Source organism: Lygodium microphyllum, chromosome 16, assembly GCF_053477565.2.
Source record: "Lygodium microphyllum isolate KBCC chromosome 16, Lygodium_microphyllum_v1.1.10, whole genome shotgun sequence".
Taxonomy (NCBI): domain Eukaryota; kingdom Viridiplantae; phylum Streptophyta; class Polypodiopsida; order Schizaeales; family Lygodiaceae; genus Lygodium; species Lygodium microphyllum.
In genome coordinates, this window is record NC_141150.1 from 122,312,846 (window position 1) to 122,384,934 (window position 72,089).

The window sequence follows — 72,089 nt, forward strand, 5'->3', positions numbered from 1 at the left end:
GGGTGGTTATTGCCTAGAAAGGAGACCTCATAGAAATCTCTCTCTTTGAGTCCTATGGCTTTTTGGCCATAGGACTATGATTGAGTGGATACCATAAAGCAGGAATAGAAAAGAAACCTCTCCATATTTAAGAAATATTTCTTAATGAGCCATATGGCTATGTTTGTAAGGGCCCTTAGACATTAAGAAACCTTGCTTGTTGAGTTTATGGACCGTTGACCATAGGACTAAAATAGAGATGTATTTTCAAGGTAGCTAAAAACTCATATGGCCAAAGGGTCGTATGGCTATTAGGTTATGATTAAGTCCCACGGCTCTTTGACCATAGGGATATGGGGTTTCTTTCAATAAAACAAGTTGATATTCTTGAAAATAAAATCCCTATAGGGCTATTCATCAAAGGAGAGAAGATGCCTCTTACTTGTTTGAGTGACCACTAATAACTCTTATGGATTTGGCCATAGGGGTGTGGGGCTATTATATATTGTCTTTAAGATCGTTGGAAACACTTTGTAAAAAAAATTACTTTGTGGACACCTTTGTAGGTGAGATGTCACAACAACAAAAGAACCAAACCACCTTTGGTGGATGGCACTATAGAGCCTAAAAAAAAAAGGGATTTGGATTTCTGCTCACCATCTAGAGGCATTCTAGAGTAGGTTCATTTGTTCTTTAAGGATTGCCATGACTCTCCCTTCAAGAATTGTGGAGCTGTTCAATATACAAAAGCAGACACATGCGGCATTGATAGGTCTTCATGCCTTTGTGTGAAGACAATAGAGGGTATATCTTATCTAGTGAATCCTTTGGCCTTGAGTGTTGTATCACACATGGCCGAGGGTGAGATGATGATGATGAAGGTAGAATGGTTAGAAAACATCTCTGTGAGGAGCTAGTGAGTGCCACCACTTTCATCACTGCATTAATGACAGTAAATCAATATCTCTTGAAAAAAGGAAAAATTATAAGAGGAAGCGTCAACATGAAGAGAAAGATGCAGAGCCAATCAAAACTCTGAAGGAGGTGGGGACAACAACATCAGAGGTCAAAGATATTATTCTGCATGCAGAGCCAATCAAAACTCTGAAGGAGGTGGGGACAACAACATCAGAGGTCAAAGATATTATTATGCATGAGTTTATAGAGATCATGGACCTAGATATGCCTTCTAGTACTAGTGTAGCCATCATGGTTAACCCTAATTCTAGTGCTTTTTTTGATTCCATTGATCAACCACTAGAGAAGGAGCTTGATAGACAAGTTGCCAAGACATCAAATAGCCATCTTGATGGATACCCAAGGCATTTAGCCGTACTTCAAGTTTGGTGTGCAATTGATTGTGTTGATGTGTGTTGATTACTACAACCTTGTGTCAGACTCCTACAATTGAATGCATCCTGGTCGTGGAACAATATACTTGTGTTCCGCCAAGTTTTGGGGCAACCAAATTATTTTTGGGGATCAGCAGTGCCAACCATCTTTTGTATAAAACCATCTTTGTAACTATACTGGGACAACCAATTTTGTTTCCAATTTGTAGATTATTGAACCTGGTGAGCCTAGGAAGTGGGTTTTTATACTTGTAAATTTTTGGTCATGGGCTGGGCATAGAGGCCGCCCAGTTCGCTTTGTTGAGGAGAATTTTTTAAATGCAACAACTAAAGGAGCTCTCATCAAAGAGAGTCGTGTGATTTTCGATCAATTTTTGCATGCAAATGAGTAAGAATTAGGTTTATTGCTTTTACATGTGTGTACTCCTATGTGTTAACTATGCGTTGATGTGCTCTATGCATGTTTTGAGTGACCATGTGCATCATATGTGTTGTGTGTGTGTGCAAGAACTATGAGAGGTCATAGCCACTCATAAAAAACTCAATTTCCCTTCATACTTCAGCCATAGGTTCCTCTCAGCATATAGATTAGGGGGGTATATCAAGTCATCACCAGTTTGAGATAAAAACATCATATACATGATTGTTTGAGATTTGGTTTTGGCTGTGCATGCAACATACCACACACTCATATGGTATTTCAAAGAGTATACACACCTTAGGTATGAAACCAATTCTTTCCACTATGTTATATTATGCGTGTACATGCGCCACACTCCCAGAAGAGACCTAGACACTCAATACTAACCCAAAACAGGTCCAAAAGTGTAAACAGCTAGTGCTTCCGAAATCTTGTCAAATTTTCTCCAAACAACCTTATAACCATTATGGCAAACCCTCGACTGGATGCATAGTTCAACAAGTTCCACATTAGTGTGCTTGGAGTGCTCCTACAACAACATGTCACTAATGAAAAGTACAGTTGCTATGAAGCGAACACTACATTCTCACACGAATTTCTAAGGCTAGAGCAAATAACGCATAGGTTGCAAGCTGATCAATTTCGCATTGAAAACTTACAAGATGAGTTCAATCGCATCACGAGCACAATAGATGCTAGAGTGACTAGAGCTCGAGATGGCCAATACAAGGCCATAGCTATCAAGATCCATCAAGAAATATGCGCACTTTGCAAAAAACGATCCCCCTACTTTCTGACATCCTCACCACTGCCTGTGTTCCCATTCACATCAAATGTGAAATCGCCACTAACTTGCCACGCCTCATCTATTTGGGAGAACTTGAATGGGACACATAAGGGACTTCTTTTGTAGTATCACACAAAGCTAGAGAGTATTACTTCGTTTGCTTGAGTGCACCTTGTGCTAGCTTACTGCTGCATAGAGTACAAACTCGTCTTGTGAAAAGAACAAAAAGAAAAAGAAAAGAAGCAGTATGGTGGAGAATCGAGGGGGGAACCCCAAAACATAAAGGAGGGAAACTATAAGGATTTTTGGCTAATAGTAGGATGAGAATTTTCTTTTTCTAAATCTTAATTTTATAGTAGGATTAGATTTCTCTATTTTTCATAAAATCTTCATTTTATGATGTTATAATCACTTATTGTTATGACATCTAAGCATTTATGCTCAAGCCGTTCAAATGTATGTTTTACAGTTTTTTGACATTTTGGGTGACTAATCTAAAATCCTGCCAAACCTTGTGAATATATCCACATGGTAATATCTTCGGGCTCGTATGAGTTTCACTTTGTAACTTCCCAATCATTTGAACTCCCGCCCATGAATTTAGCTAGAACTAGCCTTGATAGCACTCAAATTAGAAGAAACTTGAGTTTTGGCTAGTTTTGGACAAGACCTAATTTTTGGCCAAAACTCCTATATAAGTGAGTGCTCGTGTAAAACCCATCCTTTTTTGCTCCTTTCTCAACTCCCTCTTGTGGAGAGTGAAGAAGCATACTTGTGAGAGCTCTCTACTCTCATGAGCTTGTCTTGGTTAAGGAGGACTAATCTATTGCTTATGTTTATGCTAAAGCATGTCTATTGCTCTCTCTCTCTCTCTCTCTCTCTCTCTCTCTCTCTCTATTGCTTATGTTTATGCTAAGGCATGTCTATTGCTCTCTCTCTCTCTCTCTCTCTATCTTCTTGCTTGTGTGAATGCATGAGTGTTTGCTTGAGCTTGAATGCATGTGTGTGTGCTTGAGCCTACTGTAGGGTTTACATTAGGGCTAGCTATGCATTGCATTGAGAGCCCGCAAGTGTTCTTGCCCATGTGCTTGAACCATACTTGTGCAGTGAGAAGGAAGTGATAGGATTAGAAGGAGCTTCCTTCAAGCTCTTCTTCTCCAAACCAGGCATCAAGGGGGGCCACTCCAAGAGCTTGAATCACAAGACCTATACTCCATTGTGAGTGAAGCCTCCATGCACCAACTAGGTTGGCAAAGGTCATTTCCTTAGGAACAAATACGATTAGGATAGTGTCTACACAATAGACTACATGGCAATAGAGGCCCTTGAGATTTTAGACTCTCACCACCACCTCATAATGGCATCACTCTTATGAAGACTCATCTTCGTAGCATTTGTGGTTATGATCTGGTTCAAGTAATGGATCTTTTGAGTGAAAAATCAAAATTTAGATTCCTTCCCAAATACTTTGATCTTCTTGAGGAAATTGAATATAGCACATATTAAGTACTCTAGGTGTTCTATTTTTTGTTTATTATAAATCATTATATCATTAAGGAGAACTACTATATTTTTTCCCAAATATGAACCTAAAACTTTATCCATCAACATCATAAGTGTTGCTAGAATATTTTTTTTAAAAAAAACCCATCCATGCTTGGCATTTGGTACTTATTTCTCGCCATTATCTGGTTAAGTGCATAGTAATCTATTAAGAAGCACATGCAACCATATTTTTATTTGGGAGAAGAATGGGAGAAACCCACGATGAAGAATTTAAGCATATAAATTCAACTAGAAACGATGTATAGTAAATGCATGAGTCTAGTAGAAATGGTGGATATATTCAAGCACAGACGTGCGAATACTAGAAATTCCGTAACTACATAAGTCTAGACGTGCGAATACTAGAAATACTGTAACTACATAAGTCTAGACACGTAAATCTGGTCAGTTTAGATTCGTACAAACAAACGTGGGATGATAGAGAGAGAGAGAGAGAGAGAGAGAGAGAGAGAGAGAGAGAAAGATTGCAGACGATGAGAGGTGGCCATTGTTTTATTTAGCTATATAACACCTGGGCCCAATCCAGTTACAACACAGGCAGAAACACCACCCCTCTTCTATAAGTAGTGTAGCTTGTATGTAAGCTACTTCTTGTCGACGCAGTTAGACCAGACGGACACGTCAGCGCCGTCATAGATGACGGCGTTGCCGTCGTTCTGCAGCACTAGCTTGTAGCTGTCGTCCTTGAGAGGCTTGTCGGAGCTAGCCCACTCTACCGTGCCGCAATCACCGAGCACCAGTAAGCGGCCGTCCCTTTGCAGGCAGGCCCGCTTGCCACGCTTAGCTGTGTTGCTGTGCCAGACGGCAGTTCCAGCTGGCGACTTGTACTCCACAGAATTCCCATCACCCTGCATGATCAGAGAATACTGGCCATTTTCCGAGGTCAAGCTCTCATCCATCGCCAGCTCTTGGTCGGCGTACAAAATGGAGCCATGTTTCTTCGCCTGCTCTGCTGCCATTTTTCTGATCCTGATCTTCAGAAGGTGCTATTACTTCTTCTTCTGCACTTGATCATCTCACCGCCGTCTTGCCTCTTTATAGGCGCTAACGAGCAGGTGATAATTGCCTATTATGTCCGCATTATCTATATTCGCGACATTATCTTTATTATTCCCTTTTTCCTTTATGCTCATAATTATAGCATTCGTGGTCCATGGAGAGAGTGGACATAAGATGCGGTGTATGCGCCGTATCGAACAAAGCTTGGCATGGAACACACAGCAACCTTATAGTATTGGCAGAGACATGTGCCACACGATCTCTACCAAAGCATTATCTATGTGCTATTTATGGTTATGTTCTTATGTTCTTAAAAATCTCACCATGTTGCTACTTAATTAAAAACATTGGAGGAGAGAGAGAGCTAGAACACTTGCAAGCACACACACCCACATGTGTGCACACACACACATAGTACAACACACCATCCTTACAAAAGCATTATCTATGTGCTATTTATGGTTATGTTCTTAAAAATCTCACCATGTTGCTACTTAATTGAAAACATTGGAGGAGAGAGAGAGCTAGAACACTTGCAAGCACACACACCCACATGTGTGCACACACACACACAGTACACCAATCATCGATGTACCAAATCGGGTTTGTTCTCATGATATAGTTTCTCTAGCACTATGGGGGGGTCACTGGTTTTTAAAATCCTTTTTTGCATATTATTTACTTACAAAAGGCTTCCATTTTAAAGGGGGCATTTACATATTGAATAGAAATAGAGTGTGTTTTAATAATTAAAAACTCATAGATGAGGGGTTTTAAAAATATGCCTTTAACACATGTGATATAGAGGGTTTACGGATAGCGAACCGGCCCTTGAGACATTGTGAGAAGGCCTGAGAGAAAGAGAACCACCTCTATAAATAGTCCTTTCGAGAGCCTTGGAATGAACAACAACCAAACATGGTCATCGCCAACTATAGCTCGAACAAAGAAAAAACAAAACAAGGACCAGAGCTAGATTGTCCTTGAACATTCACCATGTCACCAACACCCAAAACAATAAAGAGACACGAAAAATACACAACTTGAGAATTGCTCTAGGCACCAAGATTCAATCACAGGGGCTTAGTAGGATGAGAGGAAAAACTCACACTCTCATGCCACTCTCAAACACTACCCGAGCACCTAGCAACAATATGGAATCTCACCTCTTAGTCTCCTCATCACCGAAAAGGATCGAGATTCTCTCCGAGAAAGGCCATAGAGGATCTTTCTTTGCTTGCGTGTGTGTTTTTTACCCGCTTCTTCTTTGGCTCAATCCTTGGTATCTTGTTCATGTTCTTTGTGTGGGCCAAAGAGAAGCTTTCCTTGCTTGATACAATCCTTGATATAATCATCATAGAAAAAAGAAAGCTAAGTGCTAAGTTAGGATGCATGGAGAACACATCTCCCTCATAAGAGTGACACTGAGACTGAACACGCATATACAAGAGAATTCAAACTCCAATCAATTCCAATCCCCTTCATAGTGAAACCATTTACACACATTTTGTTTCATGTCACTTGGGCCAAACCAAGAAACGACTTGGTTGGCCCTCTTCTTGACCTCGATGGAGTGAAGTTTCTTTGCCCAATAGAATTTGCCAGAAATGTTTTATTTAGATTGACAGATCACAGCAGACAAAGAGACCCAAAGCGCAAATATCCAATGAAGCTATCAAAGCTTCAACACATAGGATTATCATGCACACTATAACAAAGATTTGTGGAGAACCACCAAGCTGAACCTAATAATGGACAAGTGGCAATATACTTTGTTCAACAAGTATATTGCCATGACATATTAGGAAGGCAAGTTATGTGGCAGCAAAGAGCCAAGAACGCTGGCGTTGGCATGGGTCATCCTGTCGATCGAAAGCGGGCAAGAGAGATGGGCATAGAATTGAAGTGGACAAAGCCTGTGGTACTCACCACCAACGACCACGACATCTTAACGAATTTTGCAGCCGAAGGCATGACTTTAGTGAAACAAGGACTCACCGTAGACACTATGGTAACTCGCGTCCATGAGCTAGAGTTGAGAATAGTTGAAATGAAGTTAGAGAATCAACGACTAAAAGGAGTATGCAAGAGATATGAGGATGCACATGCTCCTCCACCTCCTATAATTGGCGACACTTTTGCAGTTGATAAGCTCACACAAACTCGTGATTTTGTAAATTTGGATTAAGACTTGTTGATATATAGACAACTTTTGTATATATCTTGGTATTCAATTTCAAGACTTGATACATGGAATATAATTTTGAGATTCTGTCTAATGTATCATTTATGCTATTCTTTTCCCTTGCTATGTTTTTTTTAGTCTTTAATGCATGTTATGTTGTCTTCACTCTGTCAATAGTAGGGACTATATCATCCACATCGGAATTAGTTGAATCAACCTCGCATTCATTCTCAGACTCTAAACCTTGGTCTTTAGAAACAACCTCGTGCGTTCGTTTTGGATGTGGCTTCCCTTCTGCATGTGTAATACGAGTTGCAATTGATGACGACCTATGAAGCAATCGCATATTACAAAAGCAGTATACTAGGTCTCTTACCCTTGAAGCTTTTAAACGATTACGCCTCTTAGTATGAATGAAATCATATGCAGACCAATTTCGCTCACAACTGCCTGAAGATGTTGCCATTGATAATACCCTTCTTGCCACATGTTGAAGCTCTACTTCATTAGAACCATACTCATTCCACCAAACAAGTGGACTTAAGCATGTAATGGCATCTAAACACCACTTGTCACTAAACTTTCCCTCTCTACCCAAAAACCGTATGCGACCATAAAATGCACGTTTTCCATCTTCCCCAGGCAACAGCTGGGCACAACAAAGTGGAAATTTCGAGTCACCTCATCATTCTTTGTTTGATCATGCAATTGAAATGAAGGATCTAGCATGAATGCAGCGCCATGTAGGAGAGTGTGCATCATTGCCCATCGTCTTTCTGCACAATTGGCTATCTCTTTACGCTCTACAGGCTTCAATTTTTCAAATGCTTTTACCTTGCGTATTGCTTCAGACATGAGCCAGTATACTTTACCAAGTACAAATTTGTCACTGTCCACAACTCTTAGCAATTCTACAAATGGCTTAGTGACACTCACAATTTTGTCCACGTTGACCCAAAATGCATCTGAGCTAATTGTTGCTGCGCATTTCGTTGCTGTAAGTGCATGCATCTAATGCTTAGTGACCTATCCAACCTATCATCCATCTGCAATTGTTTCCCTCAATGCATCTCCCACTTTCAATAAACGTTCAAGGACATAATAAGTAGTAGCAAAGCATGTAGCACAAAATATGCATAATACTTTTTCCGACCTTGTGCGAAAGAGTACATACATAAATTGATGCTCCCTGATGCACTTAACCACATGATGTGCCTCTACTAAAGTAAGTTTAATAAAACTCATTTTCCCTATATCCTTGGAGGAGTAAACTGACTGAGTGTGTAGCGCAAGGAACCCATGTAATCTCTTTGTAGTTCTCTTGTATAATCATCCCTGCTCCTTTATAGTTAGAGGCATTATCAGTCTTTATAGATGTGACGTTAACAGGTCCTCCAACATGTGCAATAGCCCTCTCATATATCTTTGAAATATACATGGAGGTTTTCTCTTTAAGAGATGTATCTATTGCATCCAAAAACACTGACCCCCTTGTAGATATACACATGATATTTATTAGAGGCCTCTTCTTGCAATCTATCCATCCATCAATAGCTATGGTGCATCCGTAGGCAGGTACATAATCAAGGACGGAACGCTTCAAGCTTTGCTCAAGTCCACCTTTGACTTTGTCTAAGTACCCTGTGCACATCTTATTGTAGTCCAGCAAAACGAACCCAGGCTTTGCACCTAGGCTTTGCAAGAGACATCAAAACATCTTGAAATAAGGGATTTCTCATTACATTCAAAGATATCCTACAAGCAATGAAAGCTTGTGTACATTTCAAGTGCAACTCTAGCATTGATGACTTATCAAATGCACTATACAGAGTTCCTTTCTTTGATTTGTTAATGCTGTTAGAGCATCCGTGTTCCTGAGAGCCTGCACTCACATTGTATCTATGTTCTTCGTCCATCAACTGTGAATGTTGTGATGAGGAGTCACCCACATGTTGTAGTACATTCACGAAATTGCTTGGGCATCATTATGTCTTGTAGTAGACGTAATTTCAATAGTGTAACCTCCCCCCCCCCCACTTTCCAAAGTCCTTTAATTTCTGAATATATTTGGAAAGCTTTACATGTACATTAGAAGGTGGATTACGACAATGATTCACATTAACACCCATCCCTAGTAGAAGCTCTTTAGTTCTAGTTGTGCTAGCATGGAACTCATGCTGACATGACTTGCATCATACATGAGAAGTGTTCTTTCCAGCTTTTAATTCTTCAACATATTCCCACTCATTACCACAAGTCATTTCAAATTACAAGAATTTGTAGAATTAACCAAAATAATAATAGGGGAGATGCAAAGATATATGCAAATTAATTAACAATATACATCTGTGTATGCACTACAATCAAATATCACCATGGACAATTAATATCTAAATTAGTGTATCCACCTCCAACACCCAAAGTAGTATTGGCGTGTCCACCCTATTTTAGCACCACAATCCACTAATACCCAAAATAGCGTGTCCACGCATTCAACACCCAAATTAGTGTTGGTGTGTGCACCCTATTTTATCACCTTAGCCCACTAGTATCCAAAATAGCATGTCCACCTCCAACACCCAAACTAGCATTGGCATGTGCATACTATTTAATGTCTCGATGTAAAGGATAGGTATCCACAACTAGCACCCAATTTAATTCTAGTGTGTGTACCACATCCTGTGTGTAACCTAGAAGAGTACAAACAGAATCGGGAAAAATTAACCCGAAAGTTTCCTGTATATATAGAGAATATATTTCGATCGAATAATATATTTATTCGATCGAATACAACCTGTAAAAAAGCGAGTCAATTTCTAAAGGTGATGTGGCATCGTATAATGCAACCATTTATTTCTAAGGGTTCACCAAATACGTGATTATACGATTATTCACGTATAGTCGTATAATGTATAATGCAACTTAGGTGGAAATGTAACTCTCTCGTGATCATTACACACACTATCTAAAGGATTGTAAAGATCCTTTTGCTGGTTGATATCACTATTATCTTCAATTTGCTGGTTGACATCACTTCTATCTTTGATTTGCTGGTTGATATCACTACTATCATCGATTTGCTTCACCTCATTGCTTTGCTGAACAACTGTAGAGTAAGGAGGTAAGACTAATCAAACTCAATAGTAGTCACCTAATATTTTGAATTAAATAGGCAAAATTAATAAGAGAGGTTGAAGGAGATCTCTACCAAGGTATTGTTTCTTCATGAGACCTATGACCCTTAGGCCATAGGGCTTTCTAGGTCCATGATAGGTCCTAAAAGGGGACCACTTGGACATATGTATAAGATATATACTGCTTGTTAGCAAAGAATCCCTATATCTTAACCCTATGGCCCAAGGGCCATATGGGTTGCTAGTGGCAAACATTGGGTTTTCTCATTGATGTGGTCTCCTCTACATTCCTATGTTTGGGTGGTCATATGGGTTCCATTTGAAGGCCACTCAAATACAGACCCAAATGATTCAAGATATATACAACTTGTTAGTGAAGAATCCCTATATCTTGACCCTAAGGACCATAGGGGTTGCTAGTAGTCACTCAAACATTGGGTTTTCTCATTGATGGGGTCACCTATACATTCCTATATCTGGGTGGTCATATGGATTCCATCTTCTCCTACAAGGGCCTATGAAAAGGCGGCCGTAGGGATATCATCTTGATGGGCTCTCATCTAAAGGCCACTCAAATATAGACCCAAATGATTCAAGATATATACAACTTGTTAGTGAAGAATCCCTATATCATAACCGGGCCATAGGGGTTGCTAGTGGCATGGTCACTCAAACATTGGGTTTTCTCATTGATGGGGTTTATTAAACATTCCTATGTCTGGATTAAAGATCACTCAAATATAGATCCAAATGATCGAAGATATATACAACTTGTTAGTGAAGAATCCCTATATCTAAACCCTATGGACTAAGGGCCACAGGGGTTGCTAGTGGTCACACAAACATTGGGTTTTCTCATTGATTGGTGCGCAGATCGGTCGCAGATAGCTCACGTGGTGAATCCCGGAAGGTCCCGAAGAACAAAGTACTCTACCTTTTTGCACAAAAACCCATGTAAAAGCATGCACGACAAGAGGCAAGAGACAAATTGGGTTCAATCTCCCCCATGCCTTGTGTGAGCGCTTCACAAAGCATGTATTTTATGTATATTTCCAATCTTCATGCTCAATAATAGCCCAATTACAAAAATATGACAAGCTTTTTAGCTTTTGAGTTTGCTTTCTACAAAAATAGGAAAATAAAGCTAATGGACGGTGCCCATAGAGTCTGGCACGCCCAATCTCAATGTCCAAATAGAAATAACATATCCGGGCGCATAAGCGCATACAAAATAATAATCAATAATCAATGTCTCAATAGACATAACAAAAGATAGGCGTGGCGCCTATCAAAATATAGTCCAAATGTCGAATACCCGCTAAACTCCAATGCTTTCCTCTGCCACTGCTGCTATCTCTACACATCAACTGAAGCATTCACAATCGTTAGTAAAATAATACAATTAAACCGACAAAAGTGAATACCTAGCAGTCTTCAGCTACATAAATAAATCAACTGGTTAGAAATAAATCCTAACCTTAATTTATTACGAGTGCGCACTCTAAACTCATAAACGTTTATTAATTTAATATGCATTTTGCGGAATCACCCGCTATGGAATCACCCATGTACACACTAAATAAATGAAACGCCCGAAAAGGACAGGCGTCCCCATCAACTTCTCGCACAAAGAATCCTCTTTGTGTATGAGCCCCGGTCATCTAAGTTTACGGAATCCACCGTAAAACCTCACGGAATCCACCGTGGAATATGCCTCCTGGCATCATTGATGGGGTCTCCTATACATTCCTATGTCTAGGTGGTCATATGGGTTTCCTCTTCTCCTACAAAGGGCTATTATTGGGTGGCCATATGAGTATCCTCTTGATGGGGTTCCATTTGAATGCCACTCAAATATAATCCTAAATGATTCAAGATATATATAACTTGCTAATGAAGAATCCCTATATCTTAACCCGATGGCCTAAGGGCCATAGGGGTTGCTAGTGGTCACACAATCATTGGGTTTTCTCATTGATGGGGACTCCTATACATTCCTATGTTTGGGTTAAAGGCCACTCAAATATAGCCCCAAATAATCCAAGATATATACAACTTGTTAATGAATAATCCCTATATCTTAACCCTATGGCGGCCATAGGGGTTGCTAGTGGTCACACAATCAATGGGTTTTCTCATTGATGGGGACTCCTATACATTCCTATGTCTGGGTTAAAGGCCACTCAAATATAGCCCCAAATAATCCAAGATATATACAACTTGTTAATGAAAAATCCCTATAGCTTAACCCTATAGCCTAAGGGTTTTCTCTTCTCCTATGAATGATTCAAGATATATGCAACTTGTTAGTGATGAATATCTTGACCCTATAGCCTAAGGGCCATAGGGGTTGCTACTGGTCACTCAAACATTGGGTTTTCCCTTCACGTTTTAACATGAAGAATACCTATATCTTGACCCTACAGCCTAAGGGCCATAGGGGTTGCTAGTGGGTCTCCTATACATTCCTATGTCTCTCTGGTCATCTAGGTTTCCTCCTCCTACAAATGATTCAAGAATTCCTATCATCTTGACCCGGGTTGCTAGTGGGTCTCCTATACATTCCTATGTCTTTGTGGTCATATGGATTTCTCTTCTCCTATAAATGATTTAAGATATATGCAACTTGTTAGGGAAGACTCCCTATATCCTGACCCTATGGCCTAAGAGGGGTTGCTAGTGGTCACTCAAACATTGGGTTTTCTCTTCTTCTACTGGGTGGACATAGGGGTATCCTCTTGATGGGGTTGCATTTGAATGTCACTCAAATATAGCCCTAAATACTTCAAGATATATACCACTTGTTAGTGAAGAATCCCTATATCTTAACCCTATGGCCCTTGGGCCATAGGGGTTATTAGCGGTCACTCAATCATTGGGTTTTCTCATTGATGGGGTCTCCTATACATTCCTATTTCTGGATTAAAGGCCACCCAAATATAGCCCCAAATGATCCAAGATATATACAACTTGTTAGTGAAGAATCCCTATATATTAACCCTATGGCCTAAGGGCCATAGGGGTTGCTAGTGGTGGTCACTCAAACATTGGGTTTTCTCATTGATGAGATCTCTTATACATTCCTATGTCTGTGTGGTCATATGGATTCCATCTTCTCCTACAAGGGCCTATGAAGGCCACTCAAATATAGCCCCAAATGATTTAAGATATACACAACTTGTTAGTGAAGAATCCCTATATCTTAACCCTATGGCCTAAGAGGCGCAGGGGTTGCTAGAGGTCTGGTCACTCAAACATTGGGTTTTCTCATTGACGGGGTCTCCTATACATTCATGTGTCTAGGTGGTCATATGAATTTCCTCTTCTCCTACAAAGGCCTATGACTGAGTGGCCATAGGGGTAACCTCTTGATGGGGTCCCATTAAAAGGCCACTCAAATATAGTCCCCCCCAAATGATTCAAGATATATACAAGTTGTTGGTGAAGAATATCTACATCTTAACCCTATGGCCTAAGGACCACACGGGTTACTAGTGGTCACTCAAACATTGGATTTTCGCATTGATGGGGTCTCCAAAGGGCCATCAAACTCAAGCATATCCTATTATCCCTTTTGATGGGGTCTCCAAAGGGCCATTACACTCAATCATAATCCTATAGCCAAAGGGTCGTAGGGCTCACCCTGAAAGATTTCTTATTTTAATAAAAGTCTATTTTCTAGGCCCATAATACACAATTATAGGTATAGGAATGTTATCCAAACAATCAAGAGTATCCACAACTTGTTTGAGTTAAAAAGAGTCCCATATGATATCATTCATAGTCTTTTAGTCTTATGGTGACCAAAGGGCATTAGATCTATTTAAGTGTATATTCATTCATGGCCCTATGGCCAAAGAGCCATAGGACTCAACAAAAAATACTTATTATAGCTATAGATATCTCTTTTCTAGCTATATGGCCAAAGGGATATACAATCACATCCTTATGGCCTAAAGACCACATGGCTATAGAAGAGAGTTCTTTAGAATGTTGTTTCCTTTAGAGTGGCCATAATCATAAATGTAACACATATCTAACAAAATTCTGATCTATAATTATCTTTCAAACTTTATAAATGCTCATGTATAACTTCAAAAAGATTCTCACACTACTTTAAAGAATAAAAATAATGTCATCCAATCACAAATCTCGCACATATCACTTGCAAGAATGACAATACCATAGTCTTTTACTTGGTATGATCGCAAACAAGACACTCATTCTACAATGCATTACATCAAGAGGAACTCTCACATTTCTTTGGTGTGTCACATGAAAAAAACATACAAGACCTAACTTTTCCTTAGCTAAAACCAATTTCAAATTACCATTTCAATGGTTATTATCATCCAAGAATATCTTTTGGACATTCCATATGATATTTGAATTGGGAAACAAATCATATGTAGTCTCTGGCCAAGGTAGATTTATCTCCGAGCGACCTCTAAGATCCTTTGCCAATGCCAACACTACACTTTTGTGAAGCTCACGAGAGTAGTGCAACAGAAACCAAGCACACTCTGCCTATAAGGCCTCACTCAAGACGGGGACCCCGGGGACGACGGACGATGAGGCAGGCATAGTCCCGACCCACAAGAAACTCACCCTAGGCACACTAGCGAGCATAGCACGCACTCGAGCATTGCTACCTCCCGGTGCGGGGTTGTGTCGTGCGGACGCTATGCCCTGCGGTATGACTAGTGGTTGAGTCGCGTGGAAACGGGAGTGCCTCCCCTCCATGTGGTGAGGGTAGAGCGGGCCGTCCCAAGTGAGGCCGCTCAAAGGGACATGGGGAGTCCCTTGGATGTGTAAAGAGCTATGTGATTCAAGATCTTCTGCTGCAAGTCGAGCCGTGGGCCGCGAGCCGGGCCGACCCGAGTGAGCCATCCCGAAGGAGGCCACTCTACTTGGATGGAATGCAAAGAGGCGAGGTGAGTTTGATCCCAACTCGGCCTCACCACATGGTGTTAGAGGGTCCCGAGTACATGTGGGCAGAAACCTCAAATCTACGCCCGTGACACTTGGTATCACAGTCGTGTTGAGCTCTTGGAAAGGAAACGGCAACCTGAGACGGGGAGCCATGGTGGAACCGCGAAGACGGAGCAGCGCCGATGTGCAAAACAGTTTTCAGTCGGGACAGCAGTGCGGTTCGCCGAGGTCTCGCCTAGGTCCAGCCCCGGCGGTCCAGCCGGTGGAGTTTGAGCCACGTTCCAGCTGATGGAATTTCTATCCGATGGCTGGTGGTGCTTGGGTAGGTTTCGAGCTCGCGCCAAATTTTCACAACTATAAGGGAGTAGGTGCTCCCTCAAGCCGCACGAGATGGTGTGAGCCGAGCGGGCCGGTGAGCCGAGCCGAGGTCGGGGAGCTGAGTCGAGCCGGCATGTGATGCGTTTGAGGTGAAAAAGGGAGTGTCCCTCATGGTGAAAAGTCCCTCCTAGAGGAGGGGAAAATGAAGAAAAGCGGTATGTGGCCCGAAACGGGGCCGTGGTCCGAGCCGGTTTGCCTCACTAAGATGGGGGGTATGGGGGGTGGGCTGAAATTTTACATGGCTGGATATTTTCAGCCCTCAGGCATGATGCGGGGGGGCTCGAAACGCGGTGAAGAGCATGGCGGGGGTGTGCCCACCATGGCCGGGCATGCAACCGGTGGAGTTTCTATAAAGTTGACCCGCCGAGCTAGGGGGCAACTCAACATCTTATGGGCTGAAAACGGGACAGTTTTGAGGGCGAAACCTTGCCGGTGAGCCAGTGGAGCAGATTTTGGCAAAGTAGCCGGTGAGCCCAACGATGGCTTGAGGCAAGCCAGTCCTTGCCCGAATGTGACCCGAACCGAGCCGGGGGGCTCTCACATGAAAAGTGTGGCTCTTTGGGGGCTGTTTTGGGAGTCGAGCGACATCGGCAATGTGAAGTGAATAGGGCGACCCAACATGGAAAACGGGCATCCCGGAGGGTATGAAGACCCACCGACCTCTCAAGTCCAAGCGAGGGGCGGCATGAAGGAAAGCCATCAACCGAGGCTCTCAAGTGAAAACAAGGGACCTCATCTTCTACATGAGATAGCACCGAACAAGTGGCTAGTCTCCCGGATGAGCTGGGCCCTTGCACATGCGACGTGCGGAGTGATGCATTGTAGGCCGTCGAGCCACCTAAGAAGGAGCCAACCTGCAGAAGGAAACTCAAGCAAGTGACCCACCTAAGGAGGAGCCACTTAGTGATGAGATGCGCCTGCGCCACCTAAGGAGGAGCTGGGTTGCCAAGGATTTTGTGGGGCTCCTCTCAATGATCAATGAGCAAGACATCGCCTCATGAGCAAAAACTAGCTTGGTTTGAAAGGCATGGCAGATACATCCCGAGGAAAAAATTTCCAGGGGAACGCAAAGTGCTTCAAGCTTGTGTGGCACAAGCTAAGGGGATGAGGGGCAGCTCACCTCTTCTATTCTTGCAAGCATTATGAGCTCAAGGGTTCGTGGAATCCAATGAAGGTACAAGGGAGTTTGCTGAGACCCTGCGAAGGCGAAGCAAAGGTGGAACGATCAAGGAGCTTGGAATCAACCAGCCATCGGTGGTGGTCAAATTGTCGGCATGAGGCTTAGGAAAAGCACTCCCCGAGCAAGGCCAGGAGCTGACTGGTGACCAACGTACAAGAGCTGAAAGCGGAACTGTAGCGCCTTGGAGGGAGGGCGTGTGGTCAATACTCCCCTCGTGCCTCGCGGGAAGTCATGGTGCGCAGATCAGTCGCAGATAGCTCATGTAGTGAATCCCTGAAGGTCCCCAAGAACAATGAACTCTACCTTTTTGCACAAAAAAACAATGTAAAAGCTTGAACGACAAGAAGCAAGAGACAAATTGGGTTCAATCTCCCCCATGCCTTGTGTGAGCGCTCCACAAAGCATGTATTTAATGTATATTTCAATCTTCATGCTCAATAATAGCCCAATTTACAAAAATATGACAAGCTTTTAGCTTTTGAGTTTGCTTTCTACAAAAATAGGAAAATAAAGCTAATGGATGGTGCCCATAGAGTCTGGCACGCCCAATCTCAATGTCCAAATAGAAATAGCATATCCGTGTGCATAGGCGCATACAAAATAATAATCAATAATCGATGTCTCAATAGTCATAACAAAATATAGGCATGGCGCCTATCAAAATATAATCCAAAAATCGAATACTCGCTAAACTCCAATACTTTCCTCCGCCACTGCTGCTATCTCTACACATCAACTGAAGCATTCACAATCGTTAGTGAAATAATACAATTAAACCGACAAAATTGAATACCTAGTAGTCTTTAGCTACATAAATAAATCAACTAGTTAGAAATAAATCCTAACCTTAATTTATTACGAGTGCGCACTCTAAACTCATAAACGTTTATTAATTTAATATGCATTTTGCGGAATCACCCGCTATGGAATCACCCATGTACACACTAAATTAATGAAACGCCTGAAAAGGACAGGCGTCCCCATCAACTTCTCGCACAAAGAATCCTCTTTGTGTATGAGCCCCGGTCATCTAAGTTTACGGAATCCACCGTAAAACCTCACGAAATCCACCGTGGCACGGAATCCACCGTGGAATATGCCTCCTGGCATCATACCTCTGGGGTGGGATAGCAATTGACCTCAATTGCTATTAGCTCAATGTGGAGCTAACAGAGTGGGGAAAGAATTTAAGTCTCTGGCGTGCATCCATTGTGCTTCCTCTATAGGATGGTTCTTGAATTTTACTAAATATCTAGAATACCTTCGGCCAGTTCTAGTGGTCATATAGTCAGTGTCTATGATGGCTTCTAGTTCAAGTATTTCAATCTCTTTCTCTAATAAAGGTGGGTTTTCATAAACAGGGTGGATAGGTAATTGGCCTCTAAATGGTCTCAATAAACTGATATGAAATGTATTATGAATTTTCCAATGAGATGGCAATTCTAACTTGAATGCATTATCATTAATCTTATGAATGATTCTAAATGGTCCATAAAATCTAGGAGCTAATTTGACAACTGGGTGTCTATCCACACTTTGCAGTCTACGCTTTTCTATTCTAAGCCGAACATAATCATCAACTTTGAAATTCATAGCTTGTATTTTCTTGTTGGCTTGTTTGGTATATGATTGTTGGGCTTTAGCAATCATATCCTTAACTTCATCAAAAATAGTATTATGCATAGTGGCAATATCATCAGCAGTTTGAATTTTATTAGACAAAGATGCAACAGGTGTAGATAATCTATATCCATAAATGACTTCAAAAGGTGCTTTCTTTGTAGATGTGTGCGGTGTATTGTTGTATGCAAACTGTAATAAATGTAAATGAGTATCCCATGTCTGAGGTTTAGAGATAGTATATGCACGTAAAAGATCTAGAATAGTGCTATTTGTGGCTTCTATTTGTCCATTTGTTTCTGGATGAAATACAAATGAGAAATCAATCTTTGTGCCTAGATTTGCAAACAGTGTAATCCAAAAATTGTTACAAAATCTAGAATCACGATCTAAAATAATCACTTTTGGCAATCCATGGTTAGTAAAAATAGTTTTCAAAAATAACTGTGCTGCTTGTGATGCTGTTAAAGTTTTCTTACATGCAATGAAATATGCTTGCTTACTAAATCTATCTACAATTGTCCAAATCATGTCATGGTTAGATTTAGTATTGGGTAAACCAGTAATGAAATCCATAGATATATGTTCCCAAGGTTTAGATGGAATAGACAAAGGCATTAGTAATCCATACTGTTTACCATGATGTCTCTTTATTCTTTGACAAATCAAACATTCAGAAACGAAATTAGATACATCTGCATCCATATGCGGCCAATAAAAATCTTCAGTTAACATGCGTAATGTAGATATGATACCTCTATGACCTTAATATGGGGGACAATGAATTTCATTCAAAACAAAAGATCGGAATGGAATAGTAACACACAATCTCTTTTCAAAGAACATAAATCCATCATTATATGACAGTGAATCAACAGGAATGAAATTATTTTGAACTAATTTTTGCCAATCAGAATGAAAAGTAATATCCTGGTGATATGTATCTTTCATAGCAATCAAAGAATCAAAAGATATGATAGAGATATTATGAATTGCAGGTCTTCTACTCAATGCATCAGCAACTACATTTTCTTTTCCAGGTTGGTATTGAATGATAGGATGAAAGCTTTGGATGAAGGAAGCCCATTTGATATGACGGTCGGAAATTTGGGGTTGGCTAAGTAGATGTCTAATGCTTTGCTGGTCGATCTTTATCATGAATTCTGAACCCATTAAATAGTGCTTCCACTGTTTTAATGCTTGTACAACTGCTAATAGTTCTTTGTCATAAGTGGAATATTTGAGCTCAGAGGGTTTCAGCTTAGAACTAGAATATGCTATTGGATGATTGTCTTGCATTAATATAGCTCCTGTTCTTGATCCGCTAGCGTCGGTCACAACTAGAAAGAATGGTCTGTTAAAGTCAGGTAACTATAGAACAGGGGCATTAGTTAATGCACGTTTCAGTAAGTCAAATGATTTCTGCCGAGTTTCAGTCCATTGATAAACAATTCCTTTCTTAAGAAGTTTGGTTAATGGTAAAGCAAGTAATGAGAAATTACATACAAACTTCCTATAGAAACTAGCACGACCAAGGAATGAGCGTAATTCATGTACATTTTTAGGAATAGGCCAATGCAATATTGCATTAATTTTCTTAGGATCAACTTTAATTCCTTCTTTTGATACAATATGACCCAAATACTCAATTTCTGTCTTAAAGAATTCACTCTTTTCAGGATTTGCAAACAATTGATTTTCTTTCAGTAATTGAAAAACTAATGATAAATGCTCATAATGCTCTTTTTCATTTTGACTAAACACCAAAATATCATCAAAGAAAACAATCACACAATATTGATATTTCAGAAAAATACGGTTCATCATTCTACTGAAAGTAGCAGGTGCATTGGTCAATCCGAATGGCATGACTAAGAATTCGTAATGGCCAAACTGTGTTCTGAATGCAGTCTTAAATATGTAGGATTTATCTAACCTCACCTGATGATATCCAGACTTAAGGTCAATTTTACTAAATATAGAAGATGCTTGCAGTTTGTCCATAAGGTCATCAACTCTAGATATAGGATACCTATTCTTTATAGTGATTTTATTTAATGCTCGGTAGTCAATACACATATGATAAGTATTATTCTTTTTCTTGACTAAGAGTACAGGTGCACCGAATGGAGAACTGCTAGGTCGAATTAAGCCTCTATTTAGTAAATCTTCAACTTGACTTTGGATTTCTTTTTGCTCTATTTGATTGTGCCTATATGGTGCTTTGCAAGGTGGTTGTGTGCCAGGAATTAAATCAATCTTATGGTCTTCTGGACATGAAGGAGGTAAACCTGGTGGTAGGTCTTCTGCAAAACAGTCTTTAAAATATGCAAGAAATTCCTTATGCCTAGGGTGCATATGATTTTCCTTTGCGTGCAATTCATTCACCCAAATGAGATATGACTTAGTATTCTTGCGTAGTGCACGTTTTGCTTGAGTAAACGAAAGCAGTGGAAAAATATTAGACGCATGCATACCATATAATGTAATAGATTTTCCTTGAAAATTTATATTCATTGTGTGCGTGGAATAATCTATATTTGGATTATGCTAGTGTCTCCATGGCATTCCTAAAATAATGTCACTTGACTGTAATGGGACAACTAAGAAATTTCTTCTTTCAATGTATGCACCAATTTGAATTTCTAAATCTTGTACTTCTTGTGTGCCATTGTACCTAGTGCCTAAAAATGCAGCTTTTATGCGATAATGCGTAGGTACAGTATGTAAATTCAATTCTTTTACCAATTTTGCTGAAATAAAGTCATGAGTACTACCGTCATCATACAAGATAGTTCTTTCCTTTTCATGCACCAAACATCTCATCGTCAACAATGAATGTGGGGTAGGCATACCTGGTAAAGTGTCGGAAGTAGTAGTAGGATCATCTTCATCTTCAGTGAAATCCGGCATATCCTTATGCTCGTCTTCGTCCATGGCTTCAAGATAATTGATATGTGTTGGTGGCTTCTTTGAATGACAATTTGCTGCGAGATGCCCTGGCGGGTGACATTTATAGCATACTATTGGCTTGGCTTTAGTTACATTATTTGCAATGGCTGGAAGTGTGGGTACATTTGGATTTGCTTGTGGAATAGGCTTTGGATTTGGATTGACATTAGACGGTAATGCAGGTGGTTTAGGCCAATTCTTGCGGAAAGATGGTGATGAGAAACGACCTGGATTAAACCTTCTAAAATTAGAATTGAATTGTTTAGATCCATAATTACCGTTGGCTTGGAATTGATGTGGTCGTCTATCTCTTCCGCGTAACTTATCTTCAATGTCGTGAGCTAATGAGATGGCGTCTTCAAGGGTAGCAGGCTTGAACATGTTCACTTCAGCGTAGTAATGTCCAAGAAGTCCAGACATATACTTCCGCTTATGTGTCGTCTCTGGTACGTCTTCAAGCATGCGTAGCTATAGGAGTGCATTCCAAAAATGCTCTGTATACTGTGGAATAGGCTCACGATCTCGCTGTTGAAGTAAATCCCATTGCTTGATAGCCTTCTCATGAAATTGCGATGGAAGGAAATTCTGCATGAACTTCTTCTTGAAATCTTCCCAAGTAGCAGGACATTCTATGCTCTTGCGGACTACAGTCCACCAAAGTGATGCTCTCTCTATCAGATGGTTAGTAACACACTTGATTTTATCTTTTTCTGGATAAGTTTCCTCATGGAAATAGTCATCAAACTGGCTAATGAATGATAAAACAGTCTTTCCTTCTCGTATGCCATTGAAAATGCGAAACTTGAAACTTCGTTTACTTATCTTTGATTCCTTGAGAATGGTTTGTGCTTCAAGAGTAGCGTCGATGGTACGGCGAATCAAATCTTCAGCTTGCGGTTCTTCTTTATCGGTGGATGCTCTTTGTAATTTTGTCAATTGCGCTTGTAGTGCTTGCCTAGCCCTTCGCTCTTCTTCCAATTGCAGCATAATTAGATCCAGCTTTTGTTCCATGGTAGGCTCAGGTAGGTCGTCTTCAGTCATAGGATCATCCATATGTGGGGTCGTCATCCTGTAAAACTCAACAAACCTTTCTCACTCAAAATTAGGTTAGCGGGATGAGCGTGGCTCAAATTCGGGGTTACAAGGCTATGCATTTTTATTTTTTTTTTGGGTATTTCTTTCTCAATTTTCAGAAAATCTATAATATTTCTGTATCCGTTTGCTGAAAGTACTTCAACGAACTTGTAGATAGGTAGAACAGCTTGCCACGAACAACTTTCCAGTTCAGAGTTTTTGCATACGAACAAGTCTTCTATGAGTTTTAAGCACTAGTCAGTTCTGATTTAGTCTGACTTGCAGAGTTGCAGACTTAGCAGACTTGCAGAGTTGTTGACTTGCTAAACTTAGGCTGACTTGCAGAACTTACAAGACTTGATTCCACTTGACTTGCTGAACTTGACTTTGGCAGCGCAGGACCTAGAGCATATCGACTTATCTGCCCTATGTGACTTGGAGAGAACTTAATGACTTAAGCTTAAGTAATTAAGCTTAAGCTTAATAAGCTTAATGAGGATGAAATAGGGCGGCGTGAATTTTCGTGGGAGGGGGGGCCGTTTTTGCCCGCGCGAAAAATTCGGAGGCCTCTTCTTCACCAAGATTATGAATTATGAAGCTTATTAAGCTTCTTTAAGGCTTATAAGCTTAAGATTAAGCTTTTGATAAAGAGGATGAAGAGTTTGCTCACTGTTTCTTCACGACTTGTATGTGAGGATGTAGGAGTGGTCCTCCGCCTGCAGAGCCTGGTCCTTCGCGATCTGACAATAAAAATAGGGGTTCTTGATCGCCAGAAGTCTGCCTGTATCGACGGTTCGCGACGAGATTGACTGTAGAGCCCGTTCGTTCCTGGAGCTCCGCCTTCGCCCGAGATTGGTAGCGATTGGAAGCTCTTGATCTCTGCTCTGCTCTGATACCACTGGTGTGAAGATCGATCGCAGATAGCTCACGTAGTGAATCCCTGAAGGTCCCCAAGAACAATGAACTCTACCTTTTTGCACAAAATACAATGTAAAAGCTTGAACGACAAGAAGCAAGAGACAAATTGGGTTCAATCTCCCCCATGCCTTGTGTGAGCACTCCACAAAGCATGTATTTAATGTATATTTCAATCTTCATGCTCAATAATAGCCCAATTTACAAAAATATGACAAGCTTTTAGCTTTTGAGTTTTCTTTCTACAAAAATAGGAAAATAAAGCTAATGGACGGTGCCCATAGAGTCTGGCACGCCCAATCTCAATGTCCAAATAGAAATAACATATCCGTGTGCATAGGCGCATACAAAATAATAATCAATAATCGATGTCTCAATAGTCATAACAAAATATAGGCGTGGCGCCTATCAAAATATAATCCAAAAATCGAATACTCGCTAAACTCCAATACTTTCCTCCGCCACTGCTGCTATCTCTACACATCAACTGAAGCATTCACAATCGTTAGTAAAATAATACAATTAAACCGACAAAAGTGAATACCTAGCAGTCTTCAACTACATAAATAAATCAACTGGTTAGAAATAAATCCTAACCTTAATTTATTACGAGTGCACACTCTAAACTCATAAACGTTTATTAATTTAATATGCATTTTGCGGAATCACCCGCTATGGAATCACCCATGTACACACTAAATTAATGAAATGCCCGAAAAGGACAGGCGTCCCCATCAACTTCTCGCACAAAGAATCCTCTTTGTGTATGAGCCCCGGTCATCTAAGTTTACGGAATCCACCGTAAAACCTCACGGAATCCACCGTGGCACGGAATCCACCGTGGAATATGCCTCCTGGCATCAAGTCAGGTGTGAGGAATGCTCTTATCAAAGGCAAAGATCAGAAAAGTGTACAAGAATGCATGTATCTATGACAAAGCAAAACGGAGCCACCTGTGGAGGAAGCGCCTGTTATGGGATGGATTGCTTATCATAAGGAAGCTCGCAACTTGGAATGGGACTTGTTGTGGGGGTGGTGTCATGAAAGAGACAGGAAGCCAGCCGCTAGCCAGAGAAGGGATGGACTAGCACGGTTCAAACAAAGCATGAGAGCCGGAGACTACCCCCTTCATTCCTCAGAAAGGAGGACCTCAAGAAGAAAGAATCATGGACGTGGACCCAAGCAGTGGGATTCGCCTTAAACAGGGCAAGGTCGTGGGATTGGATATACGTTAAACTCCTCTACCCACCACTATGCCAAAAGTGAGTGGGACAATAACATGGGATTGGAAACACGTAAAACTCCTCTACCCACCATCAAAGATGAAGATGAGTGGGCATCATGCAACACCGAAGGAAGGAATGGGTGAGGCCAAGAGAGCCAATAGTCCCTTCACGTCTGGGTGAGCCCAAAAGTGGCAACAGTCCCTACAGGTTTCAGGGTGAGCTCAAGATGAGCAACATTCCCTCAAGGTTCTAGGTGAGGCCAAGAGAGCCAACAATCCCCACAGGTTCGAGTGAGCTCAAGAAGGAGCAACAATCCCTCAGGTGACGGGTGAGCCCAAGAGCGGCAACAACCCCAGGGTGAGCCAATATGGCAACAATCCCTTTATCACGGATTAAGACGGCCAGGTCTAAGAGGGCCTCGTTGGTCAATTCGGCATAGCAATGCCTAAAGCTACCTCTTAGCCAGCAGGTCTTAGGGGATATTGAGATGTTTCACCCACACTCCTTGGCTGAAGCAATCTCTTTAGCACTAAATAGTGAAAAGAAACTTAGGGGTAATCGCATGAAGCAAGAGCATCAAAATTTTAATCAAGGCAAGAGGCCTGCTTCGTCTTTTATAAGTGACAAGTATAATAAATTCAAGCATCCCTTCTTTAAAAGAGAGGAAGCACAACCACACTCTGAGGAGGACAAGAAAGCAAAGGTCGTCAACAACAGTCAAGGCAACCACAACGGTTTTAACGGTCAAGGCGCTCATCCTAACTTCAAGAAGACCAACGACACTTCCAACCAAAGGGCCAAGGACCGCTTGAAGAGGGTAAAGTGCTTCAATTATCATCGCCTAGGACATTATGCAGACAAATGCCCAATGAAGAAAGAAGAAAAAGCTCACCCTCTTGCTCAAGTCAACATGGTCAAAGATGAGCCTATCCTAGAAGAAGAAGCGGATTTGGAAGACAATGATGACTACGATGATGATTATGATCCAAACTATGAGGGTAATGACAATCAACGGAATGAAGGTAACCCTAAACCCTCATCCATTTCACCTTACACTCTTTTAAAAATCAAAGGTATCGTACAAGGAAAAGAAGTGAGTATGTTGTTTGATGATGGAAGTAGCCATGATTTTATTTTGAATCGCATTGCTAAATCTCTTAATCTACCTCTTACATCATCTGGATACAAAGTTAAGACTGCTTTCAATAACCAAAAGTACAATTGCACTCAACAAGTGGAAAACTTAAAGATTTCAATTGAGAACTCTCAAGAGCGTACTTTTCTTGTTGCTCCATTGCATGGGATAGATATCATCTTAGGAATGCCATTTCATCATGAATTAAATCCTAAGATTGATTATAGCAATCATTATCTTACTTTCATGTATGAAGGTTATCAAATTTGTTTACATACTGCATTTGAAAGTGAAGATCAACCATTACTATCTCACACTCAAGCTAAAAGGGCCATTTGCAAACGAGATAAAGCATTTCTTGTGTACATTAATGAAATATCTGTTGCACAAGAATCACATTGTAATGATGCACAAAAAGAGTTTCTTGCTCAATTTCAAGAGTGTTTTATGCATGATTTAACGCTGGTTTACCTATGTCTCGACCTGAGGACCATAGCATAGAGACCATTCATGGTAGCGCACCCCCTTGTCGAGCTCCTTATCGCGTAAACCCTCTTGAACAACAAGAGATTAAGTCTCAAGTTCAAGAGCTACTCAACTGAGGGCTCATAAGACCAAGTAGTTCACCATATGGGGCACCCGTTCTCCTTGTCAAAAAGAAGAATGGTACATACCGCATGTGTATAGACTACCGCGCATTGAATAAGATCACTATCAAGAATAGGTTTCCTATTCCACGTATAGATGATCTATTAGACAAGCTTAAGGGGGCTACCACTTTTAGCAAGATGGATCTAAAATCGGGATATCACCAAGTGAGGATGACTAGTGAGGATATTTATAAGACTGCGTTTCGTACACAAATCGGTCATTATGAATTCCTTGTCATGCCGTTTGGCTTGACAAATGCACCGGCCACCTTCACAAAGGATGATGAATAGGATCTTCATAGATCACCAAGACTTTGTTATAGTGTTCTTTGATGATATACTAGTCTTTAGTAAATCCGAAGAGGAACACAAGAAACATCTTGCTAAAGTGTTCCAATTACTCAAGGAAAATCAACTTTATCTTAACCCAGAGAAAAGTATGTTTTTCCAACAAGAAATTGAATACCTAGGTCACATAGTATCTAAGGAAGGGATAAAGGTTGACCCAAAGAAGATACAAGCTATCAATTCATGGCCAAGACCCAAAAACTTGCGTGAACTTCGTTCTTTTCTTGGTTTATGTAGTTTCTACAAGAAATTTGTGCGCAATTTTTCATATAAAGCTCACTATCTCACCTTGTTGCTAAAGAAGAATACACCTTACACATGGACTAAAGTGCAGGATTAGTCTTTTCAAGCACTTAAATACGCTTTAACACATGCACCAGTACTCCAAATACTTGATTTTAATCGTCCCTTCTTTGTGGTTGTTATTGATGCTAATGGAAAAGGTTTGGGTGTTGTTTTAATGCAAGATAACCATCCACTTGCTTATGAAAGCATGAAATTTAGACCAGCACAGGTTAAGTATAACATTATGATAAGGAATTGTCTGATGTAGTGCATGCACTTAAAATTTGGAAGCATTATTTGATGGGTACTGACTTTGTTATAAAAACTATTCATCAAAGTTTAAAACATTTATTCTCACAGCCATTGATTTCAGATAGGCATATTAAGTGGGCCGCATTTATTCAAAATTTTCAACCAATTCTTCAATACCATCTTGGTCAGATGCTTTGAGTAGAAAGCCAACTCTTAATCACCTACTATCGGTCATTCATGGTATTTCATTTGAATCTATGCATGACACTTATGCACTTTATGATGATTTTAAGCATATTTGGACTCAAATGAATCAGCCACATTTCAAAATCTATCTCGTGACTTCTTTTGGCCGCTTATGAAACAAGATGTCAAATCCTTTGTTGCTGAATGTTTGATTTGTCAAAAGGTTAAGTCTACCATAAGCAAGAAGTTAGGGTTACTCCATCCACTCCCTATTCCCGAGAGACCTTGGGAACATATTTTTGTTACATTGTTTCCTCTAACGATGCATAAGCATGACATGATTTGGACCATCATAGATCGTTTTAGCAAACAGGCTTATTTCATTCCTTGTAATTGTCTACACCTCAAGCCGCTAACTTATTTTTGAAGCATGTGTTCACTCACCATGGGTTACCTAAGGTAATAGTATTTGATAGAGATTCCACGTTTTGTAGTGCATTTTGGCAAACTTTATTCTCTAATCTAGGTACTACCTTAGACTATTCTACTACATTCCATCCACAATCCAATGGTCAGAGTGAGATCACTAATCGCACAATCATTGATTTGCTCAAAGCTTATATTCATACACAACCAAAAAGGTGGGATGACTACATACACATTTTGCAATTTGCATACAATAACACCACTCATTCTGCTACTAGAAAAGCACATTTTGAAATAGTATATGGTCACACACTCCCTACACCTGTTACACGATTATCAAATACTATTCCTGCTGTTGCTGACAATTTAACTATTGATTTTGATAAAATTTATGCTGATGTTCATGCTGCCATTTCCCACTCACAAGAATTGTTTACTCGTCAAGCTAATAAGCACAAGAAGCCTTATCTTTTTAAGACAGGAGATTATGTGATGCTTCACATTCAAAAGCGTCGTATCAAAAGTGTTGACACTAACCCCTTTGTGAAGCTAGCACCACAATTTTATGGACCTTTCAAAGTCATTCACAAAATTAATGATGTTGCATATCGTCTTGAATTGCCTAATCATTGGAAGATACATAATTCTTTTCATATTAGTCTCTTGAAAACTTTTAAGGGTACTGTTCCATCTCATCCTATATATGATGAAGCTCCTCAATTGGTGGATCAAGAGGAACAACTACTCCCTGATGCTATAGTAGACCATGAGACTACCACCACACGTGTTGCTTCTGTGTATAACCATTATCTTGTGACTTTTAAGAACCATCCTAGAGAAGATGCTAAATGGTTTCCCTAAATGTTTTTCCGTACTTATCCCGAACTTGTGGACTCTTGTAATCACACACTGGATAGTTGTGAGTGAAGCAACTGAGGACAGTTGCTATCCTGGGTAGGAGGGATGTTACGGGGTGTCCATACCCTCCTAGTGTGTAACATCCATGGTTAATGGGCGCTATACTCTTATGGATAGCTAGATTGAATTGATCGATTTACTGTCTGTTGTTGGTGTATTAAATAATAATTGTGTGTGATGGACAACTATAGGTTGGAGAGAGTGATAATGAAGTGAAGGGCAGGATCAGCAGATGGCGGGAACACATTTTGGACGGCTTACTAGTGGCCGAGATTACCCAGATTTTTATTATGACTATGGTTAATAGTCACTTGTAAATAAATACCCTAAGAGCGTGCACTTGTAAATAGCCTTGAGATAAACAGATAAGACATATAATAAAAATAGGAGCTTGCTTTTGGGATAAAAGCTCCTTCTTGTAAATAAAGAAGTCCCTTGTCGTGCACCCTAGTTTTGGCACAAAGGGCACCCTTTAATATATAAATACTCAAGATGAAAAGGGTGCCGCCATTTGGAGGGGGAGATTGAACCCATTCTTGTGTTGATGCTTTTATTTGATCTTTACCCTATGCTACACTCTATGCATGGAGATTTCAATTGTTATGCTTGATCTTTGTGCAATCTTGTGTAAGTTTGTGCGTACTTGAGGGATCTTGTCCCTTTCAAAGTTAGTGAACTTAGAGTTTCCTAGAGACCTATGTAAATTTAATAGTATGAATTTTCTTACTCAGAAATTACCTACTTGGAGTTTTTCGCTCTCAGAAGGTTGACATACCCGAATTTGAGTAAGAAATGAAAGTTTCTCTTCCAAACTATTGTGGATAAGGAGAAAAAATGTAAGTGGACTTAGCATGAAAGGAAAAAATGTGAAAACTTTCCACTCCAGGAGCACCCAATGGAGAAGAGAGAATGTAAGAAATTTAGCAAGTCCTCAAAAGAGGGGTAAAATGCATTTTTAGCACATTCTCAGCCAATCAAACAAAGAACTACAAGAAGAGAGGCGCCTCTTGTTGCTAAAATGAGCCCTACATAGTCACCTGGCCCTCTAGAGGCTAAAATAAGCCCTACACAGTCACCTGGCCCCCTAGAGGCTATATAAAGACCCCCTACCTACATCATTGCCTAACCCATACGGAAGAGAAATCTTGTTTGGCAACCTCTATTTAATCATTTTTGCTAGTAGGAAAACGTAATTTATCATTTTTCGCTAGTAGAATATGTAATTTTTCTCTTTTATTTATTCAAACTAGAGATTCTTTACTCTAAAAACATAAATACTCACTCCTCTTTACATGGATTATATATTTATTTATTTATTTTTTGAAAAAAGGCTTAATCTTATTTGTAATTGAGAAGGTAGTGTCGTTATAATGATGAAATTTTGGGAAATCTAATTAAAGAGTTACTTTAGAAAATTGAGTAGGGGACTAGGAGAAGATAAATAGATGTGTAATTATGGAATTTAAAATTCTAAAATTAGTGAAAAAATAACATAGAATTTATGGGGAAATTAACCAAACACTTAATTAAGCTAAGAGGATTTGTTAATCACTTCCTCTCACTTAGTATAACCTAGGATAATTTTCCCCTTAATTTGTGAATTAAGAGTATAGAGAATTTTCTAATTTAATGAGTTTTTAGGAATAAATTTATTAGGGAAATTATTTAGAAGAGTTGGAAAATTATGAAATTCGGAACTGAGGCCTCTTAACACCTATAATATTGATTTGCTCCTTGGTGCTCAATATTTAAATAGACATAAGCTAGCTTGATCTCTATGTCCTTCTTCTCTTGTAATGAATTGATTCACTTGAGCCTTAGATTTGTCACCTTGATTTGCTTTAGGATTATATCTCACTATTTGAGATCCAACATTAGACTTGACTTTCATTACCCTTGAATGCTCCTTGCGGTCCTCTAAATCCACCTATTTTTTTATGTGCTATTGCTAGAAGTTCCTTTGGGAAAGATTCATAAAATTCTAGAAGCTAGAGGATTAGTTCGATTTGAGAAGCCTTTATTGGGGTTAGGTTCTTGGTTAAAGTTCTTGTTAGGGTCCCAAGAGTTGTGAACATTTGAAGGATTTAGGTTTGAGGGTTGATGTAGATTAGGGTTTGGAGGAAAATCTCTAGCACAATGTCTTGGATCAAGACAATTAAGGCACAAATTCTCTCTAAAGGCCTTCTCTTTAAGGAAAATAGGTAGCTAACTTATCTCCCATTGAGGATTAGATTTGAAGCTGGAATGATTCCACTTAACATCCCAATTTGGTAGAGGTTCCTCCTTGCACTTCTTGGTTAAATTCACTTCTTACTCCATTGGCTTCCCACCATCCAATACGTCTATGAAAGTAGCCAATCAAAGAGATTGCAAATGAGAATTCAATGGAGGGTTCAAAGCTATAATGAATCTAGCCACCTTGACTTCTTAAGTCATTCTTGGAGGTGCATATTGCAATAAGATGAGGAAGTGATGATAATATCCCTCCAAATCATTAGGGGAACTTTGAGGTCTTTTTTTTGCCTTTTAGCATGTAGAGAGAGAGTGTTCTTAGCCAATGAGAGGAGAGCTTACGCTATGGAATCTTTCTTTTTGAAAATAAGAAGTGCATTTCTTTTGCTAATTTTATTTAGGGGAAAATTTGCGAAAGGGTCTTTTTCATGTTAGAAGCTCACCTTTTTTCTCCTCTAGCTCTTCCTTTTTCACCCCCAAACCATCATGACAAATGTCGAGCTCAGCCTTCTCTCTTCACGAGGCCACCTACTTTCTTTAGAGCCAAAAGCCCCCCCCCCCCCCCTCTTTCTTGCCATTTTGAATTTTGTTGTTCCCCCTTCTCCTTCTCTTGCTCATTCTTCTTCTTCATTTTTTGGCTATAGAAAACTATGCCAGATCTAAACGTCCTAGTACCTCCATTGAATATATATCCACATATAATGCATTTGATATGCAGGAGGGTAGATGGATTCCTATTACCATAGCTAAGGGTAGTTGGATAACTATGCAACAAAATAGGAGAAAGAAACAGGTAACCACCAATCCATTCATTTCGTGTTGGAAAGGAAGAGTGAAGGATTTTAGACATGGCTCAAACATGAAGACAATCAAAGAGGTGCTGGTACAACATGTTTTTATGCATACCATCTTCAACCAAATACCTAGGATCTTCCTTTACACAAGCCTAACTATAAGTTCTCTTTACATGTTAAAACTGAAGTTAGATTTATGATTTTATAGATTTATAGCATTTAGCTTTTGTTTTTGTAGATTTATATCCCTCCAACTTAGAGGAATGGCAGCCAGTGGAGTGTATTGTTGATATTATTGATGTTTTTCATGCCTCTGTTGGAGAGGAACTCTATAAAGGAAGAACAAGAGGGTCCCTTGCAGAGAATGGTGTGTTCTTTTAAGACCATTTCTATGTCTCTCCTAACTCACAAGGATCATGGGGTTCTCTGACCAAGCTTCCACTTCCTAATTTTGGGTGTGAGGAGTGGCCTTTACCAAATTCTAGCACAAGTGAGTGCTATAGACGTAAGCTATTCAATGAACTTCAGAGATGTATGAAACCTAATATTGCCAGTAAACAGAGCAAAATTGTCCTCTTCATGCCTATCCTTGTGCTTGTAGACTTCTTCTCTAATATGCAAGCTAGAAGGTGTAAAACTTTGTTCTCAGTGAGAAGCTTACAAGCAAAAAATGTTCTTCAGTTTGTTGATGAAGGCTGGGACACAAAAGTAGTTAGTGGAATCACATGTAAGGTGCATCAAGAGTCAATTTCTTGCAAGTATATGGTTGCTACACAAAACTTCATTTTGACATTTTATTATAGTAGATGGCACCATGTGGGTGGTGTCCTAATCCCTCTAGACCAAGACATGGAATATTTTGGCGTGAATCCAGTCATTGATCTTGATTTGTGGCTCAACAATGAAGTTATCACTATTTTAAAGATAAGGGCCATGTGTACATTGCAATAAGTGAGACAGAATCTTCTAAATGAAGAAATTGAATTGCCAAAGTCATTTGCTTTTAAAGTGGATGACAAAAAGGCAAGTTTTTTTGACACTAACATTAATGTTCTTAACATTTCATACTAGCATGCATATCTTCTTACTTTACACTCTTTGCAGGTCTCTAAAAGGAGTGAAAGGAATATAAGATGCAAAGACATCCAAAATGCTGCTGTTTAAGTAATTAGGTAAAAGAAACATGAAAACATAATCAGATTGATTTCTTCAAAGACTTACATATCAAATTACTTTGAATTATATTTACAAGTGCAAACTTTTGTTTGCCTTTTCTGTAGCAGATTACATATCTCGGATTAAGAAGGTTGCTAGAGATTACTATCAAGGATTTACAAAATGCTGGAGATATACAAAAAACTTCCACCTAAATGTAACCCAAAAGGGAAAATGGATGTACAAAGTATTTTTTTAATGAGAAGAGTCAATCTATTTCTTGTGTCTTGGACTCATCCTGGTAGAGGCAGGTATTGGCTTTGAAGGGGTGCTTGGTGGTGTTCTCTCTTCTGCCTTTCTTGCTTTCTTCTTTTGCTTCACCTTCTTATCCTTCTTCTCCTCCTCTTTCTTCTCCTCCTGTTGTTGTTTCTTCTCCTCCTCCTCTTCTTCTTTGTCCTCCTCCTTCTCTTCCCTCTCCTCTTCTTTGTCCTCCTCCTTCTCTTCTTTCTTCTCCGCTTCTTTCTCTTCCTTCTTCTCTTCTTTCTCCTCCTTCTTCTCTTCTTTGTCCTCCTCCTTCTCTTCTTTCTCCTTCTTCTTCTCTTCTTTCTCTTTCACCTCTTCTTTCTCCTCCTCCTCTTCTTTCTCCTTCTCCTTCTCCTCTTCTTTATCTTTCTGCTTCTTCTTTCTCCTTCTGCTCCTCCACTTTCTCCTCTCTAGCCTTTTTGGATTTCCTTGGAGTCCTTGGCTTCTTAGGAGTAGGGACCTTCTCCTTCTCATCCTGCTCCTTGGAGGTCCCTGCCGTCCCTTCTCTTTTGCTCTTTCTCTTCTTAGATGGTTTTTTCTCTTCTTCTGGCTCCTGTAGAGGAAAATTATTCACAACCATTGTTACAATAATTCTGGCTCTTACAAGCCAGACTTGTGTATCATTGTAACAATCCAAGGAAAACTAGCCAAAACAAGAAAAGGGGGTTAGAAAGTAAGAGGGTTGTAAAAATAAGTGTAGAATTTTTTTGCATTACAAATGAGGTGGATTGAAATACTCACTTTTATATTCTTCTGTTCATTGTCATAAATGAACTTAATCATCCTCTCAGCATTTATAACAACCCTCCCTCCATCCATATGACTAGGAGTCAGATTGGATTGGACACTGCATGAATAAGGAGAAATTAGACTACTCTTAAGAAAGGCAGAAAACCATGATTGTATAACATAACTAAGAGATCAAGGTACCTTGATTTGGTGATGCTCAACTGTAGATAAGATTGGAGGCATTGGTGGACAACTCTCCAGAAGCTGCATGAATCACATTGCACATCTATACAAAACACTTTTATATTCTTATGTTCATTGTCATAAATGAACTTAATCATCCTCTCAGCATTTATAACAATCCTCCATCCACATGAGTGGGAGTCAGATTGGATTGGACACTACATGAATAAGGAGAAATTAGACTACTCTTAAGAAAGGCAAAAAACCATGATTGTATAACATAACTAAGAGATCAAGGTACCTTGATTTGGTGATACTCAACTGTAGATAAGATTGGAGGCATTGGTGGACAACTCTTCAGAAGCTACATGAATCTCATTGCACATCTATACAAAACAAAACAATCAATGTATTAGAAATTAGTGGTTGAGCTAATATAGTATTTGAGGTAACCATAGTGAAGGTTTTATGAAATTGCTTACAGTTTTGCTATATCATGTGATCCTCTCATAGAATTGAGATAAAAACATTTCTTGTCAACTATGTCTATGATAATAAGACTCCAATGGCTTCCGTAAATCATTATTAGTTGTAAATGTTAGACTCCAATGGCTTCTGGAAAATGTATATCAGTCTTGTAATTACAAAAGCTCTGGTTAAACAGACTTACCCTTCATTATAGGGCAGTAAGACCACTTCAAGGGTCTCCATATCAATTTTGGCCACCCAGTGCTTAAATGAAGCAACCTCAGTGTCCATCCTCCAGAGATACACTAATATGGAGGGATCAATAACCTCCACCTTTTGTTGCACTCCCAACTGGAAACTATGCATCATTACCCTTCAAGAACATAGACATTCAAATAAGATGGGATTTTGATATTGTGAAATAAAAGAATAAAAAATATTTAGCATAAGACTTCTCCTACCTCAATGATGCTAGCACAATGGTGTCATTTATCTCCCTCTTGATGTCCCTAAGTAGTGTCAGGCACTCATGGTCCAAGACAATGTAGTCCTCTCTCTTCACAATATCATCTGGAGGGAAGGCAACTACAAGGAATCCATCTGCATCAACTTTGGTGAAAAGTACCTTCATTTCCTGCTCCAGGTAGGCTAGCTGCTCTTCACTCTCCTCCATTGCCTTTCTCTCTTCTTCCATCCCCCTGCTTGCATCCTGCTTAGGTTTGCCTCTTATGTCCCCCTTCCTCATCTTTGTACTTGACCTCCTCCTCATTGGATTTTTTATCCTCTGGCTTTGGTTTCCTCCATGGAGGTATATTCAATATGTTGAAGGTCTTTTCATCCCTGAATGGTACGGGCTTAAGAAATTTACTAAATCTATACATCAGTCTTCTAAGGACAACCATGTCCTTATCCATGAGAGTGACTCTGTGAGCATGAGCAACACAAATGTAAGAGTCCTGGAAAAACTCAATGATGAAATCTTCAACTGCCTCTTGGAGACAATCAAGGGTTGATCTCTGCCATCTCATGGAAATACTCCTCTAGTCACAGATCTGCCTACATAGCCTTTGGAAAGGTAGCCTTGGTATTGCAAGGTTCAATGCTTTCACTGCCCTCCTTATCTCTCTAAGGGAGGTGACATACTGTTTGAACTTTCACTTTATCATGGGTGGCTTCTTCTTTTCCTGGCTCTAACCCTTGTATATCTTGGCTAGTATGCCTCTAGGGTCAACCTTTTCCTTCCTTGCAGTTTGCTTGGTTCTAGCCATAGCAAAGAAGTGTTGATGAGCTATGCGAAATCAGTTCACAACGAGATAGAGGTGCCCTTCCTAATTTGCGCACCTTATCAATGTGAAAGAATATATCTAAAAGGAAAGGAGGTAAAGAATAGCAATGTAAGTGGCAAAGCTTAGCCTTGGGGAAGAAAAATTTCCATTGATGAGCAGTGCTAAATCTGTGTAAAGCAAATGGCAAGCCTTCTTCTAAATTCGCATAGCTTGTGAATGGGAAAAAATATGTTATTTAGTGGGTGTGGGCTGGGGAATAGGTTGAATATGGGCCTTGCTAAGCAATGAGGGTGAAAAACAGACAGTTGATGAGCTGTGTGAATTCAATAGTGAACAAGGGTGGAGTGTCCTTCTTAATTTGCGTAGCTCATGAATGAGAAATAGTATGGTTTTTAGAGGGTGTGAGTTGGAATTTCTTGGCAATAAGTGTGAATCAGGATATGTTGATGAGATGCGCGAATTCAATGGAGAAGGTGGGGGGAGTGTCCTTCTAAAATCGCGTAGCTCATCAATAGGTGTGTGTGCAATGTATGTGTATAGGCAAGAAAATGGAATTCGAAATAGGAAGGTATGGGTTGGAATGGAGAGAATATAAAGTAATACTGCCCTTCTCCTCACCTTTTTATAGGTGAGAAATGTGACCGTTGCCTCACACATGTGGCGCCTTGGGAAATGTGCTACACATGTGTGAGGCAATGGTCACATTTCTCACCTATAAAAAGGAAAAGGATTTTATGATGACACTTTACATTCTGCATCATTCATATCTTGCCCATTTTCATCCACAATAACACTCCACACACACACACATACACCTCCTGGCCTTTTAGGCATATGAATCTCTATTGACGACCTGTGGGAATTCTTCAAATAGCTTTTTTGAGCTTCCCTTCTATTTTTGCGCGGCCCATCAATAATTAACTACCAAGATTTTATTCCCATTAGCTTTCAGTATTCCAATTACACCCAAGATTTCATGCCCACTAGCCTTCAGTATTCCAATTACAACCCTTAAAGCATACTTTTTTACCATTATTGAGCTGCGTGAATTCTTCATATAGCTTTTTTGAGCTTTCCTTCTATTTTCGCGCAACTCATCAATAGTTAACTACTAATACCTTTTCCAATATTTCATGCCCATAATCCTTACGTATTCCAATTACACCTCTTATAGCATTTTTTTAAAACCATTGTTGAGCTATTCGAATTCCTCATATACCTCTTTTTACCTTCCCTTCCATTTTCGTGCAGCTCAATAATATCTACCTTTCCTCAAGATTTACAAGGATGAGTAAGAGGAAGCTCTCATTTGCAGATCTAGAGGTTGAGGATGTTGAAGATGCTCCAGAGGTCAAAGTTTTTGAATTTCTTATGAGTACTGGAAATGTATCTAAATTGTCAAGTATAAGCTAGATGTTCAACACACCAATGGACCTCAATTCTCTCCTTCAATCCCTTTCAAATAGGTTCATGGATTTGTTAAAGGTATTTCTCCTCTTCACAAGGGATCATAGGGTTGACAATTATGTCCACTTCTCAGATGTTGTTGAGGCAAGCTATATCTCTAAGTCATCTTCTTGTCCCCACAAGTGGAATCTCCTTGAAAATGATTTCAAGAGGATATTGGAGAAATGTGAGTGGCATGTCAATGGTAATTACCAGATTCTAGAAAAGGATATGGCACTTCTTGTATTCTTTCAATGGATATCAGAGAGTCTTCCCAAATCTGAAGCAAAGGGAGAGGTAGAGACAACTGATGTTGAGGCACAGGAGGTTGGTGATGCAGCTGAGGAGTTTCAAAAGGAACAGGAAGAGAGGAGAACTTGGAGGGTTTTTGATATTGCAAAATTCAAGACCCATAATTTAACCAAGGTTGAGCAGAATATCAATGATGATGATATTGACATGGAAAACCCTTTGCAGGCTATTCCAACATTTCCAAGCTACAGAATCAACAACAAAGATTATGTCCTGCTCAATGACATACAACATCTTTATGACTTGAGAAAAGACTATTGTTTAGCCATCCTTGCAAAGTGGGGCCAAAATGATAAAGGCTTTATAGATAGTTCAATAGATCCCATCTCTACATTGGATACCCAGGGTGATAATTTTATTGGACAAAGCTACAGTAGGGCAATATTTCACAGATCTTTGTGTGGCTTATGAAAGCAAAGGCCTTCCATTAGAAGAGGAATTCAAGAAATTCAAAGGAGACAAATATTCAAGATATGGGATTTGAAAATGCTTAGGAAATAGTGCCACAAGAGACTCAACCAAAGAACTCAATAAATCTTCACTCAACTGAGTTGATAGAAAATGATGAAAATCCACAGGTATAAGTTTGTATTTGATATTTTTTTCACATGAAAGATTGAAATAAAGTATCTAAATTAAGATTTTTATTTTTGTAGATTGACATTGAAGACCCAAATAAGTTCTTGGGGAGAGCAAAAGGTTCAAGGCCCATGGCATAGGCAGAAATCAAAGCTTGGGTCACTACATAGGTGACATAAATACATATACACTTATAATTTACCACAATAAATTTAGCACAAATCCAGGAGTTCCATTTCTAGCTTTGAAGGCCCTCTCAAGGGTTGTTGGATCTCAACCCTTGCATAGGGGAGTGGAAAAAATAATACTTGTAGAGAAGCAGGAGGCTATTAGGGTCTTTGGCTATATGCCTGGTGTTGTAGCCTCTAGGGCAGCATACTATGCTACTCTAGGTGCATATGTCCTTGCACATACAGGTAGTGCAAAGAATATGAAAAATCTGGTGGGATATAGGAAACAAGAGCTTTTGAAGTGCAGAGGACCGATAGAGTGGGAGATTAAAGACAGCACCAAAGAAGAGCAAGGAAATCCATCATCAAGTCAAGCTCTGCCTTGAAGTCCATCTTTTGCCAAATCCTTTGCTTAGTTTCAAGCCATTGTAAAACCTTTTCTCTTGCATCTAACCTCCTATATGCTCTCTGTCTATTTTTAGTAAATTTGTATAGTCCTTGTTGTATCTGAGCTCTCATATAACACTTTGGCCTCCTTTGACTTTGTTTTATGCCAGTATTGTGTGTAAAACCATTGGAAGACTTCTAATAGATTGTTTGCTTTGTTTTTTCCACCACCATGTCTTGTGTGTCTGAAATATCTGGATCTTGCTTGATAATGGGACTTCTCCATGCCTTGAGTTGACCAGATAGATAAACTTCCATATTCTTTCACAAACCAGGGAGTATGATTGTAAAGTATATGTTGTAAACCAGGGAGTAAGATTAGGAAGAAGCATGGAGTCACTTGATTGAATCATAAAATAAAATTGAAATTATTCCTTTTATAAGTAATCAAAGGTAAAGTAGGAAAATACATCTCATGTAGTGTGTAAAGTGCTGACCACTCCATGCTTCTATCATGGATTTTTGGAACTTATTGAGCTACCTCTTATACTCAGACAAGTCCCCCTCTTACCAAAATGTCTTATCGCAGAAGAAAAATATTGTGTCTAATGCCTTCCACACTGCTGCCTTCCTATTACGGGCCTGGCCATCATCACCATGATCTTTTATTGCATTGTGTAGTGATTTCCATTGATTCCACTTGATGTTGGATCCACTTGTTCTTGAGCTAATCTTTCCTATTTCTCCATGGAATCCTAGAAATCTCCTTGCCTTCACACCACCAATAGAGGGCTTTCTAGGAATAGCATTTACTAAATAGAACAAAAGGGCAAGGTACAAGAAAGAGCCTCTGAACGGATCAAGGCTCAAAAAGGTTCTTCCATAAAGCCAAAGCATAGTAACGAAGAAATGGATGAGAAAGTCATTAATCAACACACAACCTGGATCTACATATATGTGGATCCCCAAAGGCAAAGCTTCTCCACCCAGAAATAACATTAAACGCTTGTAAGAAACACTCCTCTTCAAGGGAGGTCTTTCAATCGAAGAAAAGAGCACAAGAAGGACAATGGGTGCCAAAAACAAAGGTCTTTCACACTTGTAGGGACATGGCATGGGTGCCCACAACTTTTTTAATGGCCTCTTGTCTAGCAGATAATGGTTGGAGCTTCCATGCAAAGCCTATATAGAGATGCACTAGCTTTTCTATAACCCTACAAAGGGCATGTAATGTGCATATATGAACATGTGTAAGAGGAATATCAAGAATTTCTTGGAGCTCATTGTCCATTACATGTCTGTCAATGGGTTTTGCTCCAATTTGAAGACTTACATTCCCCAGCTGTTGTCTGCTGCTGCAGACATACAGTACAAACATTTGCCCCCTTTGACACATTATACATACATTTCAAAGTCTTTAAATCACCTGTCATATGCCACTCCACCTTGTATCTCCCAAAACCCTCAACATACAATTCTTCTCCTGCTTGCTGGACTTTGATAACCTCTGGTATAGTAGTGTGATGGAAATCCCAATGCAGTATTTTGAAATCCTCAGAATCCACCTCAAAAGCCCCAAGCCACCAAATATGCTGCTTTGACTAAACACTAAAGTGCTTTGGATCCTTTTTCAAGAATAAATCACCTTCTGTTAAAAGAGCTCTGTTCATAAGAGTTATTGAAACCCTTTCAAGCTTTCTAGACTTCAGAATCTCAGACTCATTTAGCTTGATCACAAACTTTGCAACCCCATTGGCCTCTTCATGGGAAAGGTCATAAAATTTAATCATAGCTCTTTGTAAAGTAAGAAGATCAAAGAATATATTATTGAATTCATCAAATTTAAGGTCTTTTTTCTTACCAACATAAGTATCTGTGATATGGAAGGGCTTCCCCAGCATCTCCATAACCTTATTATTAATAGATTGACGAACCTATCTAATTGATGATGGCTTTGGCAACAAAGAGGCTTTCAGCTTCTTCTCCTTCAGTTCTTTGGACTTCCCTTGGCTCCAAACAAGAACTTTTCAAGAAAGTATTCAGACACTACTTCTTTGCCTTCTTGAACATTTCTCCTCCATTATATTCCCAACTAGCATTGGAGGAAGGACATCACTATAGTCTTGTGATGCTCTAAGCACGTCTTTCTATTCCTTATATGGTTGGAGTAATAACCTACAAAGAACAACATAAATACTACATCAGAAACAAAAATATTGACCTAAAAAGAACCACCAAAATTAAATACAATAATCTATTTAAACCATGAAGAGAGAAATGTCCTTACCTTACTGCTTGTATCTATTTGCTACAACCTCCACCTCCACGCTTTAGATTCTCTATATTCTTGAGTCTTCTTTGCCTTTGTTGATATCCAAGCTTTGTTTGTTTTCTCCTTAATGTATTCAAGCTTTTCTCAAGTCCCATAATCTTCTCCTTGCACTCTACAAGTTGTTGACACAATGAGTCCGTCTATTAATTTAGCAAGTGACTTTCCAATCTTAAGATATATCTCTCGGCTGTAAGATTCTGTGTATAGCCAAGAATCCCACCATAACCATCGCCAACAAACTGCATCAATGATGAACTATTAAAAAATGGGGGGCTAGTTTTTCTAATAGGATCTATGGGATACAAGCCACCATCTATCTATTAATCTAAATTCTTCCTCTATTGCAATCGCAAGGTATGTAGTGCAGACCTTGGGACAGTATAAACTTTACTCCTTTTATGAAGAGGCTCATATTCTCTTTCTAGCTCAATGTGAAGATGATAAAGGGCCCTTTTGCTAGAGTTCTCTTCTCTTTCCACCATACTAATAGCAAGTTTGCAGGTTTGAGAGAACAAAGAAGAAGATGGGCTGAATAGGTGAAATTTTAAAAATCTCATGGGGAGCAAAGAAGAAGAGAGAGGGAGAGAGAGAGAGAGAGAGAGAGAGGAAAGTTTGAATTTCGAGAGAGGAGGGAAAAAGATCTTGGAATGTTTTGATGTGACACAAGATCTTTGATGTTTTGAATTTAGAGAGAGCATTAAATGGCCGAAAAGCTGACAAACCAAGGATCTCACTAGTAAAAATTCAAGGATTTACCCCTCTAAAAATATGATGTTATTAGAACTTTCTATTTCTTTATTTCCATTTGATTTTCTCTCTCTAATATTTCTTACAGGGCAAAAAAATGACCTCAAAGTTCCCCTAATGCACAATTTCCTTTAGCACAATCCAAAAATTTGTTGATTTACTCTACTATATATGCCCTATTCTGATAATTCTTCTTCAACTATGTCTTGATATCCTCAATGGGAGATAAGTTAGCTACCTATTTTCCTTAAAGAGAAGGTCTTCAGAGAGGATTTGTGCCTTAATTTTCTTGATCCCAGACATTGTGCTAGAGATTGTCTGCCAAACCCTAATCTACGTCAACCCTCAAACCTAAATCTTTTGAATGTTCACAACTCTTAGGACCCTGACACGAACTTTAACCAAGAACTTAAACCCAATAAAGGCTTCTCAGATCGAACTAATCCTCTAGCTTCTCAAATTTTATGAATCTTTTCCAAAGGAACTTCTAGCAATAGCACATAAAAAAATAGGTGGTGTTTAATGTAGAGATGATTTCGGAGTGGAGTAGAGAATTTGTGCCAATGCTGACTATTGGTACCTTACACCCCACGATCTAATTGGAAATCAATCTCACATTAATCCAGCAAACACGACATTTTTCGATGATCATAGGTAGATTGTACAAACAAGGGAGAGATAAAGTTCTTAGACTTTGCATAGAAAGAGAGGAAGTTGTTTCGTATCTGGAGCAAGCTCACATAGCAATAGGAAACATTCATGTGGCTCCTGAATAAACCTTCAAAAGAATAGACCGAATGGGTGTCTACTACTGGCCTACCATGAAAAGATATGTGTATAACTCTGTTAGAGAATGCTCATGCTAGATGGGGCCAAGCCCTGTGGAATTGAATTGCATCACTCTCTTTCAAATGTCTACTATCACACCGAAATGGGCAGAGTCATTAGTAGAATTCTTTTCTACTAACGTCTTCCCAGAGAAAATGAGTAAGTTACGGCAACGATACCTACAAAAACAGGCTCAAGATTTCTGTATCATTGCCAACCAACTCTATTACAGAGGAAAAGACGGTATGTTGAGAATATGCGTGACATAAAATGAATACTTGAGAGTGCTTTACTATGCTAATTCAAGTATCTCGGGAGGTCATTTCTCAGCAGATGTGACAGCTAAAGCAATAATGCACTCCAAATTATGGTGGCCAACCGTTTCCGTGATGCCAATGAATACATGAAACGATGTGACGAATGTCAAAGATATAAGGCACCAATACGAAGAGATGAGATGCCTTTGAGACCAATGATGGGAGCACAAGCGTTTGCCAAATGGGGCATTGATTTTGTAGGACCAATAGACCCCCCAGTAGCTCGCACACATGCTCAGTACATCATTGTTGCAACAAACTATGTAGTGAAGTAGGTAGAAGCTAAGGCTACGTAGAAGAATGATGCCCACACCACAGCAAAGTTCTTGCATGAATATGTGTTCACAAGATATGGTCTACCAATTGAGATTATGAGTGATTGAGGTTCGCATTTCTTGAACAAAGTAATTGAAAATCTACTAAGTGAATTCATGGTGATTCACAAGAAGCTTGGCATTTTATCACCCGTAAGCCAATGGCCAAGTTGAAAGCACCAACAAGATACTTGGAGCTGTATTGACAAAGATTGTAAGTGGATCAAAGAGTGATTGGGAGTTGAAGCTACATTCAGCCATATGGGCATATAGAGTAGCCTACAAAATGGTGATCGAAACAACACCATTTAACATGGTGTACGGCCTCAAAGCAATACTTCCCATGGAATTTCTAATTCCTACTTTACAAGTGGCCAAGGAGTTGAATTGGATTGGACATACGAACTGCCTATGAGACTTGAAAGACTCAATGAAACTAGACTGGCCGTGGTAGGAGGGATGTATGCATTGAAAAGACAGCAGAAGAAGTTCCACGATAGTCACATCATCAACAAAGATTTTAAATTAGGCGATCTTGTTCTGGTTTATTCTCTTAAACAATTTTAAGCCAAAGTCACTAAGAGAGGATGAGGTCTGTATGTGATCTCAAGACTATCTTCAAGTGGGGCAGTTAAATTATGGACCTTGGATAGAGAAGAAATGCCCAATTGGATCAATGGATGTCGTATTAAGAAATATTACACTCTGTTTCACACAAGCGGAATTGGACAGATTGCATAATGCCAAGTGGCGACAAGAGAAGAAGAAACTTGTGGTAGATATGGCTCAAGAAGAGGCCAAAGAACGAGCTAGAAAGAACAAGTTGAGAGGAGTGATTCCGTTAGCAAATGGAATCTCTAAGCAGAATAAGTTTACTATGGTTGAGGAGGACGAACTTGAAACATCACATGATGAGACACCTCTACCATTCATTGTTGTACAAATTAGCATTGAAAGAATACAAACTTATGCATTTATTGATTCTGGAGTAGATGGAAACACCATCTCCTACGAATTGTTCCAGAAGTTAATGAATGTGAGCCTCAAAGAAACTAAAGCAATGTTTAAAGCTTTCACAGTTCATACGACCAAAGTGCATGGAGTATGTGATTCATTGTTGTATGTCAGTGAACTAATTTGCGGGGATAAGTTCTTTGTCACCCAAGTTGGAATACATGACGTTCCAATTATACTAGGAAGGATATGGCAACGAAAACACAATTGCTTCTGCAATTGGGGAAAAATATTGATTCATTGTCAGAGTGCCGACAAACAGGTTGTGGGTACCACTAAGGGAGCCAGATGAAGCTTATGCAGTAGCAGTTAAAGAGATTGCTAACACAAAGGAACACTCCCAAGTGGACTCTCTTCCCATATAGGAAAATCCTAAAGCAAAAGCACCACAAATATCGCCATCAGCACCACTACGAACCAACAAGAGTCAAAGAAAAACCACATAGAGGTGGGTTTGAAAAGGTGAAGAGCTATCCATGCCTACATCAACAAACGCAGGTGAAAAGTCTACCACAGAAAACAAAACAGCAAGGTACAAGAAAGAGCCTTCGAATGGACCAAAGATCAAAAAGGTTCTTCCCCAAAGTGGCAAACCCAAGTAACCAAGCAATGGGTAAGGAAGTCGTTGATAATAGGACAACCATGATCTACATACAGATGGATCCCCAAAAGCAAAGCTTCTCAACCCATGGGAAAAGCTAAACAAGTGCTCGGACGCTTGTGGAAAAGGTTGGTCTTCAAGAAGGAGCCTTCAGTCAAAGAAGAGCGCACAAGAAGGACAATGGGTGCCAAAAACAAAGGTATTTCGCACTTGTGGAGGCATGGCATAGGTGCCCAAAGAACAACTTAAAGCGTCCTTAACAAACAAGACAAAACAGATCGAATTGACAACAAGGAGCAATCGATCCAAACATCTATGATAATCTGGACAAGTCTGGCGCAAAAAGATAACAGATGAGAGTAATCAAATGCAGGTATATTCTCCAGGATATACAAAACAGGTACAACAGGATCGGAAACCAAAGGGTTCATTGCCAAAGCCATCAGAGATACAACTAGAATGTAAGAAATCCAAGATGGTATGGCAACCAAAGCAGAAAGCAATCTTCGAACCATCAAAACATGTACATTAATTGACAAAAGAGGTTACAAAAGCCAACAAACACATGCGCTTTAGAGCCTTGGACTTATAACTCAAGTTATTTGGGTTCTCGTCAGTGCTCCTACCCAACAAAAATGGTTGGAATTGGTAAGAACATAATAAGGCTACGAAAAGCTAGCCACAATTCCAAGAACCATAAGAAGGCGCAAAGCAGTGAATTTGTCTTCGATGGATCAACAACTAGCTTAGAAAGCCTCGTTAATGAAAGCCCATGGAACAATTTGTCGCATGATCGTCTTTCTCGCACAGCATGTCTTTCCAATTACATATCTGTTCAAAAGCATGAATAGGGTCACACTACATGGCCTTGCATAGGCACAAATCTTTTCGACCATTGCACACTCCTAAGCCTAAAGCGGGTTGTCACACATAGTGCTTCGATTAGGTGGTGGGAGCACAAGTGCGAGATAGGTAAATCGTGAGATGGGTGCGTGAGTTATATAGAGAGAATGTCTTGAGCATTAGGCTAGTTCATCGGGCATGTGGCCAAGTTGTTGCTATTTTTGCTTTGATGTACTTTCAAATTGTAATGATAACTGTGCTTTATTGTAAATAATTAATATTTTCTTTTATTTCTTTTCAAAGCAAGCCAAATTATGCCCAAAACACAGCACGTAATTATGAGCAAAAAGGACCCAAACAGGGTCGGATGGCTATGAAAAATTACGATGCTGACATGCATCTATTGAACATAATTATAGGCTTGGAAGTTTCAATTTATGTCTAATAGGCTAATTACTAGAAATTATGCTATTTTTTTGACTATTTATCTTAAAAATTCCATAAAAATTAAAAGAAAAATCAAAAATAAAAAAAGCAGGTCAACGCGAGATCGCACATAGATCGCGACAAATTTGATAGAACACAGTTCGGTGACAAAGCTACAGAAAGTAGTTTAAGCACATCGCTTAACCTTCAGATCTAGAGTTGTAGATTAGGATTCAGAGGGAATGCATATAGCTAAAAGAGGGGCATTAAATGTCAACTAACCTATCGGTGAGGTAAAATTGGGGACATGAGGTAAGTCTTCTAAGAGCTCGAGCACATATTAGCAAAACTACTATTCATTGTCAAGTACTTAGTCTTTGAGGAGAGAGCTTACAAGGAGAGCTGCCTGATTTTTCAGAGCTTCTGTTCTCTTTACCTACTCTACTAATCGTCGAGACCAATCATACAGAGCTTATATATACTATATAGAGCACATTCAATCCACTACACTTCAAAGCTGCTGTGAGCAGAGAGCACACAAAGAGTGCACGGAGCTAGAGAGACACAACAGGAGAGTTTAGCGGCTCTACACACATTACGTATGTAAACAAACTGTATACGCATGTTTGTATATCGTTTGGGAACATGCTACACACACTAACCACAGACCTAGACACCCAAAACTGACAAAATAGGGCCAAAAACAGGAAAACTACAAAAAACACCAGAGCTAACCTTAAGGGCTTTAAAAATGAACCAATTTGAAATGGGCGTGGGCTTCAAGCAAGACAAAGCACCATCTGACCACTTTTGACACATACGTGTATGTGTCAAAGCAACTCGGATGGAGAAACTGATGACATAGCCTCCTTCCCAATGGCATGGACATCCAAAATATGTATTCCCCTTTCTCAAAACCTTCACAGATGGGGAGATCAGGGCCAGATTCAATCAGGGACTCTGAAACACTAGATATGGTTTTATTCACATATCAGTGGTCACATTTGACACGCAAGTACATGGGAGGGTTGCCCTAGTATAGGTGCACCCTTGGGAAGTGAAATCTCCAAAAAGCCCCTTGTTCTGACACCTCAAAAGTCAAATTAGGCCAGAATACGCTCAAAGACACTGCAAACACCAGAATCAGTGCATGGGGGTCTTCCAAGTGTTCATTTTTTATTGGGCTAGCATAGAAGGCATCCACATGGCATAGGCAACACACCCATGAAGTCAAATGTTCAAAATCAACACTTTTGACACATATGCGTATGTGTCAAGAGGGTAGAATTGGGAAAAATTTTGAGGTGATAGCAGTGAAGTACACACCTAGAAGGTCACAAATATGCATTTACATCTTGCATTGATCATCTAATCATAGGGAAAGGCCATATTTGCTCCATGTCTTCGTCAGCACCAGATTTCAACTTTGGGGCATGGCAAAACTGATCATTTCAACAGGGGGCAAGCATGGTTAGCACTAGGACATCAAGGGCAACAACTTTGTGTCTTTCATTTGTCAAAAGGAGTACTTTTGACACATACGCGTATGTGTCACCACTCATCATTTACCTTTTCCGATACCATAGCAGTAAGTCTTAGGCCTCTAGGGTCCCATACATGTCAAAATGATCAAGAATGGACTCCTACAGATCAAGTTATGAGCAATTTAGAGATTTTTGTATCCTTAAGCATTTTTCGACAGAATAATGTTTAGCAATCAAGAGAAGTGTTGGATTTGGGAATTTTGCATTAGACATTAACTGACTAATTCACTAATTCAGTGCACTCTTCATCGTATCAATGTGATTTTTAAAAGAATACTAATAAACACTGCGAATTGCTGTGTTTCCAGAATGGATACTCCAAGCAAGCCTACCTCCAAATCCACAGTCTACCGCAAGAGGAAGCAAGAAGTGGTCACAAAAAAGAACACATCAGAGCCATTCACCTTGTACCACAAAGAGATTATATAGATATGCTATGTAGATTAAGAAGTGTTGGTAGCAAGCAACACTTATGCGCTATGAAAGCAAGATTCTTGGGAGAGGATAGTGTAGAAAGAAGTGTCATGTGCCCGACTAAAAGTATGCATCCCTTATAGATCTCCCCTAAGTGCAGAAGATTATATGAACAGATAGGCTTTGAAGAATATTTTCAAATGAAGCCTTGTGAAGTGGATGCCAAAAGAGGACGAGTTGATCAGCACCTTGGAAGAGGATGGCAACTGCACATTGACCAACAAAGATGGAGAGCAGGTCATGGTGAACCTCACCGCGCTGAGACAATAGTCAGAGCTTTGAAGCTACAAGAGGGAAATTATGAGACCAGCTCCATGAAGCTGAATCAGAGAGAAAGGTAGACAACCTTCAAAACAAGCAAGCTGCGCGGAAGTGTGTATGCTGATGAGCTAAGGGATGACAGGATTAAGCTCGTGCTACAAATCCATCAACAACACTTCCATTTTTATAAGCCATAAAAGTACACTCATCTCGATGCTCATCTAGCATATGTGTTTACAAATGTACTCAAGCATGGTAGGGCCACTAAAGGCAATTGGGGGACCAAGATCCTCAAGGACTTGAAGAAGGCGGCTTCCATGAAGAGCTATCAAAAGATAAATTATATTGGAAATGGAGCCGTGCTTACCAAAATTGCTTATGAGGCTTTAGGCATGAGGGATGAATTGAGGCCAGTTATTACTGCCGATGAGATGGTCCATGTTGAAATTCAAGACCGCAGCCAAGCTGTACAAAGAGAAGCCCCAGCAGCTACATCAGAGGCTTAGGAAGAGGAGCAAGAGGACCATCCCCAGGAAGAACCTACACCCCGTAGAAGCGTAAGGGTGGGAAATGTGGATGTTGAAGTGGGGGCAATGCAACCAAAGGCCAAAGGAAAGAAGCCCGCCATGCCCACAGAGACAATCAACACAGAGGAGGAAGTCGAACGCATTGCGAGAGTGATCAGCTCCTCTCAGCCAAAGAAAAGGAGAAGAGTACAAGAAGTGGAACAGACTCGGGATGGTTATCATAAATTCACCCAACTACAAGGGCTAGGGAGGCAAGTAGCTCAACAGCAGGTAAACAGGGAGGAAGAAATGAGGACGATGAACCGGAATGACAGGAGGCAGGAGCCCACAGTGACTCCTCCCCTGGAAGTGCCAATGGACTCTCTCGATCAAATCCGTCCAGAGCACATGACCCTTTCAGTTGAGCTACCAAATTTCGAGGTCAACGAGGAGGTTACCTCGAAAAGAGACCCGCATCCTACTCCTCCTCAGAGCCCTCAATCTATCAGTGAAGAAACAATGGTGATTCAAGATGTAGAGATGCCAAGGACAGTGAGTAAGGCCTCGACAGATCCAACAATGGTGATACAAGAAGTGACAGTTGATGCCGGCCACCACCATAGAAGCGGTACTAGAGCTTGTCCCAGAAAGATTAATGATGCTTCCAAGGGTGACAGTGGTTGAAGCAAGGCAAAAAGGGCCGACAGTGGGGGCCAAAGAACAACTGATGATGGCCCAAGCCTCGTCAAGCAAAGATTTCAGTTTTAATATGCAGGCTTGGATCCAAGGTCTTCATCAACAAGTACAGAACATGCAGGAAGCGTATGCTCAACAGTCTAAGTTAAAATCAACTGCTGAGATCGATGCGGTGCTAGTGAGGACAGAAGTAGAAAAAGTAAAAGCTGCAAATGAAGAGCAATAGAGGTTGTTGAAGGAGCTTCAAGTCGCTCACCTTGCAAAAATAGAAGAAGCTGCCAGCTGGGTGGAAAAGGGCATGCGAGACGATGAAGGAAGAATGGAGACCGGAGAGCATTGAGCTGACAAACCTGAAGGCGACTCATCAAATAGCTCTTCGCAACATCCAAATGACACAAAGTCAACTTCAAGAGCTGATGAGTCTATCGATCATGCCTCCAGTAGCTCCTACTCAGGATAACAAAATTAAGCAGATGTAGAGGGAAAAAGAGGACCTTCAAAGACAGATGCTAGAGCGCAGGAAGTAGTTAGCTGACAAAGGTGCACAAATAGTGGCTAGCTCTCAAAAGGAACAGAAGATGCTTAAAGAATAGAGAGAACAAGCAGCCCTACAACCAACAAAAGTAACAATCCAGGCGGCCATTCCAGTGACGCTGAATATGTTACGTGTGACTATGTGGCTTCACCTGAGGAAGAGAGGATGTCGTCCCTGCCCACGCATCATGAAGAGTCCATTCTAGACTTGGGATCGGTAGAAGAACAACCACCTCAGAGCCTCAAGGGAGCTATACAAAGGAGCTCATCAAAAGACTGAAAAGACAGATTGATACAGAAGGTAGATATGCAAAAGATCGAAGATCTGCACTCGGAGCTGAAGATTGTAGAGATAGCGAAGCTCAAATTCAAAAATGTGGATGATCTCTATAGCACTCATAACTAGACTACCCTGCCTCTCATCTTGCTAAAGTTGGAGCAAGAGATGCACATGAAAAAGCTCATGCCAAAGTGCAGGTTGGAAGAGCTTCGAGGATACAAGCCATTAAAAGATGAAGAGATCAATGGAGACATGCCTCTAGCCAACCAACTGCTATGGCGGATGTCTTGGATTATCAAGCACAATGTGGCCATGCTAGAATATGCCAATGCTTAGAGGGCCTACCGAATAGATCCAACCTTCGGCCCCGTGAAGAGATGGTACACATGGTCACAATATGAGCTTATTATAAAGCAACACCAATATTTTTTGAACTTCCCTCTTCTACCCAAGGCAAATAGATTCTATTCTTGCAAGTATTTTTAATCTACCTTACAGCACGCAATAAATATGTACAAGGGCGTACCAGATCTAGCCTGTAGAATGCTAGTAAAAATAGCCCACTTGCTTATTCTATGTACTGAGACATTTATTAAAGAGTTACCTAATAATAGACCGTGGGAACATATGCTAGAGGGTAAATAATCCCTCACTTTTGATCTAAACAAGGGACCCTCTAGGAACCAAATCATGGGCTTCTATGCAAGGTGCCAATTTTTGCCAAGTTACTATATGCAAACTTTTGAAGAAGAGATGTTCGTGACGGGATTCATCAAGTCAGGACTACAAGTTTTCGAGCCCTATGTAAAGAACCCACGTTGAGATATGTGGCCTAAAAAGATGCAAAAATGGGCAACCCAATTCACTAGGCTGTCCTGCACGGGCAAGAAGAATAACAACGCCAAGAACAAATTTGAAGAGCCACAGGATATGCACTGTCAAGGGGACCCTTCAGCTAATGGTGCGCAGATCAGACGCTGTACGCTCGCGTAGTGAATGCCGGAAGGTCCCCAAGAATAATAGAACTCTACTTTTTGCACAAATTACAAGGTAAAAAGCATGAACGACAAGAGCAAAAGACTAATTGGGTGCAATCTCCCCCATGCCTTGTGTGAGCGCTCCACAAAGCATGTATTTTATGTATATTTCATCTTCAAGCTCAAATAATAGCTCAATTTACAAAATAGTAAGCTTTTAGCTTTTGAGTTTGCTTTAACACAAAAATACGAATAAAGCTAATGGACGGTGTCCAAAGAATCCGGCATGCCCAATACAATGTCCAAATAGAAATAACATAACCGTGCGCCCATGCGCGTACAAAATAATAATAAATAATCGATGCCTCAATAAATAGGTGTGACAAAATATAGGCGTGGCGCCTATCAAAATATAATCCATAAATCGAATACTCACTATCCTCCAATGCTTTCCTCCGCCACTGCTGCTATCTCTACACATCAACTGAAGCATTCACAATCATTAGTAAAATAATACAATTAAACCGAAAAAAGTGAATACCTAGCAGTCTTCAGCTACATAAATAAATCAACTGGTTAGAAATAAATCCTAACCTTAATTTATTACGAGTGCGCACTCTAAACTCATAAACGTTTATTTATTTTAATATGCATTTTGTAGAATCACCCGCTATGGAATCACCCATGTACACACTAAATTAATGAAACGCCCGAAAAGGACAGGTGTCCCCATCAACTTCTCGCACAAAGAATCCACTTTGTGTATGAGCCCCGATCATCAAAGTTTATGGAATCCACCGTAAAACCTCACGGAATCCATCGTGGCACGGAATCCACCGTGAAATATGCCTCTTGCAAGTATTCGATTTATGGATTATATTTTGATAGGCACCACGCCTATTTATTGAGGCATCGATTATTTATTATTATTTTGTATGCGCATGGGCGCACGGTTATGTTATTTCTATTTGGACATTGTATTGGGCGTGCCAGATTCTTTGGACACCATCCATTAGCTTTATTCTTATTTTTGTGTTAAAGAAAACTCAAAAGCTAAAAGCTTGCTATTTTGTAAATTGGGCTATTATTTGCTTGAAGATGAAATATACATAAAATACATGCTTCGTGGAGCGCTCACACAAGGCATGGGGGGAGATTGCACCCAATTGGTCTCTTGATCTTGTTGTTCATGCTTTTTACCTTGTAATTTGTGCAAAAAGTAGAGTTCTATTGTTCTTGGGGACCTTCCAGCATTCACTACGCGAGCATACAGCATCCGATCTGCGCACTAGCTAAAGCCAATGAAGACACAACTAACTACTCATCGCCAACAGCTTTTTGAAGACCTTGGATGTATCGTGTCCAAGGACGGGTTTAGGTGGGGGGGAGTGTTTCGCCGAATTTTGGATGGACTACTATTTTTTCGGGATCAGCATTCCCGACTACATTTTGTAAAGAACCATCTATTGTAAATATATCGAAACCAAGTCGGTTTCCAAATTGTATATAAAGAGCTTAGGAGAGATGGTTTCAGATAATAGAGTTTGGTCACTGCTTTGGGCATATTAGCCACCTAGTGGATGTCATGTAAAGGACACTTTTTTTATACAAGAATAAAGAAAGCTCTTCAAAGAGAATGCGTCGATATTTCCATCGCTTGTTGCTATGCACAAATGGGTTTTCAAGAATTTCTTGTAATGCTTTTACATGTGTGTACTCCTATGTGTTGTCTATGTGTTGATGTGCTTTATGCATGATTTCAGTTGACTGCATGCATCGCATGCGTCGTGCGTATGCGAGAACTATGAGAGGCCATAGCCGCTTATAGGAAACTCTTTCCCGCCATATTTCACTTATAGGATCCTATTAGTATATAGATTAGGGATCTATCATTAGTCATCACTAATTTGACACAAAAACGTGTGATAAGCAATTATGTCACGGGTAGTTTTGGGTACTGAAACACTGCCAGATTTGGATGGGATCATAGGGTTAGCTTCCTTAGACCATGGAGCACCTACCCATGTGTAGAGATCATAGTTCATAGCTTCCGATCTTAGCAAATCTGAGTGAGAGCTCGTAGCTTTGATTGCATGTTAAAACTGTGATTACTTCGCATTAGATGAGTCTAACAGTCTAGTGAGTGTCCATGTAGTGTTAGGAACCATGTCCATGCATTAGGTGTTGACTTGAGTGTCCCTAGTTAGTGCATCGTCCTTAGCACCTTGTGAGAATTACTGGTGGTTTAGATCTGCATAGCTTGGTAGATACACCTAGATTGATAACCTAGCATGGCCTCCGACTATCACTCGTCGCTATTGTCCCTCTTGGTATTGATACTTTGGTATTGGTGTCGTAGAGATTACTATATCAAAACGAGTGTTTTCCATTGCCCTCCTAGTTAGAAAAGGAGCGTAAAACAGCAAGCTTTTGAGAAGCTCAAGTAGGCTTTGATATCAGCACCAATCCTTAAAGCTCCTGATTGGGACACAATTCTCCACGTATATATCGATGCCTGAACTTTCCCTATAGGGTGTATATTAAGCTCATCAACGGAGTGAGAATAGTATGGATTTTCATGTGTCCTATGCTACTAGAGAACTTAATAGTGCTAAAAAACACTACACCATAATATAAATAGAAGGATTAATAAGGATTTATGCTATCGAGAATTTTTTACATTATTTGCTTGCAAATAAATTTTTCTTCCTCGTTGACGTCCATCAACTCTTACTTTATCTCATCAACAATCCATGTGCCATGGGCAAAATAGTGAGATGGTTTGTGATGTTATTAGAATTTGACTTTACAACGGTGATAAAATAAGGGAAGATGCATCAACGTGCATATCACCTTTCTAGGATCACTTCAAGGGAATCATTAGAGTGGATGATGATCTACTAGATTCATATTTATTCATGGTGGAGACTACTCCAAGATGGGTTGAGCCTATCATTCAAATTCTTACCCTAGAACCAATTCATTCATCACCACCTACTAGGGATAAGTTCAAGATGATAGAACATTGTAAGTCTTACACACTTATCTCAAGATAAATCTACAAATTGGCCATAGAATGGCATCCTAAGAATATGCATTAGTCTAGATGAGTATAAAATAGTTTTAGCCAATGCACATATAAGCACGAGTAACCAACAAATTGACAGTCAATGCATGGCTAAAAGAGTGATAATGAAAGTCCTTTGATGGCCAACACTATGCTCACACACTAAATAATATCTTAAAAAGTCCAAGAATTGTCTACGATTTATTCCTATTGTATATGCCACTTTATTCTCGATCTCACCCACACCTAAATGGAGGAATTTCATTGTGCAATATTTAAAAGAAGACATAAAATGCCCGAGACATAGAAAAAAGCCATAGAGGTTGAAGCCTCAAACTATGTACTCGTAGGATAACAACTCTACAAAAGGGAAAACAATGGAAATTTAAGTTTATGTGTAAATGAGGCAGATTACTTCAAAGTTCTTGGCCATGCACATTCGGGAAATATAGGACACTTTTCCAATGACACCATGGTAAAAGTAATTGTTGTGAGGGCTACTTTGTTTAGAGATTCAAACGAATATGTCAAGAGATGTGGGGCCACCTGCTGGCCACACGCATGCACAATACATAATTGTGACAATTGATTATCTCATGAAGTGGGTTGAAACCAAAGCACAAGAAAAAAATGATGCTCGAACTTCTGCTAAATTCCTATATGAGCATATCTCTATCAGATATGGCTTGTCAATCGAGATCATAAGCAATCAAGGGGTACATTTTGTGAATGAAGTCATTGAATTTCTTCTTAAAGAATTCATGATCGTTAGGTCCGCTCCTCAAGCTAATGGTGAAGCCGGAGCATACTAATAAGATGCTCTGTATGGCTCTTACCAAAATTATGGAAGGGTCAAGAATAGATTGAGATCAAAAGCTTCACTATGTTCTATGGGTGTATAAAACCGCATACAAAACAATCATTGGATCAACACCATATGACTTGGTTTTCAGTCTGAATGCCATATTGCCTATAGAATTCCTGATTTTGACTCTGTGAGTTGCTAAAGAGCTTGAATGGAATTATATTGAACTTTTTGAGCGAGTGGAACAATGAAATTTTGATGCCTTTTTATGCTTTTTTGGATCGTAATTCCCACACATATTTCAACGATAATTTCCATGCCTATTTCCACTCTTATTTCCACTGTAATTTTCATGCTATTTTACGATGCCTATTTTGATATCAGGGCTTACCGTCAAAAGCTAGCATCGATAGATAAAGATACTCTAGTAGTGTATGTATATATGTATAGTATATGTATATATTAGTATATACCAATGCATGTGGGTATGATGGCATATACATATGTATATATGTGGGGGAAACATATAGAGTATATGTATATATTTTTGTGCTAGAATGGATGTGTTTCCATAGGCTTGGAGGGTACTATTCAAGAGTAGCAATAAAAGGGCCCTTGACCAATGTGACCAGACCCATATATGCAAAGATTGATGGTCCTTGCAATACTATCCCAAGGATGAGAATCTATCCTTTTTCTTCTTTTTGATATTGACTTTAGGGTTGAGGGTAGACTTGTTAGATTTAGAGAGACCGGTTAGTTAAGAGTATCTTGGCCTAGAAGATAGATTCTAGGACCCCAAGGCATACATTGCTTAGTTTATGAGACCTTCATGGTGCTTGATTGTTGTTTTCATGCTGTATATAGATGATTGAGTTCATTGCCATGTTGTATGATGTTTTATGATTGTTGTTCCTTTGTTGCTCACTTTTTGTGATGTGCAGATTCCATATGTGGTGATAATGAGATTGCTACTCCAAACAAGCAAACCTATGCAGAGGGTTGCTCTAATTGTTGCTCTAGAGGGGTTGGTCCTAGGTGAAGAGGCTAAAGGCCTAAACCCACTGTGTATACTATGGTTCCAATTATCGATGGTGGCTATTTGGAACGCTTTGGAGCTCGAGGCTTACTTAGGATGATGAGGTGATCATCGAACTTCATAATAAGGTACATTTTATTCAGGCTCACATTCTGGGAGGTAGGGATTTTCTCTTACTATAGCTAGAGCACGTGGATGGGTAGCCTTGAGCAATACTAGGCTCCAAAGTTTGGACATTTCTTTTTGCCAAAGACATTCATTATATTTTTATTGTATTCATTATGCATAGTAATATAGATCATCCTTTTTTATGTATTCCATATTCTTTCCTTCTAGTAGAGATACCATCAGTCACGTGGGTATCCTTGGTCAATCTATTGTCAAGATTGTGGGAGAGAAGGAAGGAGTCTCACTTGTAGCTTTCTTGCTTGCACAATGGGGGAATACACACAGAGGTGGAGGCTGAAAATAGTTTTCCTCTTCTTAGTTGTGTAAGCCAAAAGAACTCTCATACAAAGAAATAGAAGAGCCCTATATATGGGTCTTAAACCAAACTCAACTAACTAAGGTGGCATACTAACTGAGCCACGAACTAGAGTAGATAAGGATAGTTGTCATGTAGCTATTATTCATGGGCGGTGTACCAACCGCGTCTGCAACTGACAAGTCGGTGACATAAATACACAACGGTCACCCTGGCATATCACGAGTGGAGCTCGATATCTCAACACTCCCCCTCAAGCTCAATCCCAATTCCTGCACACCAAGCAGGTCTCTGAACTTGCGCAGCTTCTCTGCGCCCAATGCCTTCGTGAATATGTCAGCTACCTGATCCTTTGTGCTGACATAAACTAGATTAATAAGACCTAGTAAAACCCTCTCTCGCACATAGTGATAATGCAACTCAATGTGCTTTGTTCTAGCATGATAGACTGGGTTATTTGCTAAGTGTATACTACTCATATTGTCACAATAAATGACAACTGGCCCATCTGTAGACTAATGCATATCATAAAGTAGCTTATGCAACCAAGCTACCTCACATGCAGCCATTGCTGCACCCCTGTACTCAGCCTCTATGCTCGACAAGGATACTGTAGGCTGTTTCTTGCTGCTCCAAGTGACTGCAGCACTCCCAAAAGAGAACACATATCCACTGGTAGATCGCCTATCAGAAATACTACCAGCCCAATCAGTATCAGTGTATCCATGCAACTGTATCTGAACCCCAGTCTCATAAAATAGTCCATACTGCAATGTGGACTTCACATACCTGAGTATGCGTCTAGCCGCATCCAAATGTGGTTTCCTTGGAGCCTGCATAAACTGACTTACCAATCCAATAGCATAGCTCAAATCTGGCCTGGTAATAGTCATATAAATCAAACTTCCTACTATGCGTCTGTACATAGTAGGGTCTTCTAGAAGCCCACCTACATCTGTGCTCAGCTTCACATTCTGCTCCAAAGGAACTAAAATAGACTTACAGCCTGTCATCCCATATTTGGACAGCATGTCCAATCCATACTGCCTCTGCAAGAGCTGTATCCCACTTGGTGATCTAATCACCTCAATGCCCAAGAAATAACGCAGCTCTCCCAAATCCTTCATCTCAAACTTTTGCTTCAATAGCATTTTCACATGAAGGATATCTTCATCACTATCACCTGTCATAATCAAATCATCAACATAAATGACAAGTAGCATAATACCTTTCTCTGTTTTTCTCACATAAAGTGAGAAATCTGCCTTGGAAATCTGAAAGCCAATAGTGACAAGATACTGTCCTATCTTGTCAGACCATGCTCTAGGTGCTTGCTTCAAGCCATACAAGGCTTTCTTCAACCTGCAAACAAACTCAGGATGAACATCATGCACATAACCTGGTGGCTGGTCCATATAGACCTCTTCTTGCAAATCACCATGCAAGAAGGCATTCTTTACATCCATCTGATGTAAAGATCATCCCTTTGATGCAGCCATAGCAATGACTGCTCTTACGGTTTCCATCCTTGCAACCGGACTGAATGTTTCTTCATAGTCAATGCCATATGTCTGTGCATACCCCTTGACTACTAATCTTGCCTTGTATCTGTTCACAGAACCATCTGCATTGTGCTTCACCTTATAAACCCACTTACAGCCAATTGCACTTTTACCTTTAGGCAAAGGTACTAATTCCCATGTAGCATTTGCTTCCAAGGCATCCATTTCTTCATCCATGGCTTTCTCCCATTTTTCTTTTCCCATGGCTTGCTCAAAAGAAGGGGGTTCTGGTTTCTGTATCACTTTGACCATATATGCATAGTGAATGGCTGTAAATCCATCATATTTCAGCCTATCCACAGGATACCTAGCTCTCGTAGACCTGCGCAAAGTAGGTTCACTCCCAGGTGCTCTCAAAACATCCCTGGTCTTCCTTACTCCAGGTGTAACAATAGAAGGAATACCCAACTCATCATCAATGCTCTATTCTGAGCCATTGGATTCACCATCCACATAAGAGTGACCTGCATTCACATCAAACATGGGCTGATCAACCTTCTCTTTTCCTTTTCGTGATACCTGCATACCATTATCTGCATTGCTTTGAGAAGATTCTCCTGATCTCAATCTGCCTGTCCATGGCAAAGAATGTGAACTACTGCTAGAGGACGCTCCAGGTCCACTAATATTTTGTGACTGCTGCTGTGAATTCTGTGCAGTATTACCATTTTGTGCATCTACATCATCAATCACATTTACTGGTTTATACCAGCTACTCATCTCATCAAAAACAACATCTCTGCTCACTGTAAACTTACGAGTAGAAGGGTTATAGCATCTATACCCTTTTTGCTGCAGAGAGTAACCAATAAAGATGCACTTCTCAGCTTTTGGATCCAACTTGGATCTCAACTCATCTGGCACATGTACATAGGCAATGCAACCAAAAATTTTCAAATGAGAAATATCTGGTTTCCTACCAGTATACCTCTCCTCTGGAGTCATTCCATGTATTGCTGTAGTGGGAGTCCTGTTCATTATGTAGACTGCTGTAGCAACTGCTTCAGCCCAATAAAAATCTGGCAAGTCTTTTTCATTGAGCATGGCACGAGATACCTCTCCAATATGCCTATTTTTCCTTTCTGCAATTCCATTTTGTTGTGGGGTATGACTGCATGAATATTGTTGCTTTATGCCATGCTCCTGCAAGAACTTTGCAAACTCATTTGAGAGGTACTCTCCCCCTCCATCTGACCTTAGGTATTTTATTTGCAGGCATGTTTCTTTTTCAACCATAGCTTTAAGAGTTTTGAAATGCCCAAAAACTTCACTTTTCTTTTTCATAAAATACACCCAAACTTTTCTGTTATAGTCATCAATAAAAGTGACAAAATAATGACAGCCTCCAAGAGATGCAGCTTTAGTAGTCCACACATCAGAGTGGATTAATTCCAATGGCTTGTCACTCTCTTGAACATGTCTAGGAAATGGTTTCCTTGCTTGTTTTCCAAACTGACAGACTTCACATAACTTATGCATTTCTGCAACCTTGAATTTGGGCAATCCTGCAACAATATTTTAGGCCTGCATTGATTTAAGTCGCTGTACATTAACATGACCAATGCGTTTATGCCAGATATCAATATCTGCAACTACACCGGTCCCATGTGCAAACATTGATGCACTCAATTCAGACATGTCTGCATCCAATGTAAACATTCTGCCCTTCTTCTTTCCTTTTGCTATCAAGCGACCTTTATTTTTCATATCCTCAACAAAGCATCCATGAGGATTAAATCTGACCTGCAACCCCTGCTCAACCATTTGACCAACAGAAACCAGATTCTTGGTGATATTCGGGACATGAAATACATCGGACAGGTATTTCTTTTTCCCATCCTGCATAGACAAAGGAATGTTTCCAATCTGCACAATAGGATGTGCAGTATCATCACCAGTCTCCACAAATCCTGGTTTTTCCATTTTCCTTGCATCCTCCATCCATTCTGCATAACCTGTCATGTGGTTTGATGCACCTGAGTCAACATACCATACATCATTGCTTTCTTCTATACTTGTCACAGAATTGTTCATGTGCTGCACCATAAACAAATGCTCATTTCTGTCATCACCCTGTCTACTAGAAGATGCATAATTCCCTTGTTGCAGTTTTCCATTCATGATGTCATTCTGCTTTTTATAGCAGTCTTTAGCCATATGACCCATTTTACCACAGTAGTAGCATTCAACTTTACTGTTTGCATTTTGGCCTCTTTGCCATCCACCACGACCTCTTTGGCTCCCCCTACCTCTAGAGTTACCACGTCCTCCTCCATAGGACTGGTTTTCTTGAGTTTATAGCATATTCTGATTTCTGCCACGGCCTCCAAATCGGCCTCCTCTACCTCTACCTCTACCTCTTCCAGCATTTGAGTAGAAGACAGCTTCTTTTGAAGTTCCTCCTGAAGAAGATGCACCACCATTTCTCTGCTCCTCAGAAATTAGAAGAGCAATCAACTCCTCAAAATCAGGAAGTCTTTCACGGACGGAAATGGACGTTCAGAACTGTGCATAATCCTTTCCTAGACCATTCAAGGTCACTGAGACTAAATCATCATCTTCCACTGGCGACCCAATGGAAGCAAGTGCATCTGCAATCTTCTTCACCTTTATGTGGTAGTCATTGATGCTCATACTTTCTCTTTGCACATTGTGCAACTCTTGCTTGAGTTGCATTTTCCTGGCTTGCGTATTTGTGCTATACATTTTTGACAGAGTATCCCATGCCTCCTTTGGCGTACTTGTATCTTGAATATGCACAATCATAGAGTCTGAAATGCTGATAGACAGCCAGTACATAACTTTCCTGGCTCTCTCATGCCATGCTTTAAAAGCCTGCATTTGTTGTTGATTGGGAACATCAGGAAGAACTAGTTCTTCTTCATTTCCTGCAACAAATTCCCAATATCATTTTCCCATAAGGAAATTCGTCATTCTAAACTTCCATGCTTGGAAATTGTTCTTGTCAAGCTTTTCAGTGACAATCTGTGAAAGAGAATCAGATGCCATTACAGAACACTGCAAAAAATTCTGTCACTGCAAAAAACACAGCTTCACCCTCACAAGGGAAAATCTGCAAGACTGGCGAAAGTGGTATTTGACCACACAGTCACTTCCTAGTGACGATTTTGCATCAACAGGCAACAGGGATGATTCTGTAACTCCCAATGTCTCTGCGCACAAGCAAAGGATGCAATTTCTACAGAAACTTTTCACCGACCTGTAGAACAGTGGCTGCACAACATAAAACTGGGCCTTTTCCTGAGTGCGTGGAGAAAACTTCTGCCTCCAAAACAGGCCCCGAAATGGCCTCAAATAAAAAAAACAAGGTCGCCAAGGGCTAAAGCCCCATCCCGCAGCATATAGTGCCCTCTTGCTTCACCACAAAGGGCGTCTCAACCTGAGACAATGCACTCCTGCACTTTCCGGCTGTACTACCTGTAGAGATCTGCTCCCAAAACATAAAATGAAAGCAACACTGCTCCTCTTACCAGAACACCGCGAGCTTGGCTTGCTTTCTTGAGCTCCTTACCACAAACAAGGCTCTGATACCATGTCAAGATTGTGGGAGAGAAGGAAGGAGTCTCACTTGTAGCTTTCTTGCTTGCACAATGGGGGAATACACACAGAGGTGGAGGCTGAAAATAGTTTTCCTCTTCTTAGTTGTGTAAGACAAAAGAACTCTCATACAAAGAAATAGAAGAACCCTATATATGGGTCTTAAACCAAACTCAACTAACTAAGGTGGCATACTAACTGAGCTACGAACTAGAGTAGATAAGGATAGCTGTCATGTAGCTATTATTCATGGGCGGTGTACCAATCGCGTCTGCAACTGACAAGTCGGTGACATAAATACACAACGGTCACCTTGGTGTATCACGAGTGGAGCTCGATATCTCAACATCTATTAGTAGCATGGGATCTCCCAAAGCTAGCGGGGTGGATGCTAATCGCAAGAAATATCAAAACATGAAGAAGAAGCGTTATTAGGTAAAAGATAGAGCCGAGCACTAGTGCTTATGTTTCTATGGTTGTAGCAATATGTAATGTCAAGTATTACATGCACTTAGTATGATTATATTGCTTGTTCGCATGCTATTCCAACTTCTCACGAGTCTCCACATGAGGTGGCATGTGCTAGTGGGCATGGTGGTGGAGTTATGTGCCAAAGGAAGCTAGGGCTTAGCAAAGAAGAAGAAAAGGGCAATATATTTGTGAATTAGTTTTATGAGATTTTAGCTATAAGCATTAACTAATAAATATTTTTGAATTAGTTTTATTAGATTTTAGAAATGCTATGAGCATTGAGTAATAAATAACGTAAAGTGTAGGTCAACCCAGATTTAGTTTAGAACTCACGATTGTACACTACGTACAGTCCCGCATATGTATTAGTGCGCTTGGCACTGAGCCGTGACACGTAAGCATACGTACGTACCGATTTCAAACAAGCTCATGTATATGAAGGGCATCTCCTTATTGACATGTACTTGTACTGATATATAGCACAACTGCGCCTTGGCAAAATAATAAGATGGCGAAACTACTACTAGTACTACTCATCGTTGCAGTTTGTGCTGTAGCATCAGGTACTGCTGCAGGTCACAAAGCTCAAGTAGCAAGTGAGTCGATCTACATTACCTAAATAATTCATTAATCTAGCTATAATTTCCTGCTAATCAACCACCTAAACAATTGCAGGACGAGAATTAGGGCGGAACAACCTGCAGAAGAAGTCTCTAGGCCAAGAATTTCGTAAGAAGCATCATCATGATTTTCAGCTGCTTAATAGACACAAGCAATTTTTACACAGATTCATTAATATATATATATATATATATATATATATATATATATATATATATATATGTTGCCTGATTCGATTAATATCCACTACCTAACTTACTGAATTGTCTATAATATGGGTTACTACTATTGTTGCAGAGCCATCGGCGTATAGTGAGTGGGTTGAGGGAGTAGGAAGCTTCTCCACGAGCTTTAGCTATGGCGGAGGCGTGTGTGAGTGTGTACAACAGAGATGAGAGAGAGATAGAGAGAAGTCTTCTTGACGGGTATAAGCACACATCAGTGTGTGAGTGGCTCCCCCTTGACCACTCATATGTATTAAAGTAAAAAGATATGTTACATTATGTTATTGAGTATTGACTTTACCCCAACAACCTCCAACTTAAAGACAATACGTCCTTAAGAGAGATATGTACAGGATGATATACATGGCCACATCAAGACTAAAAATTGGCCTCATCCCATACCCATTATATCTCTGCAATATGCAACTTGTCAGAAGGTAGACTCTTCGTAAGAAGATGTGCAGGGTTTTCATCTGTAGGAACCTTCACAAGCTCGATGCGCTTGTCCTCAAGTACCTCCCAAATAAAATGATACTTCACATCAATGTGCTTTGTCTTCGCATGAAAAATAGGATTCCGTGCTAGTTGAATAGCACTCTGACTGTCACAATGCAAAGTTGGAATATCTCTTGTAATGCCCAACTCTCTCACTAGACGAGCAAGCCATATATCTTCCTTGCATGCCTCTGTGGTAGCAACATACTCAGTCTCAGTGGTAGACAAAGCAATGCATTTTTGCAATCGAGAGATCCAAGACACTGCACCACCTGTGAAAGTGAAAACATATCCAGTGGTGGACTTCCTATTGTCCGCATTCTGGAGCCCCAAGAGGAACACCAAGGAAAATGGATTTCTCTTGCAAGAAAATCTATCTTATAACATCAACAAGCTTTTATTTCATTCTTTTGATCATCAAAACAAAGAAAACAACAAATCTTCACGCAGCATCATAATAGATATCTCCCACGAATTTGATAGAATCAACCATATTCTCCAAAATCTTCATAGAATTATTCAATAGAACAAAGAACACAAAGGAATAAACCACCTTTGAATGGAAATCAATCACATATTATCAATCTTCAATGTCTTCATAGTTCTCTCTCTCAATCTCTCATATACAGTTACACTGTTTTGATAGATTTGACTATGTCTGACTCTCTCTCTCTCTCTCTCTATCAATAGTACATCATATCCTCACTACAATCACTCAATAATAACCCTCAATAATCCTTCTTAGGTCATGGATGCACCTCCCAAGAGGTATGTCTGATATGAAGAGGCACCGGAGCCACTACAGTGACTCTTCATAGCTCACCACTGTCACTTCACTCCAGTCTTTACTTGAGTCTTCAGCATCTACTTCTTTGACTTCTTTTAGCTCTTTTGCACTTGTATTCACCTCTTTCAAAGGCTAGAAAACTTTCCCAAGCTACACTCTCATCCAATAGAACACATACAGAGGCATCCAGAAGGTCTACAGAGGCTCACAGAAGCTCAATAGAGAGTTACAGAAGGTCAACAGAAAGCATCAGAACCACATAACTCATACCAAAACCATTCCAAACCATCAAAAATCACTCAATAATCTTCCAAACAATCTCAAACCCTATCAATCAATACTCCATCCTCCATATAGAGAGAAAACAGAACAAAACAGAAGCTCAACAAAAAGTTATTAGGACCAAACATAACATATCAGATCATCAACAGAACTTCACATCTCTATTAATAAACATCATGAGCTTAATAAAACCATTCCAACCTATCCAAAACACTCTCAAACCACTTCCAAACCAATCAATCATCTCATAAAATCAACTATTCAACTCTCAAAAACAACAAAAATCAGCCAAAAAATAGGTTATTTCAACACTCAACATATCCCCACACTTAATAAGGAAGCGTCCTTGCGACCCAGGAAAAAGGGAATACAAGTTCATTCAAGAGCTCAACTTTGATCTTCAATAAATCTTCAAAAAAAATCCATCCAACCACGACCCCAACTTACAACCTATATCTGATATAAAGAATACAATGAAAGGAAAACCCTTTATACATTAACACTTCTTATCAAACTGGAAATCACAACAAACTTGTAAAAGATATAAGAGGTTTCTTCTTCTACATCAGCATCTTCAACTATCCAACTAGCAACACCATCACCACAATTATCCAAAAATGTAGCTCGCACAAAAGCAAATCGAATAGGCAACCACCACGATCTTATCACATAAATTAACCCACAACACAAACGCAAACACTACACAACCATCTGAATGACTCCTGCAAAAAGAGAGATTTATCATTAAAAATCATCCACAATACATTGCAAAGGTATCAATGAAGATGATCCCTTTTGAAGGCTTGGTGATTTCGAAAACGATCCATGGACAAGGATTCATCTACAAATGTCTTGGGAGGATTCTGAAAGAATTGAAGGCAGCACATCCTTTCCAATAAGACAAGGTATCTGCTAGGCAAACAAAGGGCATGAAAGTACAAGACATCCAGTGCTGGGAATCAATGCTCACATTGACATTCATGCACAACTTTGGAATGGATTTTCAATCATTATGAGAATGCCTATGCATATATGCTAGGTACCAAGTAAAATGATGAGTTAAGCACACAGAAGGATCTGCAGACTGAGAATATTACCGAGCAAAATGTAGATAATTCTGATAAGCTTGACTAGCACTTATCCATTCTCCTGGGATCAATGGCCAATTGATTTAAGGTCCAGTAAGGAAATCATTTGAACTCCAGCCTCTTCTTCGAAGAATCTTCTGATCAAAACCTTGATACCCACTAACCAACTGAGGAGGATTAGGAATAGAAGTGTTAGGAGATGGAAGAGGGACTAATGAAAGAGGATGAAGTGATGGATAGGCAAATTCATAAAATGAAGAATGGATTAAAGATGGATTTGCTGAAAATTGAGGAGATTCAGTTAAGAAAGGCGTTGAAAGATAAGCAAGAAAAGTTGATAGAATGTCAGGGGATGGGGAAGGACAAGGATTAGGAGGTAGAAAAACTCGATCTTCAATAAAAGAACAATGGGTAAATATAGGAATCTAAGGAGATCCTTGAGGTTGGAAAAGAAGGGGTAAAATGACCTTTGAGTTAGATTGAAAAAGGGAAATATAAACATCATACCTATGAGCCATTTGTTGATAATGAGTTAGGCATGGTAAGGATGGACCTAAAGCTGATCTAGGATGATAGGCTTCAAAGAAAGAAGTATCAAATGGGGGTTGGTTGGAGAGATAGGCTAAAAGATACACCCTCAGTTGGTTAATGTTCTGGGCATGAGCTGAAGCTTTGACCTGACGGTGATTCAAAATGACAGCATCAACCATAGTGTGCCATGAAAACTTAGGACACTCAACCACCTTTGAAGAATATCCCTGGAACATCTCATCAATCCTCAACTCCAAATGTTAGACATACAAATAAGCTTGCAATACCACATCTCCGACATACCAAGCCAGAACTTCATCATCTGGAATCAGTAAATCACCCCTCAAATACGTATAGGACAGAAGCATCGTATCTGGAGTGACAGAGTCTTCAAAAACCATCCTCACTACTTCTATCAGCAAATCAAATGACCAGGCCCCACTCCATCCATCCTTTGGAATAGGTAAATCCATCGTGGAAAGTTTTATATAGAAGGCCAACTTCTGTTGTTGATAATGGACAAAAAAGGAATGATCTAGTGGAACATATTCTTGATACTGCTCAAAAGAAGACCATAACAAATCCATGCAAGATTGCAATCTTTCCACCTTGGCCTGAAATAAAGGACATAATGTAGCCTGTCTCTGAAGAGCTGCCAAGTCTGTAGGGGATAAAAGAGAAACAGGTTGCATAGGACTTTGTGTATTAGACCGAGACTGAGCCAACTGATCTTTGAGTTGCTGGATTTGAGCATTGCACTGGTCTAAGATAGCTGTGGTGGATTTAAACTTCTCTACTTGGGCAGCTATCACCTCCTTCATCTCTTGACTCTCCTTCTGTAACTTATCCCTCTCCTCTATTACAGCAACCACTTGAGACCTAGCTTTTGCCAACTCAGCTTTCAACTTAGAGATTTCAGCTTTCTTAGTATCCATGAGTTTACTCTGCTGCTCCATTTGCGTACAAAGGTCAGAGAATTTCTCTTGAGCAGAGGCTAACTCAATATTGGTCTTATTCAATTCCTCCTTAGACTGCTGAACTTCATCATAAAATGAAGAATATAATTGCTACATACAGGCATTCATCGAAAGTTCAATAGAACTCTAGATATCCTTGCACAGGAACAGAATAGCATCTCCTATTACCAGGGAGTGAACAGAAGGAATAGTAAGTTCTAGCATCTCGTCTCTATGGACTTTGAAAAGATTTGGCGTTTGAAGGAATGCATGCAAGGTGCTGCAAGACTGGGCATGAACTATCACTGGAACTGGAGGAGGAGGAATAGGCACTGACTCAGCCACCCTCTTGAGGCGTTTTCTCTGAATGACAAGGGGAGGAGGAGAATCATCATCCTCAATTATCACATCATCATCTTCATTATGAGGCGGAGGAGGAACTTCTGGAGGATCAATTAGAAAAATGTGTGTTTGGCGCGAGCGCGCGTGCCATGGTGGTGTTTAAGGTTCATGTTAAAAATTAAGCATGAATTTTGGAGTAGCAGAAAAAATAAAAAGTACTTGGAAGTGGGTGTATGTGTATGCAATGAATGTGCACTTCTCAATCCCCAAAATGTAGGTCAAAAATCCAAAAAGAAAAACCAAGGTATCTGGATTTTTTCAGATTTTTCAGCTTGTGTTTGAAATTAAAGAGAATTTTTCATGAATTTAGGCATTTAATGAAGCATTTTTGCCATAAAATAATAATGGAATAAATTCGCACAGCATTTTCAACTTAGAAAATATTCCAAAAATAAGCAAAGAAGTTGATGAAATTTTTCAAGAATTTTTCTACAATTAAATTGGTATTTTTATCAATTTTAATGAATGTTTACTCACTTTATATGTATTTTTGAAAGAATTTTTACTTTTAAAATTTTCTAAATTTTTTTTTGAGATTTTCAGTTTGGAAAAATATTTCAATTGACTGTAAAAATATTGGGAATGTTTTAAGAATTTCTTGTAAATTTTTTGGATTTTAATTGATTTTTAATGAAGTTTTGAATTTTAAATGTATTTTTAAGGTTTTTCGGGTTTGAAAATTAAAAATTCGGGAATATATACCCGGGAATGGATTGTGTGTCAGCTGCGTGTGAACAGCTGGCTAGTGCACACCACCGCACGGACAAGCAACCGCGCGTCCCCGCGTGTGAATGGCCGCTAACGGACTCCCACACATACGACTCCGCGCGCACACACCTTGTGCGTGACAGGGGGTTGAGAAGGGTTTCTGCGGGTGTCGGCATTGGTTGGTTGGAGGTCTTCTACGGTGGGTAGGTGGGAAATGGGCTTACGAGGGGGGTTTATGGTGCGGTTGGGAGGTGGGTGGGAGGTGAATTGGGTGGAATTGGGGCTTGCGGGGGGTGGGAATGTGTGACGGGGGGGGGGGAAGGGGGGCGGCTTTGGTAGTGGGGGGGGGAATGGGGGGTTAGAATGAAGGAGGAGGGGGAGCGAGGCGCCCATGGAGCAGATGGCGAGCGGCAGACAAGGGAGGCGTGGCGTGGCAAGGGGTGGCGAGCGGCTGCAGGGCGGGGAGACTAGGGATGGCGGGCGTCCATCAGCAGCTAGGGGCGGGGGCGGCTTCCACATGAGCGGGTGGCAACACCAGCCAGGCGGGGCGGGTGAGCAGCGCCAGAGGGGACTACTTCGGCAGGGCAGCGTCCGGGGCGGGGGGCGTCCACGAGGAGGCGGCGGGAGAGGAGGGAGGGAGGAGAAGAGGAGGAGGAGGCGGGAGATGAGGAAGAGAAGGGAGGAGATGAGGAGGAGAAGGGGAAGGGAATGGGAGGAAGGGATGGGAGGGAGAAGGGGACACAGGCGGGGGGAGAGATGGGAAGGGAGGTGGTTGGGGGTTGGGGAGAGAGAAAAGGGGGGTGGGGGGAGAGGGGAGGGTGCCGGGGAGAGAGAAAGATAATAAATTGTTTTTTTAATAATAAATGAAATAAAGAAATTAAAAGCAGGGTTTAAAAAAATTACCATGACGGGATCGGACTGGAGTCGGGACATCGGTATGGGGCACGCGGACATGACCAGGGCGTGTGGAGACGCGTAAAATCAAATTCGGGCGCGTTCACGCATAGGACGAGGCTCACGAAACACGTATAAACAAGGAAAATTTAATATCTCACAATCCGTGCATTAAAACAAAATGTCGTAAAAACAAAAAGTGTGTAGGAGGGCAGGGGGAAGACAGAGGAAACGTGCAACGGGGGTTCCGTGGGGGGGTAAAGGGCATTCACATGCAAAAAACACAAAAAACGGGTCCACAAACGCAAGTGAAAATTAATATCAGAAGGTCCGTGCCTCCGAACGAGGGGTAGGAGAAGGAAAAATGTGCAGAAGCACGTTCCCGACAATTCTATCATGTCAAAACATGGTTCTGACTGAGAGAATACAGATTCACATGGGAAAAACCCAAAAAACAGACCCGAAAATGGAATCGAAAATTAATATTGGACAAATCGCTTGTCGGAATGACATGCAGTAAAAAGGAAAAATGTCCGCAGGAAGGGGTGGCACAGGATTGTCATGTTAGAACGCAGTTTCGGCAGAAGGAGGAGGGGTTCACATGTAAAAAACACAAAAAATACACCCGAAAACACACGGTAAAATTAATAACTAAAAATCTAGAGGTTGGAATAGGATGGAAAAATAAAGAAAGATGGGAGAGAGGGTGGGCGGGACATGGCCGTCACATCAAAATGGAATTTCGATGAAAATAGGGTAGGTTCACATGGAAAAGGGTAAAAAATACGCACGAAAATGTGTCGAAAACCCGCAAAATTTAATAACGGATGAACCGGACATCGGAAGGACAGGGAGTAAAAAGAAGAAATGGTAGGGAGAAAGTGGTTGTCAAGGCTATGACGTTAGATCACCGTTTCGAAGCAAGAAAAGTATGTTCACATGGAAAACTGACCAATTTACGCAAAATACTTCAAAAATTAATAACTTTAGAACCGGATGTCGGAACAAGGGTTGGTAAAAAGGAGAAACGGTCAGTTCAAAGGGATGAACAGGGCTATAAGGTTGGATGTGGATTTCGGTGAACATAGGGTGCATGCACCTGGCAGGACAATAAAACCGGGGAATGAAGGAAAACTACAAGGGAACAGCCCTACGGGTGGGTGAAAAATGAACGGGTGGGTGGGGAAGGGACCCCAACAGGGTAAAAGCAAGTCATAGCATAGGGACAGTAGCAGGTTGAGGCATATGCAGAGGGATATACAATGTAGATACGCAGGGACACATCCCCACACTTAAGACCTTAATGGACAGGGTCAACCGAGCAACAAGGACCTAGGACCTCTCAACAGACCAACCGCTAACGTCCCCAAACTTAAAACATGACTGTCACTGAGAAACAGAAGGCGTAGGGTTAGAAAAACTTGGCCCATGTTGTCAATAGTTAAAATCGATTGTCGATGTCACGTGCTGTCTCAGGCGGCGGCAGGAGGTACCAAGGCATCTTCACAGCACATGTCCAATGTGGCAGGGACCACGCGGCAGCACCCAGGGAGGTAGCTGGTTGAAGGAATCGCAGGAAATTCGTCGATGATGAGGAATGTTGCACTCAACGCACAATCACTCATATTGAATGAAAGAGTAGTCACTCACTCCATGACTAATATCACTAGAGGAAATCAGGATAAAAACCTATATCTCACACCCGATTTAGAAAGCGACAAAGGAATGGTGCAGAGGGAGTACGCTAGGGTGCACAGTTGATGGTGCATCAGTGTGTCCAACCTGTCTGGCATAGGTGCAAAGGAGAAAGGCAAGGGAGTCTTACAGTGCAGTGTACAGAATAGGGTGGCGTATATTGTAATGGTAGTAGAGACCCACCCCATGGGTGCATAGGGAAACGAGAACGTACCTGACTCCAAGTGTCGTAACGTCCCTCAAATCTCACCTCTCAATGAGTGATTGAGGAAACACCAGTCACACTCAGCCCACCCTCTGTCTCACGCTCTGCTAATAGTTACACGAGGGCAACCATGTCCTGAAACCCATTGATGTAATCCTCACGGTCACTTGTGCAGAGGTTGTATGCCTTGTGCGCATTTGATTGTGCAACTGTGCATCCCACCCTATCCCAGTATACAGTGCGAGAAGGAAGGCCAGGGAGCCTTATGGTGCAGTGCACAAGACCAAATCGTGCTTTGTGCATTGAGAGGCCCATCCCGTGCGTGCAACACTTCATTCACACTTCTCACCTCTCATTTGATTTAAAGGGAAAAGACTGGTCTCTCGCCCCACCCTCTGTCTCACTCTCTGTTGATTGTTACAAAGGGAAACCATACTCACTTCCCCATCCGGTTAGGATGAAAGCTCGCATCACTCAATTTTTTGTCGATGAAGATCGCGTCGTCAATTGTTGAAGAGGCATACCCAGGGAGGTAGCCATCAGATCGAACGTGGGGTTAGATAGGAACATGGCGTCT

The 72,089-nt window shown here is 40.3% G+C and overlaps 1 protein-coding gene and 2 pseudogenes across 1 annotated transcript; 1 reads left to right on the plus strand and 2 right to left on the minus strand.

Moving 5' to 3' along the window:
* Nucleotides 1-4,689: 4,689 nt before the first annotated feature.
* LOC148023338 (mannose-specific lectin-like) lies at nucleotides 4,690-5,064 on the minus strand. Its single transcript, XM_087695361.1, has one exon. It carries the CDS (start codon nucleotides 5,062-5,064, stop codon nucleotides 4,690-4,692), a length of 375 nt encoding a protein of 124 aa, XP_087551487.1.
* Nucleotides 5,065-25,262: 20,198 nt separating this feature from the next.
* On the plus strand, nucleotides 25,263-33,090 carry LOC148023339 (uncharacterized; annotated as a pseudogene).
* Nucleotides 33,091-39,142: 6,052 nt separating this feature from the next.
* On the minus strand, nucleotides 39,143-48,626 carry LOC148023340 (uncharacterized; annotated as a pseudogene).
* Between the last annotated feature and the right edge of the window lie 23,463 nt (nucleotides 48,627-72,089).

Excerpts from the sequence above, each read along its gene's own strand:
- LOC148023338 (XM_087695361.1), bottom strand. The coding sequence starts at position 5,064 with ATGGCAGCAGAGCAGGCGAAGAAACATGGCTCCATTTTGTACGCCGAC.